The 69,979-nt window shown below is 32.9% G+C and overlaps 2 protein-coding genes across 2 annotated transcripts; both read left to right on the top strand.

Moving 5' to 3' along the window:
- The first annotated feature begins 695 nt into the window (after positions 1-695).
- LOC134268036 (uncharacterized) lies at positions 696-1,318 on the top strand. The gene is made up of 2 exons (XM_062750242.1): positions 696-1,154; positions 1,283-1,318. Exons 1-2 carry the CDS (start codon positions 696-698, stop codon positions 1,316-1,318), a joined length of 495 nt encoding a protein of 164 aa, XP_062606226.1.
- A 12,282-nt stretch (positions 1,319-13,600) lies between these two features.
- On the top strand, positions 13,601-39,128 carry LOC134268049 (uncharacterized). Its single transcript, XM_062750262.1, has 8 exons — positions 13,601-13,710; positions 13,807-13,857; positions 19,532-19,576; positions 19,962-20,012; positions 23,185-23,259; positions 33,833-33,898; positions 38,405-38,479; positions 38,786-39,128. Exons 1-8 carry the CDS (start codon positions 13,691-13,693, stop codon positions 38,805-38,807), a joined length of 405 nt encoding a protein of 134 aa, XP_062606246.1. The 5' UTR covers positions 13,601-13,690; the 3' UTR covers positions 38,808-39,128.
- Positions 39,129-69,979: the final 30,851 nt, after the last annotated feature.

The following is a 69,979-nucleotide window of genomic DNA, read 5'->3' as shown; positions in this document are numbered from 1 at the left end:
TAGATTAAAGGAAACTGAATGGTTACTTATACAGGAGGGAGGAAAAGATATCATACCACCTCCCTTGATGGTAGAACATCCTGCAGAATTTATACCACCTCCCTTGATGGAAGAACATCCTGTAGAATATAAACCTCAGGAGGAGGAGGAAAAAGAAAACATAAGACCAAACAACAAACTCTTGGAGGATATTAAGGCTCATTATCAAAACAAACAGAAAGAAAATACAGGCAATGGATATATTGCTTACTTAAAACAAGACAGAGGTAGAATAGCCAATAATTGGATATTTAATTTAACTGGGTGCCGACAGGAAGATGTAGATCAAATCATTGGAAGTGATTATCAATACTTGATCTTACAAAAAGAAAGGCATCCAGAAACTGGAAAACTTCATCATGTGAGAGGATTCATTCAAATGAAAAACAGAGTTCAAGGGAGATACATGTACAGAAAGATTCATAAATTAACCTGTTTTGAGATGTCTTACAGCACTCCAGAATTGGAAAGAACTTTTTATAGACAAGGTGACTATGAAGAATATGGAGTTCTAAAACCTGATGTGAGAAACAAAGAATTAGTTCCAAGAGATTGTAGATTTACCTGAATAATAAAAAAAAAATCTTGTTTTATTGTGTTGTTGTTGTTGTTCTATAAAAACAAGGGTGTTTTAAAAAATAGATTCATTTTACATCATGAGTCTCCAGGAGATACAAGGTGATTTACTCAACTGTGAGGTAGAAGCTATTGTTCATCAATGTAATTGTTTAACTGTAAAAGCTCATGGATTGAGTCAAAGTATTGCAGAGAAATTCCCACAAGCCAATCTCTATGCCACTCGCAGACCTCTAGGGACTAGAAATTTAGCCGTAGAAGAAGATAGAGGAATTCCAGGCACTATTAAGGTGTTTCCCTCACAAACCCCTGTGGTCATTTGTTTACTAGCTCAATGGGATTATGGAAAACCAAGTCACCGACCTAAAAGAATTTCCACTTATCAGGATACCCCACAAAACAGAGAGCAATGGTTTCAAACTTGTTTACAAGAAATGGGGGAAAGTTTACCTTACCAGACTTATGCTTTTCCTTACAAGATTGGATGTGGACTAGCCCAAGGAAATTGGATTCATTATAGACATTATATTGAACAATTTGTACACACTTATGAAAAACATGTGTACATTCTTCATCATTAATTGTGTGTTTTTCATGTGATGTAAAATAAAGAAGAAAAAAAAAAGTACCTTTTTATCTGTCATACTCTAAAGTCTGTTTTAAACAGGAGATGAAAGTCCACCGCAATCCCATGCACTCATAAGCAGATCTCTGGTGGGGGGTCAGTAGAAACACTCAAGTAGTTTTTTTTCTTTTCCCCTGTGATATAATGTCAAATATTTTAATGGAAAATTCAGAAATTTACAGTACCCGCATCGTTATTCTTTACAATTCTATCGTGTTCTATCGTGCGTGTATCCTATCGTATCGTGCGTGTATCCTATCGTATCGTGCGTGTATCCTATCGTATCCTATCGTATCGTGTTTTCCGTTTATCAGGTTTTGCGTTTTCTATCGTGTTTTCCGTTTATCGTGTTTTGCGTTTATCGTGTAGATCGTTTATCAGGTTCTATCGTGTATCGTGTTTTGCGTTTATCGTGTATATTCGGAAACCCTCGCTTTTTATCTTTACTATACAAAGAAACTACTGAGGTATTCCGAGTTTCTTTTTCGTTTTGTTAATAAAAATAAGATTAATTCAACCGAAAAAGAGAAAATAAAGTTTTATCCCTTTCTTTTTCATCAATATATTTAAAAAATATTAAAGTGTAGAAGGGAAAAATCATTGATAGCGTATTTCATGAATGAATAAATTGATTTATTAATAAATAAATAAATAAATAAAATAATTATATCATGGTAAAGCAGAGAGTGATTGTCAAAATTTAAACAGTAACTCTATTTTTCGGAAATGAAATTATAAGTAGATCGATCACCTGGTCTATTTAAAAAAAAATTAATTTATCGAATTGTATGATTTATTTTGTCAAAATTAAATACTATTAATATGATTTTCTTAAATGAATCGGAATTACCGGAGAAAGATTTTTGGTAAGCTACGATGGTTGCGTACACAAAAAGCAAACAAATAAATAATAAGCAGGATATTGATATATATCTTTTTTCATGCAATATTTTGTTTTTCCTTGTTTATCGTCTGAAAATAACGTTAGTAATATGTTTACGCCTCCGATCTGCATGTATGCACAATTATTTAAAGTCTTGATGTTACAAATATAACAAAACATAAGACATTGATCCAGATGATTTTAACTACGATTTGGGCCGTATACGTTCAAATTTTCAATTTATTTTTTAAAGCTAATTATAAATTCCTTGACATATGTCTAAATTAATAAAAAAAAAAAATAAAAATCAAAATTATAAAATATAATGCATGAAAATATTCTACCCAATTTATCACATGATGGCTGTTACTATAAAATAGAAGATTTTCATTAATTTTATCTGGCATTAGATAACATAAAAATAATATATACAGGGAAAACATGAAGATTTTAAACAGCTTACCTTTTCTACGTGGAAATAAACGGAAAATATAATCCATCGGGATGCCAAAAATCAAAATAAATCGAAGACCTTTCCTTACCAGAAAACTGACACGTATGTGTAGCTCTCTAATCAGCACACTGCCTTCCTGTGCGGTCAACCACCCCCTCCCCCTTCTCCCCTAACTGACACCTCGGCCCGTGTGTGTGATCACAATCAACATACATGTACCTGTACTGATTTCACACCTGGGGTCAATTAGTAACCTCGAATACTACCTGGTTCTAATGAAACGCATCTACTTATTTTCGGGATTTTGTTCCTAACTTGTTTGAACAAACTTATCAAAGATTTAATTCAAAATATATTAAATAATTGTACAATTTATGGATTAAAAAATCATCTCATTGCTTGAATATTAAATAAAAATTAAAATTAATCAATTTAATGAAACGAAGTCCCTAAACTCACTCCGCTGATTTTTTTTTTTTTTTCATTTCGTACAATGTTTCAATTATGTTTATGTAAATAAGTCTTTTAATAAACTTAAAAAAAGATTAAAAAACAAAATACTGCACTTATGGTACAAGCACTTTCGGATCATCGGGTTTTCTACGTAATACGGACAAAATTAATTCTAGGAAACAATTTCATTGATCTTAGAAACGGATGAAATAGTTCTAACATTGTAAACTATGAAAATTAGCTCGCATTATTTTTTTATGGTATCTTACTAAATAAAACAAAAGGAGTCGTCTGATCCGCCGTGACCATGCAAGACTAATAAATACACCGAATCAATTTATAGTATAAATCGATTTTATTCCATACGTATATAACTTTATTTAAGGATTCAGTATCATATTTGGCTACTTGGTTATATCTTGTTTATCTAATTTTAAATTGGATGCGGACTTTGAACATACCGCCCTTCGAATATGCCTAATATAAGATTACCGGGTCAGTCCAAATGATTTTTAAGGTTTAATAATTCATTTGCCGAATTAAACCTATTTTTTCGTATTATTAGAAACAGTGCAAACAGAGTTTAATAGCAATGATTTATAATTATTTAGTCGGAAAAGTCGCATTTCAATCTTTTAATATTTGTTAATTAATTTTTCTGTTTTGTATTGTAAAGAAGAAAGTATTTAACCATTCAATGTTCGTTAATAAATACGAGGTTTTAAGTATCTGATATATAAATGTTTACATGTACATAAGTCAGAGATTAGCGTAAACGTACATGTGCAGTTGTAGCAGATTCATATTCTCATGACACAGTTTACATGTTTAATGCAGAGCGCCATTATTTTAACAATTTATTTACATTTCTATTCAGGAAATTAATTTTCTTGAACTGTTTAGTTCTTCATAGATCTATCATGTTAAATTTGTTAATTTTGTTAAAGCCGTTTTCTTTAAACCTTTCGTTCGTCCGGTCTTCTACTTGTATTTTTTTCCTAAGATATTAATATTTGATTGCGATTTTTAGATACATCGCAGATTGTAAGCTTTAGACATTAAATACAAATATTTGATTCATTGCGTAAATTTCTTCCGTGAAATAACTTGGTATTTGTAGATTAATTTATTAGATAGAAAATTAAAATTTATATTTTTTACATAAATAATAAATCTGTTTTTAGAGTTTCAAAATTCACACCTTTGAGAAGAAATTTAGAAAAAATACAGTCTCCATTTCATAGTAATCAATTTAATCACTGTCAATTTTTTTTATATAAATAAACAACTTTTGTAAAATTACCACAGAGATCCCAGGTTCTTTTTATAATAATTAAATATACTTTATAGTTTAGATTTGAAGCTCTGCAAGTATTTGAATTAAAATATAATTTAATTTAAATAATCTTTAATCTTTAAATTTAATTTAAAATAATCTTTTCGTCTTGTCAGAAAACGTTTCGCATTTTGAAACAATCCTGTCAGGTTTTGCGTTTATCTTATCGTGAAGATCGTTTATCAGGTCTATCGTGTTTTGCGTTTATCGTGTTTAGCGTGTATCGTGTTTTGCGTTTATCGTGTTTTGCGTTTATCCTATCGTGCGTGTATCCTGTCCTATCGTGCGTGTATCCTATCGTATCGTGCGTGTATCCTATCGTATCGTGCGTGTATCCTATCGTATCGTGTATCCTGTAAAGAATAACGATGCGGGTACTGTATTAGCACTTAAAGATTAAAAACTTGCTATGTTTAAAGTATAGATTTCCATTATCAGATTTTATTTATTTTTTATTCCATTTTAAAAATATAAACATTTAAAATAATTATCTTAATAATAATAATTAAATAAATTAAAATGATATCTCATTGAAACTTTTTTTAGATTCAAGTTTTGTTTTTATGTTAGTTATTTCACTGTATATTTCCCAAAGGAAGACCAACAGCCAGGCTTCACTTCATAGAGAATGGATTGGTTAGGAACAAAACATATCTTCCAGGTTTGAGGACTGTATAGAAAAATAAAACCCATTTTGTTATTATGATTTAAATTACATGAGACAATGCCTCTTATAAATGTAATACAAAAATAATATCTCTTATATATATGGATTCCTATACTCTAATCATATTAAATGTCATTTGTAAAATGTATTATTTTTAAAGACAGATTTTATTTAGGATTGACTTTTTAAATGATTACATGAATAGCAGGCCATACTTTAAGCACATGACAAAAACATTTTCTCAAATTACACAGAAATGGGCTATTTAGCATAGCTGACATTAAACATATAAGTGAGGGATAACATAATCACAATTATAAACAATGTGAAACAACTTTAAATGACCTACAGGGTAGATTACAAGCCTTTTTCACTGGGGTAAAATCTTGCGGAGATTCGACAACATGAATAGCAGGCCATACTTTAAGCACATGACAAAAACATTTTCTCAAATTACACAGAAATGGGCTATTTAGCATAGCTGACATTAAACATATAGGTGAGGGATAACATAATCACAATTATAAACAATGTGAAACAACTTTAAACGACCTACAAGGTAGATTACAAGCCTTTTTCACTGGGGTAAAATCTTGCGGAGATTCGACAATGGCGGCCTAATTTACATAAAAAATTACGGCGTACTTGGAGACATAAATTTTTTTTTTAAAAAGTGACCTGGTGTTATAACTTGAGAGAAACACAATGTTTCTTTTTTTTTATTGACTGTTTAAGTAGGCATCTTTTCGAAACAATTGGGTAGCCCTTAAAAGGGCTGTTTGTTATTTTTTTTTCTGGTGGGGTCCCCCGGCAGGCTTTACTGGGCTAACAGTTGTTGCACGACCCGGCCAAACTCCTCACCATCCGATTCCGAATCACTGGACTGGTCCCTCTCAGAATGGTGTCTCAGGCTCAAAGGCTGAATAATAACCTCACTGTTGCGGCACAGCGGACAGGGAAGGTTGCGCTCTATTATGCGTGCAGCACATAAGAGACATGCTGGTCTTTGGAGACAACGAGAACAACAGAAATTATTGTTCTCGTCGTCAGCTAGGCATAAGCTGCAAAGGATCCTCTGGGTGGGGACCCTGAACCCCCAGCGGGGAACTCGCCCCTGGTTCCGGGCTTGACTCTGGGGGGCCGCAGGTCTGGGTGCTGGTGTTGGAGCCCGTGGGGGTGACGGCGGCGATCTGGATGGCGGCCTGCGGTAGGGCTGGGTCCTCCGACGATTGCTGCTCATTTGCATTCGGGCCATGTTAAGGCGCAACAACTCTCTGCCATTATCCAGGCGCCTCACAACAATATAGGACTCTAACTGGATACCGGGAATGAGGTATAAGTCCTCGTGAAATATCCTTTGATCAGCCATCTTCTTCTTTCTTCTTACACTTCTTTTTTTCTCTCTCTAAACTGGAAATCAGCTAGGATCAGAATGACACCGAGAGCTCGTTGGGTCTGTATTTATACACAATAGCAGACGATACTGCAATTGCGGCAAAACATGGAAAATCCAATCATGTGATCAAATGTGATTGGCTAACAGAAAAAAATCGCTTTTGATCATGTGATCAAAAAAAGCCCCATCACAGTGACAAAGCAAAATTGAAGGGGGAAAGGCCGAACCCGAGTGCATATATGACGTCATACAATAACATAACACTGATGTAGTATTACATGATTTTTTATTTCTTAAAAACTAACAAAGCTTCTAACTGTCGAATTCTCCTCCGAAATCGTATTCGATCTGCTACTAATTGCATCCAGGGACTTCTCCGGTCTTCGGGGGGTAATTCGTAGATTTGATTGAGGCTGGTATTAAAAGTCACGGATTTCCTAGCCTGTGTGAAATTTCCAGGTATTTCATTCCGTATTGAATACATACTTTCTCCATCGCATCTATGTCCTGCCACAATAAAATCACTTTGCCCGCTTGGGGATGGGTCAGGAAACTGTAAGGCTTTCCGAAATAACGGGTCAGGTTCAGTCCGTACCATTTCTGGGGCAGAATTGTTTTCATATGTCGACATAGAAAATGTATGGTAGCTAGTCTCCCCATGGTCGTCGCATGATGTGATAAGGTTAGGCATAGTAACCATAAATCCTGAAGGGTTTCCATGATAGTGCTGGCTTCCTGAAAAACTTGTTCTGCCTCCTGGGGTAGAGCTTCTTGGTGATTTTGTGCCCATCGTACTAAACAATCATACCCATCTAAAATCAGAGAGTGAGTGTGTATCAGGGTTGACATGATAGTCGATTGTGAAGAAAGGACCAGACTTTTCTTCTCATTTATACCCCCAGTATAAAACGTAGGTCTATCGTATATTTTTTGCACACGGCCCCCCTCACAGGTGATGCAACAGGTATAAAAAGGTAGGTCAAAGGTGCACACGGCCCCCTGACTTGAATCGATGCCAAGTATTTACCTGTGTAGTCAGCATATTTTTTGCACACGGCCCTAAACAAACTTGACTCGCTGCCAAGTATTTACCTGTGTAGTCAGCATAAAAACGTAGGTAAAACGTATTGATGCACACGCCCCACAGCAGGTATATAAAGCGGAGCTGGGATTTGACGATCAGTCTTGCTTGACATTTCGAACTTGACAGACGTGAAAATAGTATGGCAGAAGCAATGATGAATACTCCAGACAACCCTAACTATGTGACACCTGAAGGTTATGTAGGAGCCCCCATGCCAGAGTCACAGGATGCAGTGGGATTAGATTTGGGCATGTATAATCTTCCAGAATATGCGAATAAAGAAGATATGGGACTATTAAATACAACTCTGGACGGGATTGTTAACATGCTGTCCGCTCTTGACAACAAGATGAATGATATGAACAACAAGGTGAGTGATCTTAACAACAAGCTGAATTATATTGGTGAGAAAGTGCGACATCATGACAACACGCTGAAATATATTGCTGAGAAGGTGGGTGATCATGAAAACAAGCTGACTGATCTGAAAACTTACAACGCCAGTGAATTTTGTTTGATTCGTGCCAAATTATCCAAATTAGAAGTAAAAGTTACTAACATGCAAGACAAAATGAGAGGAGCAAGCACTTACCAGAAAAAAGAAGGACAAGGGGAATCGGGAGAAAAAAAGAAAACCAGACAGACGGACCCATGCTACAGGTGCAAAGAGCTAGGGCATTGGGCCCCAGATTGCCCCAAGAAAGATTTGTGCTACAAGTGCGGGAAATTTGGCCATTGGGCTAATCAGTGTACAGAGGATGAGGAGGATCAACAATTCGTCAAAGAAGTACAAAAACTGGAGAAAAAGCCTCAGGAACCCAAGATCTCAGGGACCCACCAGACCAAACCTCCAGTGAAAGAAGGAGACAAAAAAGAGAAAAAAAAGGAAGAAAACAGAGAGAATCCAGGACCCAGCACTACTCACAAGAGGAAACTATCCCTGATGACCGATAAGGCACAGAAGAAGAAAAAGTAAATTGTTGTATTTTTTTACTTGAATAAAATTGCTGTGTTCTTGTTTCTATTGTGTGTTATTGTTTTTTTTCAGTTTTCGGAAAATCACTGTGAATGAGTGACGTCATAATCAAATTCTTGAGTATTTGCCAAAATCGTAGTAGCAGCGTTGTGACTCGTAGTAGCAGCAGCGTATAGTGTATAATGTAAACACAGTGTAAACAGACCCCCGTATTTAGGGGGGATTATATGTACTGAATTGACCTGGCTATTCCCCCAGGGGCTGCACTCGCCTGACCCATCTATCCCCCCAGGGGCTGCACTCCCTTGACCCAGCTATCCCCCAACCCTAAAAGTGCACTCAGTTGACCCAGCTATCCCCCCTCAGCCCCAAAAGTGCACTCAGTTGACCCAGCCATCTAGGCGCTTTATACTACTCATAACGATACAGATCCGATAATACAAAAAAGTGCAATTTACAGCGCAATGTTTTTTTGCGCACTTTTGGGGAGAACTTCTCCACTTTCCAGCATCGATCAATTAACTACCTTTCACTCCCTAATTCAAGGCACATTATTTAACTAATCTGTATATTCAATCCATCTCCCAATCCTTTATAGTCGTCTCTACAATTAATAAACTCGCTTGATTAAAATTATTTGTTAGATTTCTGAAAATTCACGTCAGGCGAGTTTTTTTTTGCCTGAAGAGACAAAAATAAATGGTTGGGAGGTGGAAAAAAATATACCTATTGACTGCAGTATGTGTCTAGAAGGGAGTGAAAGGTAGTTGATTGACCAATGCTAGAAAGTGGAGAAATTCTCCCCAAAAGTGCGCAAAAATTATTGCGCTGTAAATTGCACCTTTTTTGCATTACGGGATCTGTAGCGTTATGGTCAAAGACAAATATGTAAAACCATAACGCTACAGATCTGCAGCTATATTTCATGCAGCCATCATTTACTAGAGGAATTGAAATTTAAAAAAAAATGGTACCGTTTTTTGATATTTATCCGAATATAATTTTTCAAAATATTCGCTACTATCGTCTCCATCAATTAGACGCATGCCTTTTCACACATATCGAAGTGGTTTGATGATCAAGACTCATTTCCATTGTTTACTTTATATTTTTCCCGGGCAACAATTGATGGTAACATCAATGCTTTCTTGTTCTCCTCTTGTGTATTATTACGAATAAATTCTGCTTCATATTTATACAAGCTTATTTCTGTTAGAAATTGGGCGCAACTGGTTCCCATGAGAATTTCGATAGATACTTTGAAGACCCAGGACCCGTTTTACAAGAGAAATTTTTACTAAGATCAAAGACCTTAGGTGAATGTTAAATCGTACAAAACGTATGTTTCTGTTAAATCGTTAATCTAAAAATATCTTTCCAAATTATTAAAAATGATTTCTGGTCACTGAAGCCTAGTGGTAGAGCGTTCGCTTTGTGACATATCTGCTTCATATTTTAAAATTTTACAGGAAAAATAAGTTAAGGGTATTATATCAATAAATAATATGACTTTAACTTTTCAGTCGTCAACTTTCCTTTCTTATGTAGTAATATACCCCTATCAACTGAATACATGATTTATACCTATCATTTGATTATACAATCAACACCAAACACTACGTGTGAACATTTTTAAGGCGAAATAAGTTATTGACAACTAATATATTAGCAGTCTCGTTTAAAATAATAATTTCGTAAATTCTAATGTCGATACAATGACCTTGTCAGCAAATGAAATCCATCATTCAGACAAAAGCTGAGGGACATTTTTCATATTCTTGTTAGGCCATTATTTGCATACTGAATTGTTGACAACTTTCCCGTTAATTTTCGATCATTAAAAAGAGCACACGCGAATGTCAGCAGGGGATGTTCACTACTTCATGACACCTAATCCCACGTCTAATGTTTAAAATGTCTGTGTCTGCTCTGCTATTGATATGTAATATTTAAAAGACTTTTGAGCTTGAATATTGTTCTTTATCAGCATCGCTTGAATTCTAGTTAAGGTATAAATTAAAGTGTTTTATTTTATAGTAAGTCTACCAATTTTTAGCTTTTGCTTTTTTGCTCTAAATTTGTCCGTTGTCTGTCGTGTTCGTTGTTGTCGTCGTAAACTTATCACATTTTCATCTTCTAAAGAACCACTAGGCCAATTTCAACCAAACTTGCACAAAGTATTCTTTGGTGGAGGGGATGAAAGTTTTTTTTTCTTCAAACGGAGGGCCGAGCCCTTTTCCAAGCGGAGATAATAATAAATTGATGAAAAATGAATGGCATCTTTTAAAAATCTAATTCTCCAGAGCCATTTGGCTAGAAAAGAAAAAAAAACTCAAGTGGAAGCATAATCAGGTTGTGTAGATTCAAATTTGTTCAAATTACGATCCCCGGAAGTTGGGCGGGTCCACACTGGGTGATCAAAATTTAACATAAATGTAGGAATATATAGAAAAATCGCTAGAAATCTTTTTCTCAAGAACCACTGGTCAAAGAATGTGTTAATTCAAGCTTGTTCATATCATGACCTAATAAGGGGTAGGGTTGGGCATAATTAGCAACCAATTCTTTATATAGAACAATATAGAAAAAAATCTTTAATTTTTTTCCCAAAGAACACCAAAGTCATGGCATAATTGGTTACATTAATATGGAACATCCTCAGGTAGTGTAGTTTGTTCAAATCGTTGATTGCTCAAAAAGGATTTCTTGAGGGTAGGGTGGGGACTTAAAGTAGATTCAATTTTTACATATTTACTTGATTATATTTAAACTTTTTTCCTGGAAAACACCAAATCCATGATTAACATTTTATATGGAACTACTGGAAGCATCCTCAGGTGGTTTAGATTCAGGTTTGTTCGAATTATGAACCCAAGGTTAAGATGTGGCCACAATGAAGAATCAAAGTTTTGCATAAAAATACGAATATATTGCAAAAAAAGTCTTCTCGAAAACACGTAATTTTTTTGTCAAATAAACAGGTAAGCATCTGCAAGTAGTAACATTTAAATGTATACAAATAATGTCCAGGGGGACGTGGGGTCATAATTATTACATGTTTGTGGAAAAAATCTTGCTTTCAATATGGCAATCTTATACATGAAAGGTCTGTTGATATAGTGACATTCCCAAGTAATAGAAAATTAACCCCACCCCCCTCCCCCACAAGTAAACTTTTCAATTCTGAGCTGACTTCTGTTTTTTTTAACTAGCCCATGTGCTCAGGTGAGCAATGTGGCCCATAGACCTCTTGCTATTTAAAACTGTTAATCTCAAATTGTGTTCCAGCTATGCCCCCAACCTACATATAACCCACCGTACATTATACAATAAACATTCTTATATACTCAGGCACGTAGCAACTTTTTTTCCTTTTCTCTCCCTCTTAACTTTTTGAGGTAAGTAAAAGAAATCTGTGATACCTTGTGAAGTTATTTGCTGACTATGGTTTACGACAGTTTTCGAGGGATAATATTTTTCAATGTTCTCCTTAATTATAATCAGTATTTAAAAATTACATGTAATTGATACTGAATGTTTTATACAAATACAAATAAAATCAATGCGGTGGTACATAGATTTCGCACAATCGATAATTTTTTTGGATCACCTGTTTTGACTTTGGTTGACTTAAATCATGCTGGAGGGCATAATTGCGTCATTCATAGCTTAACAGTTTTTGTTATCAAATTGTTCACGACATAGCAAATTTGAGAAATTTGCATGAAAGTTTAAGATTATGAAATACCATCTTACATCTATAACCATTTTGAATCGTTTTACATAAGAAGAGTATCTACTTTGAAACTATGAGCTCTTGTCTTTATTATAATACAACTATAAGAAATGCATCTGTCAATAGAAAAAAATATGCAGTCTTCCGACAACATGCTTTGAGGAATTATATGCTAGGAACATAAGTGAGATAAACATGACTTTTTAAATTCTATTTAGGGAATAATGACAAACATCAAGAACAAATATGTACAAATCAAATTAACATCATCATTATTGAATTTTCAACTCTTGAAAACTGCAGCTGAGCACTTCCAACGTGATTTATTTCCCTCAAAATGTTAACAAAAGGAAAAAAAATACTTAAACTTTTGACTTGGGTTGGTGATGTTTTAGGTGCGATTTTGTATTTCTTTCTTTAGACTAGAATATATACAAGATGGCATGAATACCCCCTTTAACTTTGACATACTATTTCGCTCACCCAAAGTAAACTATAAGCCATACATTAGTTTAACATACCATAGAGAAATCGATTTCAAACAAAAATCCCTTATTACTGCTTGCATACAGAACATCTTTTGATTATCTTGTGATAATTTAAAATCTCGTGAATTATACTCTCACAAGTCACCCACGTAGCATAAAGGTAAGGGCGTTTTCTTTAGGATTGATCCTTAAGACGAGAGTATCAATTCCACTCGGGACTTGGAGAGTAGTCTTTTGGATGAGACCGTATAAACCGAGACCACCTGTCGCAGTAGTTGGTGTAACAAAGATTATCCCTCACTGCTTAAAGCAATAATTTTGCAGCTCTCCATGTTGTAGCATCTCAATATGAGTAAAAAAAAATTTTTAAAAAGTTAAGAAAACACCCTCAGTAAACCATCTTTAAAATAAGTTAGGAAAAGGTGAGAATAACGAACAGTGATCTTAAGAAATATAATTATACAAATTTATCAAGTCAACATAAAACACCGACCCCTGGAAAATCCCGAGATGGAATCAGGTGCCTAGGAGGAGTAAGCATCCCTTGTTGTTCGATTTCACCCGCCGTTCGCCCCACAGTGTATATATTGATCAGGAACATTCTACAGTCGAGTTCAGTATACTAACAAAAGGTATAGAATAAATTATGTTCATCATGTGTCGACAAAATGAGTGTTAATAACGGCACAATATATAAACTACTGGTTTATGGGAAGTGCAATGTAATGGTATTATATTTTATCTAAACTTCCTATACAAATCTGAAGTTTATCTATTTTTTAAGCAACAACAACAATTAAGATGAATCAAAATAATTTTTCTTGATTTTCCCCAAACTGAATTAAATATATCTACAGCATGCACCAACCATGTAACCACACAAAGAGATTCAGAATTTTGTAAATTTTTGAAAAGAGATGTATTAAACTGCTTTTTTGAATATTTGCCACAGGTCACCATATTTGGGAATAAGGCCAATGCCCCTCAATAACTATGGGTACGTATGTTGTCTCATAAAGTAACTACCATGAATAGATATATGTCGCAATCCTAAAGAGATGTATTAAACTGCTATTAAGTATATTTTCAACAGGTCACCAAATCAGGGGATACAAATGAATCCATTGCCCATGATGAACTATGGGTACGTATGCTGTATCTTGATATACCACCTTTCTCTCTTATGTTCTGCAATCAGTTTAATGGTGAAAACAATTAAGCATTACTACCAATTTTCAAAGCACTTCACGACAGTTAAGGTCAATGCATTGTATTACATAAATCACATAATGACCTCCATTAACATTCATTTTTGTGTTTTTTCGAAGTTGTATTTCAGCAAATCATGTTAATTTATCAAAACATATGGATTAAACTTCTTTTAAGAATATGATAGCACCCAAAGCAACCTCATTGGTATCACATTGCACTTCGGCGAATACAAAATTTGTTTTCACATTGATCTAATTGATCAATCTTTTTCTGCAGTAATATTTATAATCACAATATCCAACAAATCGTATTGTTATACCCTTATAGCTAACTTTATATTTATTACTGATAAAAAGTCCAACAACAGAAATGTTAATTACATTGGTTTAACAATTTCAATATTGACCCGTCTGCCGATCCAACATAAGAATTGTTAGACCGCAACGTCACAGCTACATCACAAGTAATTAATCATCGTTCAATATCGGCAACAAGGAAATAGCCGAAGTTAATAGCTGCAAAAGTTGTTGCTACTAGCATGAAAGAAGGGAAGAGTATGTTTTGAGATAAATAATTTTTTTGTTATAATGAAAATATGAATAATTTTGTTCTTTCTCAGCTATTGTTTTATATTTACTGATTAAGCCATTATCTACCATATAAGGTATTTGATAATATAGTGTTTATTGATTAAATTTTAAGTGAGCACTGAAGGGTACAACAAAACAGTTATAGACTGGGATTCGGGCAACATATGATTTGTTGGACCTGAAGATGAAAATGTTGCCCTTGGCCTGCGGCCTCGGTAAACATTTTGACCTACAGGTCCAACAAATCATATGTTGCCCTCGTACTCAGTAAATAACTGTATATTATATTTCTCCAAGTGTAAAGGGTGAAGATAACGAACAGTTATCGATCTATAAAAAAATTTAAAACAATGCCAATCTAACTGTTTAAATAGGGCAATAGACATGGACCCCGAAAAAAACTTTTAGGGTCTTATTTCATTGAAAGTCATAGATTTGGGCTTAACTAAGTCCGACTAAATAAATTACGTCAAAATTTTGAGGTGGCTAAAGCACAAAATTAGAGAGCGACAAAAGACAAGGCCTAACTGTAGGGCCCTTTACGCTAGGTATTAAACATCCGCAGATCGTATTTTTATTGCAGTCCTTAATACCCTGCTCTTACATATACAGTATAAGCAGAATTTTTATCGAGTATTTAATTTAATTTATAAGCAAGGATGCTGAGATCGGTAAAATTGAATATCGCTAAAAGTTAATTGCGTTTTATTTACAAAAGCTTAATTTTAAATTGCTAAAATTACATTACGCTAAAAATTAATTAGAATTACCAGTTTTGAGGACATCGCCAAATTTACGTCTCGTTAAAATTTCCACTTATACGGTAAGATAAAGTGTTGATGTATGGTGATGAGGTAGTGAAAGTTATTCATAATTCAAGTTTAACTATACATTAAAAAGATTTCACATCAGAATGTTCTCTCCTCTTTTATAAATTACGATATACACAGTGTGCTAACTTCTATTAAGAATCTTCTAAAATCTTCTAAAATATACGTGTGTTTCATATTTCACATACCATGTTGTATTTTCTGCTGTCGAAAAACGACAGGTTCCTTTTTCTGGAACATTAAATATTACTTATCGCTTTAAAAAGTAAGTTACACATTTTGTGTTTTATATGCATACGGAGAATATAGACCTTTCAACTAATTTTTTTTCAAACTGCACATGTAGTAAAACCATTTCAGAGATTCATTTATAGGCACATGGAATTATCAAAAAAAATATTAACTTATACATGTACATATCTTTAATCAACCCATTAAAAATTTAATCCTATGCAGTTGACTAACTCAGGTGCGAAAAATGACCAACTAAGTGCCGATTTATGAGTTATCGTTTATAGGAATGCCATATAGGCTGCCTCAGCATTGGTATTATTATGTAACCGGTTCCTTATATAGTTTTGTATACAAACGTGTTGAACAAAAAAAGGAGAATGTCTTCACTCTACCTGATATAACAAGGTCAAATGAATGGGGAACAAACTACATTCAGTATCTTTAACTCTCTTTGACGATTGCGATGAAGAAGAAAATATAATGTCATGTTTTTTGTGTGCGCACTTTTGCGCTTCCTATATAAACATATATGTTTCACAAGTAAATGCACCAATTAATTATCTTATCTGTGTTACTAAGCACGAAGAAGATTCTACAAATAATTATATATATAAGAATATATTGATCAGGAACATTCTACAGTCGAGTTCAGTATACTAACAAAAGGTATGGTATGAATTATGTTAATCATGTTTGGACAAAATAAGTGTTAATAATGGCACAATATATAAACTACTGGGGGTCGTAACATAAAGGCTACTTAGTCTAAGACCGTGCTTAAGTACGACTTTAGTACAGTCTAAAACTTCATACCGTTACTAGAAGCGTGCCAAGATTTGGCAATCTTAGCAAAACTTAGGCGGCCAGTAGAGGTGACTTAAGTATATCGTAACTTTTTGTACATATATTAAGAATTATTTAATGTTGACTTTCGATGTTAAAACAGTCCTCTATTCATATTATGCATTAAAAAAAAATAATGATCTCTATTTGACGCTGATTTAAGAATTTAACTTTTCGTTGAGGGGGGGGGGGGGGCGGGGTGATCACTGATTCTTATATCACTTCTGATACAACATACGTGTAAATACAAAATTTAATATACTTGTATGTTTACTTTGAAAATATGAGTTGAAATAATATTAAAAACAGAAGAGAGAGAGAGAGAGAGAGAGAGAGAGAGAGAGAGAGAGAGAGAGAGAGAGAGAGAGAGAGAGAGAGAGAGAGAGTCGCTGTTAAGTGGAGACATACGAAAAAATATCCTGATTTTTTTGTATCCTTGATTAAATTGCAAATGAGTATATCATAAAACTTCTGCAGATTTTGCTTCTGATATGCATGGCTTGATACATAGCGAGAAATCAACATGTAACGAATTTTTTAGTGTTTCAATTTTAAGTAGATAGACGGTTGATTATCTTTTCTTGCCTTCGATAATATCAAGGTAAGTGAAAATTTGTCAAAACAAAAGAGTTACAAAAGGTAAACTGAAAACATCTCAGGTGATGAAACAATCGTCGTACATTTACAATGAACGGCAGATCGCCACTTTCTGACAATGCAGTATTTGTTTCTAAACATTTCAATTAATTTATCACATAATTATAATTTTAATACGAAATCTAATCTAACTTAAACCTAAGGCAAGGACGTCAACTTTAATATGTAAATAATAAAACCCTAACTGAATAACTTTTTAGTGTAAGGGATACTTCTGATATTTGTGGGACCTCGGTTATAGAAATAAATTGAGCAAAGTAATAAACCAGGGATCTATACTTGTATGTTCACTTTGAAAATATGAGTTGAAATAATGTTAAAAACAAGAGAGAGAGAGAGAGAGAGAGAGAGAGAGAGAGAGAGAGAGAGAGAGAGAGAGAGAGAGAGAGAGAGAGAGAGAGAGAGTCGCTGATAAGTGGAGACATACGAAAAAATATTCCCTAAATTTTTTTCTGCATCCTTGATTAAATTGCAAATGAGAATATCATAAAAATTCTGCAGATTTTGCTTCTGATATGCATGGCCTGATATATAGCGAGAATTCAACATGTAATGAATTTTTTAGTGTTTCTATTTTAAGTAGATAGACGGTTGATTATCTTTTCTTGTCTTCGATAATAACAAGGTAAGTGAAAATTTGTCAAAACAAAAGAGTTACAAAAGGTAAACTGAAAACATCTCAGGTGATGAAACAATCGTCGTACATTTACAATGAACGGCAGATCGCCACTTTCTGACAATGCAGTATTTGTTTCTAAATATTTCAAATAATTTATCACATAATTATAATTTTTTATACGAAATCTAATCTAACTTAAACCAAAAGGCAAGGACGTCAACTTTAATATGTAAATAATTAAAACCCTAACTGAATCACTTTTAGCAATATATCTATATTAAATCAAAAACCATCGGTTGACTCATATGAAATATATTTAACATAAGTTTAACTTAGCTAAGACCTAGCTAAGTTAGCTTTATGTTACGGTTTAACATATACTTAAGTAGTACTAAGAGAGGTCCTAATATTATGACGTTACGCGTGATGTTGGTGACGTTTGACGTTACGCTTTCATAGCATTATGGAAAAATTGACGTAAAGCTTCTTATAGTGTTACTTGCTTGACTGGTACCCCATCGCTATCTCTTTGTACTTGAAATACAAGTTTAAATAGTAATAGGCTATTTATAATTCAACTAATGAACATAAAGGGCGCTTTGGATATGTATGTGTATGATAAATTCTGTTAATTACTCGAAGCAGTCTTAAACGCATTTCAATGTATTGACGTTGAAGCAGAACGAATTTTACGCGTCAAGAACGTCCACTGGACAAATATGTTGAACCTCCTAAATGTTGCATAAAATATTAATTAATGGAGTAAATTTATTAATCTGACATTCAATCTAAACATTTAGAGTAGCACATTATAAACATTCAATTATTCTTGTACTCGATGGGGAAAACACTATAACTTAACGACTCAAAAAAAGCATTGTCTTATTTTTACACGTCATTTTAGACGCTGGACATTTCTGTTGAACTTGTAATCCAATTACTAGCTCCAAATCATGCAGTTTAATATCAACATCAATGAAATATTTCAAATTTATAGGAAAAGCACATTATTTTGATATAATTTGTTTCTATATAAACTTTCGTGTAAATGAGTAAATTTATTGTGTATATTCATATGCACGTTTTTAATTACAGGCGTTACCGATTCTTCATCTGTAAAAACTACCGCTTTCTATTTCTTGCCAACATTTAATGCAAAATTGTTAATAAAGTCACAAACGACATGGTTTTGCTCCTTTTTTGTGAGGAAAATGAAAATTCTAGATTTACTTATGAACGCTCTACACACGAAAAATGCGCGATCCCTACTAAAAAATGTAACGCGTTACACGCTTAAAATACCCTTTATATGTGTTTTAAAATTAAACATTTTACATAAAAATTATCTAAATGTTATTTTCTAGCTAGAATCAGGTAGTTCTGTTAAAAATCTATCCAAGCATACCAAATTTACCCATATTGCGAGTATATTTTTAAAATTACCGATGAGTTTAATAGGTCAGATTCTAAAATTGTAAAATAGCACCAACATCGCGCGTAACGTCTATACCTAAAAGTACTTACGACCCTATACTTAAGTCAAACACTTAGCAAGCTTTATGTTACGAGCCCCTGGTTTTTGAGAAGTGCAATGTAATGGTATTATGGCTATTACATGAATATTATATCTACCTTCGTATTTAAATCTGAAGTTTATCTATTTTCTAAATAGGAAAATCAATTAAGATGAATAAAATAATTTTTCTTGATTTTTTCCCAACTGAATTAAAAATGTCTACAGCATGCTCCAACAATGTGACCACAAAAAAGATTTAGATTTTGGTAAATTTTCAAAAGAGATATATTAAACCGATTTGTGCATATTTTCCACAGGTCACCATATTTGGGGATAAGTTCGATGCCCCTCTATAACTATGGGTACGTACATGTATGTTGACTCATAAAGTATCCACGATGAAAAAGGAAGGATATGGAGATAACGAACAGTATTCAATCTCAAAGTCTATAATACAATACAAAATAGGAGCAGAGCAAACACGTACCTCCGAAACATCAGAGGTGGGATCAGGTGTCATGGAGGAGTGAGCATCCCCTGCTGACCGGTCACACCAGCCGTGTGATCCTTGTCATTGTCAGGAAATAACGGAAAAAATCCGTCGTCAATTCAGTGTATAAATAATGGACTTACAATTGGTATGAAAAACGTCAGTCTGCATATGAATCAATGATAAACTGTTTATGCCGACAAATGACGCATTCCTAAAGAGATGTATTAAACATCTATTTTGTATATTTTCAACAGGTCACCAAATCAGGGGATACAAATGAATTCGATGCCCCAGATGAACTCTGGGTACGTATGCTGTATCTTGATATACCATCTTTCTCTCTTAAATTCTGCAATCAGTTTAATGGTGAAAACAATTAAGCATTACTACCAATCTTTAAAGCACTTCACGTCAGTTAAGATCCATGCATTGTACATGTATTATATAAATCACATAATGACCTCCATTTACAGTCATTTTTATGTTTTTACGGAATTGTATGTCAGCAAAACATGTTAATTTATAAAAAAAAACAAATTGATTAAACTTCTTTTTAGAATATGATTGCACCCAAAGCAACTTCATTGGTGTCACATTGCATTTTGGCGAATACGTTTTCACATTGATCTGATAGATTGGTCTTTAACAGCAGTAATATTTATATCAACAATATTCCATCAATCTGAGAATAGTTCTCCAAATGAAAAAAACTGAGGATAACGAACAGATCGTATTTTATTGCCGTCCTTAAGACCAGGCTGCTTTTACATATACAATATAAGCAGAAATTTTATCGAGTATTTTATTTTGGCATGGCAAGGATGTTAAGATCGCTAAAATTGAATATCGCTAAATTGCGTTTTATTTGCAAAAGCTTAGATTTTGTAAAAATTACATCACACTCAAAATAAATTATAATTACCAGTTTTGAGGACGTCGCCAAATTTACGTCTCGCTTGAATTTCCACTTATACGGAAAATATATATAACTTATACGGAATTTCCACTTATCCTTTAAAAGAAATAAAAGGAAATACCTTCAAAATTGGGCCCAAAGATTTTAAATGTAATGCCGATTAGTTCACCTAGATCCATTGCATTTCGTTTTGTAAGTGAAGTTTGACAATAATGTAGTTCCTTAAATCCCGACTGGGATTGTATTAGTAGATCAAATTCATTAGTGAAGTTTTTGTATTAGCTTAGCTACATGTTTTTCTATCAGTTTAGATATAGTTGGTAAAATAGAAATAGGACGATAATTATTCGGGTCAGCTTTGTCACCTTTCTTAAAAATAGGTGTTACTTTGGCTTGTTTTAAATTTGTTGGAAAATACCACTTACTATGCTAGCATTAATAAGATGAGTTATAGGTTTATATATATATATATTTGGATGCGACTTTAAGAAGATGCGGCCAAATAAAGTCAATACCAGCTGATTTATTGATATTTAGAGAATTTAGCATGTTAAAAACTTCACTTTCCTCAATTTGATGAATACTAAAGATGGTTTTCTCATCAAGCTTAGACCTTACAAAATTACATATTATATTAGGACCATAATCATGTTTAGGCATTTTCATCAGAAGCTTTTCAGATATATCCGTAAAGTGGTTATTAAAAGTATTTGCAATATCCTGTAAATTATCAACAATTTCCCCATTAGAAAACACAAAAGTGCGATCTTTTCAAAGCCATCAATATTCAACTCAGAATTACTAATGTTATCATTCAAAAAGATTTCACAAAGTCCTAGGATATTAAGATCTTGTTTGTTTTGAAGCAGGATTTTAACTTCTTCAATTTTTGGCATTACGTGACAAATGTTAAGGTTTCCAAATTTTAATCCCTTTTTCATCAAACCAAATTTACTTTTACTTGTTACACTGTCATTATGAACAGTATGTAAATAATATGTACAGGTAGGGGGTTGTCATCTTTTTTGCAATATAATATTGATAAATAATACCTCATTGTGAATCTTTATTTTTCATTATCATCTTATTGATTATCATGTACATGTATTATTACTTACTATTGTATTTTGACCTATTTACAAGGAGAGGTTGTACATAGGCCTTGCATGCTGCCAAATCCGTATTGTATTATTCAATAAAATATGTTTAAAGTAAAGGATTCATCAAAGAAAAATGTATAAGGCACCCAAGAAATACTAACGACCCATCAATTCTTAAAACAATTCTATGGGACTTCAAGGGACATCTTTTCTGATGAAAAAAAATTAACCCAATAGTTGAAGAAACAACACAGAAGGAAAGACAAATATTTTTTAAGAAATACAGAAAAAACAAAGTCTAGACATCCACACGTCATGGTTAAAAAAAATTTAACCCTCGCGTCAAAGGATTGAAAAGGCCTATTTTCAATTACTGGAATTAATTGGAAGCAGACCCAACATGCAACATGCTTATTCAAATCGGAGCCTTTCATTGCGTATAGTAAGAATAAAAACATATATGAGACCTATTGATAAAATCAAGTTTACAGTAAACATGGAATATCTTGAATGGGACCCCTGATGAGGTATAATCTGTCACCGAAACACTCTACTAATATACCATTATAACTCATTATCAAGTCTGGTTTATTGATGTCAATTATGGAAAACATGGCGTTAAGTAGTGGTTAAACCGTGTGCTCTATAGTCTCGGAGTAAGGAGTCGATTCATACGTTGTGGATTTGAATCTCAATGCTTGACGTGGAGACCCGTCCAGCGCATAAGACAATATATACAAAGCTCCTGTGTCACAATAGGGGCTGGAACACAAAGGATTCCTCACTGCTCTGTTCCGAGTAAAGGTTTAAAGAGCTAGGTTCACTTAATGCATAAAATGGCCCTGCACTTATGTCAGTTAATTAGCTATCACCCTTTTTCCCATTTCATATATCAAAATAAAGTAGTCACATTGTGCTTTCATTTCCTTTCTGAGAAACCGGATATTTGAAAACAGGCTTTGAGAACTTGCTATGTTCTTGAAATTTACATAAAAACATGCGTATTAATTACCTGCAGTAAAGAATTAAAATATGAGCACAGCCCACGATCCAAAAAATAAAACATTATTTTTGATCTTCTGAAACAGATCTTTTATTATATATTTGAATTTTTTGGATCAGAGGTTGTACTCTATATGAAATATTTTAAGCCATTTTCAAAGGAATTTACAGGATATGAGGAAAATGATACATTTTATGACGCCATAATACATTGACTAGAGGAAAATTATGTTATGAACTTATGATTAATAGTTACATGGTCACCAACACTCCAAGTGATAAATACTGCGTTTGTAACCTAAACAGAGCGGTTTTGATTTTTCGGAGATTCTATTTTCTGAGAAATACTCAGGGGGCCACTAGCATGAGAAGAATATTACATCTATACTTCTATACAGTACATGCATTTTCATATGTGTGAAGCATTTTATTTTCAAACAGTTACTTATTTTTTGATAGAAGACAAGTGTTTTTCTGTGCTCTTGGCCATCCTCACAACTCATCTGGAGAAATGAATAACTGCAACACAATGATGTAAGTATAAAATTTCCTTTGCCTAAATACTACAACCACTGCTTGCTATTTTTGATCAATTAATGTGCTAACGCACCACTTTTAAGAAAATTATTTTTTTCTCAAAAATAATCATTTTACTTTTCAAAACTTGTTTAAACTTACTTTAAATTTAGTTAATTTTTCAAATAAATTCCGAAGTGCCTGCATCAGAGTTCATTCATACTCCCCTATTATTGCATTAAGAACAAAATGATCAATTAGAAATATAAATATGACAGAGGAAATTTGGACTGTGATAATTATCAAGTTTATGGACTAAAGTCTAATCGTTTCTTTTCATGAAGCAACTTTGTTCCATTGCTATACTATTTCAATATAAAATGAGTTTTGTTGCTTGTAAAAATTGAGGTATTTTCTGAGAAATACTCAGGGGGCCACTAGCATGAGAAGTAGGACATTGACCTAGCTATTTGAAATTGAAAATTAACACAAGAATTGTAGATGTACAATGTGCAGTAGGCGGTTTTTTCGTTCTTATCAGTATTTTTCAATATAAAAAAAAATTAATCTAATAACAATCAACATAAAATATCGTTACAGTATAAAGAAATTTAACTAAACTACGGTTACTACCTGCGTAAATCGTTTCTATTTACAATAACAACGCTTCGAACGGAATTGTTATTTACAACGATAACGGAATCGTTATTTATAATAACAGCGCTTCGAACGTGCCCGATTTTTATATTACACCTTGACGGAGACGTAAAACAGAAAATTTCCAGACGTCATATGATTAGCTTTTATCCAATCAGCAAACTACGAATTTGTCTGAAGTCTTTATTGAGATTTCTAGATCGTCAGTGGACATTAAAGTCGACGTTTAGATGTTTATAACTACATATATATTTTCCTTTTTAAAAAACTTTGATGTGAATGATCTTGAAAATAATCATGGCAAAGCAATTGATAATGCTTAGAGGTATGAATATATTGGTGTATCGAATGATTCTCAGTAAGCTGTGTCTATAAATGTTTATAAGTAAAATATGCATCACAAAGAAAATAATGATATTGAACTTCAGTTTGAATATAGTATTTGTTTTGAACATATTTTGTTGTATAATTTATACACAGGGATTGGTTACAAGTTCTTGCAACTTAAAATAAAACTAGTAAGAATATAGTAAGAATACTAGATGAGATCTCGTTGCGAGCAACGAGTAGGTCTTCCGTCCGATTTTTCGATTAGATGAGATCTGATTTTGACTATTATCTTTCTTAAAACATAATAATATCAAGCTTTCTCTCTTTTGATGAAATTCTTTTGATTTAGATAACAGTATCTAAAAGTTATAGATGAAAGTCTTGGCCCCTCTAGGCCCCTTATTTAAGGGGTCAGACCCTTTGTCTTCATATCAAATGATAAGCTCATGATTGGAAAGATTTGTTTAACAACTATTCATAAATTTCTTTTCGTTTTCAAGCTATGTAGAATAGAAATATACAGCCCTTCAAGTCCTTAATGTGGTCGTTTTGCAAAAAATGAATGATTGTATATTGTTAAGAATACGATTCTGAGCATCTTTTATTCAATACTGCTTATCAACATATTTCTCCTTTCCGAGATATAAAGAAGCAAATATTTAGCATTTTGGCCCCTTATGGCCCCTTATTACGTAACATATGATCATAATTTTACAATATATCGTTGCAGATTGTTAAGATAAACATGTTTGCTTAAGAAATGTATGACAAAATCTTGATAGTTATAGAGTTATAAATCAAAGCGTTCTGGCCCCTCTATACCCTTTATTTGAGGGGTCAGGCCCTTTTTCTTCTTTTCAAATGAAGGAACGTGTAATTCCTAACAATTTTTATTATATATCCTTTAACAAATCATTTACAGGTACAAAGATATCAAAGAAAACGTATAAAATTTTGCGATATATTTGTGGGTCGATTTTTCGAGCCCAGGTGAACTTCAAATTATTTTGCGCTGGAAAGATATAGAATCAAAAAAGCAATTCTACAATCCTTCCTCTACCTTCCTTGAAAATCTCAAGTCAATATATTATTCGTTTTCTAGTGATTGTCAGGACAAGCTGACCCTCTGAAAATCAGTATATCGTCCATATCTCACGGCTGGAAGTGACGTCGTACATATAAAAAAATTTCAATAAGGTTCAGACCAATATCTATCAGATCTAAAAGTTTCTTGAAAATCCACCGAGCCATTTCAGAGAACTCGCGTGCACAAAATCGGTAAGAAAAAAATAACTAGAAAGTCTGCTATTGCAAGCAATAGCTTGTGTTGCCCACGAACTGGACAAGACTTTCATTTTTTTGCAGCACAGTTAAGGTTACAGTAAGAAGGCAGGGCCTAATTTGTACGGGAAATGTTTACTATGACGTCACACATAATATATGTTCTTCAAAATACCACAAAATGAAATTATTTCCTATTTCAAACACCTTGATAGCTGTATACAATATACAAACTTACTATTACATGCAGTTTTGTCGTTTGTTAAATCCCACACAACAGTATATAAACGTTGTATCGATCGCAATGCACTTGTCAATGTGACGTCATCTCGCAAAAATGACGCAGTTCGTATACAGTGTAAGGCTGATCAAGTCACATTTTGTACAATGAAAAATGTCTTTGTTCTCAAATAAATTATTATTTGCAGTTAAATAAAAAGCCGTTAATTTGGATGCGATGTCTATTTTAGTATTTTATTTATAAACTGTACGTACATTCTCCAGACAAGCGATACTAACATGTGTTTTTATGCAGATTCTTTGACAAAGTAATGGTAGGGCCCTAATAAATCAATTTATTGCAAGGGCATACCCTCAATGTATATTGTCAAGATTTTAGACTCAAAAAGCATTAAGATATTTGAAAAGTGCTGCGAACTTCTTGAAATCTTGCAAATAAATTAATTATACCTATATTTAATGTAGCTGACCAGCAAAATATTCAACCTGCCGTACAACAAATTAAATTTTAGCAATTGAAAATGGGAATCTATATAGGTTCGCGTCACTTTTCACAAACTACATATGGTGTTGAAAAGGATTATAAATTAAACTAAGATTTTGAACTTGATTATGCCCTTGCAATATCGAAATTTATAGATGACCTCTAAATTGCAAGTATAATTGCTAAAGTCATGTGACGTCGACATGACATGACAAGTCTAAATAAAAAATCTAAATGTCCCCAACATATAGATTTAAACCACATTAAAATTTTTTTATATCAGTAAAGTCCTAAAAAGAATCGCCCATCCTAATAAATATGTATTTTTTATTTTAAAAAAAAATAGTCGATATTTCCATTTGTAACCTTAACTGTGCTGCGTTTTATCACTAAAACAGTTCCTATAAGCTAAGCTTGGAAACCCTCAACTCGTATCACTCCTTTCAGTATTTTCAGTACTTTGATTTAAAAATCAAAGTAAAAGGAATTTTCACTCTTCCCCTGTTTCCGTGGAAACTATTGACAATTTGCAATCTTTAAATGCAACATGCACAATTACAGATACTAACCATTTAAGCAGTAAAGTTTCATGACGAATGACAAAGGGACCAAAGGGAACAGTCGTGGACATAATTTGTCGCTTTTGCAGGTTTCCATGGCAACGGTAGCCATTTTGAAACTGAGTGACCACACAACACAACCACAACCAGTGATCCTCCTTTGTGGAAGGTTTCAAGAAGATTGTCCCAGCCATCTCCGAGAAAAAACCCGTATAACAAAAAACATGCGTACAATTGCAATATGTCGCCCCCGACTTGGTTCGGGGCAACATAACAATATTAGGGAAATAGAAACCGAACGAAAACTATAAGGTCTTCCGTTTGTAACGAAAGACCTTAATAAGAATAAACCTTCTAAAGAGAAAATAACCATAAAAAATGTTTTTGTTCATACCTATCATGTAAAAGTTGTATATTCAAAGATATCATATTTCATTCAAATTGTAGCAGGTTTTACTGCAACTGATGCCCCCCTCAAAAAACAATGTCCTCAAATTCAATGAAATATTCACATTCCCTTCATTTATCCTTCATGGAAACATAGTACCTTATTATAGCATGTAATAAAATAGTACAATAGGTATCAAAAGTGTAATTTACGTGTAGAACAAAAATGTCAGTGAGGTACATTCTTATTTTTCAATTTAAAAAGGGACAAAGAAAGGATCTGACGAATTCTTTTACTCCAGGACTAACAATGTGATTTTATATAACGCCATTTTTCCTGCTTTAGGCCTCTACAGGTAATAAATTGTCAGTAGAAACTATACGTCTTCTTATTGGAATCGATCAGTCAGCAGTAGTACAAATTTAATTCCTAGCTTGGGTGGGATTTCATCTAGTATTTATATATAATTGTGTCACTTTACTTAAAATTATGGAATTTTAATGTCGTAGCTAATAAATTACTACAATGATAAATTAAAAAAAAATGAAAATCGTGCCAATGCGTTTTTGGGAGTAAATTGCTAGTTTGTGTGTGTGTGTTTATGTATATTCAGATAACACAGTCAGCATGGTGTCTGCAGGGGCCTCCTTTGGAGGATTTTGTTTCAAAAATTATTAAAACAATTGAAAGAATATTCATTACCCTAGTGAAAAAAAATGCTGTTGAATAAGGAGATAATGAACAGTAATCAAGATCAAATTCCTTGTCTACCGATCACATCTGCTATAGGCTCCTTTCTTTGATAAGGTAGAAATAAAAAAAAGTAGACAACTCAGCGTGCGACTTAATTGCAGCCCGAAGGACCGGGCTGCTCTATACAAAAAAGTAAGTGTTGGTGTATGGGGATTGGGGTTGGAGAAGTTATTAAGAATTAAACGTTTTCTAAACATTAAAAAGATTGTTAATCAGAAAGTTCTTTCCCTTTATAAATTTTGAGATACAAAATATTTTCACTTCCATGAGTGAATTTTTAAAAATATGTATGTTTTTATATTCAATATATAAAGTTACTAATCATTTACTATCGAAAGAAAGAAAGACTCCCTTTTTTAGAACATCGAATTTTACTTATCGCATAAAAACGTACTCTACATGATAAAATACATTATTGAAAATAGATAATGCATGAGTCTAATTTCAAATTATATTTTATGCGTCCAATATTTACTTAAGGAATTGATAAAGGTTAAAATGAGTGTCGTTTTTGTTCGATTTTTATCTGACTGTAAGTTTGCAATATATCCTCGACTATCGTATCCATCATTAAATGCATCCCTTTCTCATACATATCGAAGCGGGTTGATGATGAAACCTCATTTCTATTTATATTTTACTTTATTTATTTCCCGGGCAACAATTGATGGTTACAACAATGTCTTCTTGTTATAGATTGCATTTGCTGAACTTGCGAAATGATATCATTGTTCAATTAACTTGTTAGTGAATAGCTTATGGGGTTTAAAAATCGATCGAACTTAAAGCTTTCTCTTCCAAATCGATTCAAATGGGACATTAATGTCTTCAGGATATATCCTAGTGAGCTTGAAATAAAAAATAAAAAAATACCACAGAGTGACATATATAGAATCAAACTGCTGTTTTGATCTAGATCCTGGTGTCAGCCCGTGCGGTTGGTATCGGCCCAAATCCGGAGGACGCGGGCAGAGACCATCCAAGGGCTTATATCAAGGACGAGATCAAAACAGTATATGTTGTTGCTTATATCATGTATGTTTATATCATTATATCACATAAAGGACAGATACATATGACAGTATTTTAATTAATTTTTTTCTTAAGAAAAACTAGAAATATGTCCATAGGACATGAATGTCCCTCCGAAGGTATATCAGTAATGCAACATGAAAATTCGAATTTGTGTATGAAATTTTAGAATACCTTGAAGAGTGATGCAGTTGAATTGCTTACATGAGAATGCATTAGCATATGAAGTTTTACACTAATTTGAGAAAAGTGAGGTAATGGTCAAAGGTAAGGCCAAGATAAAAAAAAATGTTGATGCAGTTGAAATGCTCTCATCGGTATGCATCGGCATATGAAGTTTGACACTAATTTAGGAAAAATGAGGTCAAGGTCAAAGGCAAGGTCAAGGACAAAAGTTGATGCAGTTGAATAGGTCTCACCAGTATGTACCACCATATGAAATCTGATAACACCATTTGAATGGTATCTTTAAAACCGAGCTAAATACTCATTTATGAAAAGTGAGGACAATGTCAAAATAAAGGTCGGGTCAAAAAATGTTGATGCAGTTGAGTGGCTCTCATCAGTATGTATCACCATATGAAGATTGATAACACTTTTTTGAATGGTACCTTTAAAACTAAGCTTAACACTCACGTAAGAAAAGTGAGGTCAAGGTCAAAGGAAAGAGAGAGGGCTAAATTAGGCTTTGCCTGCTTCCCGATTCCATTCACTTTATGTAAATAAAATTTTGTATAAATGAAAAAAGGAAAGGTCGTGGTCAAAAATGTTGATGCAGTTGAATGTTTTGACATTGACCCGTTCTTTGACCTCACATTTCGAAATTAGTGTCAAACTTCATATGGTAATACATACTGATGTAAGCAATTCAACTGCATCAGCATTTTTGACCTTGACCTTTTACGCAGCTAGGATAAGGCTGCCCATAAAATATCAAACTGTTCAAACTGTAGTAACTTCTCTGAACTACCTAGATATGACGTCATAATAGAATATGACGTCAAGTCACTGCATACCTGAGCTGACATGACGGGGAAAGTGTCATAATTAATTCACGGCATGTAGATTTATTATGGGGACTTGTGTTTAATTCAAGAGTAAGGGTTGTTTTTAAGCTCGTGTGTGCTGTTATAATGTTTAACATTTGATATTTAAATTTCTCCAATCCTTTTGCTTGTCCGATATGCACATATTCAAGCAATAGCAAAAGATTATGTTTGAAAAGCTCCCCTTACACTTCCGTAGACAGAGTTAGATTTTATGAATCGTGTTTATATTGGACTGGCACAATTGAAAGACAAGGATAAATTGAAGATATACATGTACTGCGGGAATCTTTAAGAGAAGTATGTCTTCTATTTGAATTTTGCTGGGGGGATCGTATGTAGTTTATCCGTTTTTGTATTAATCGCGATAAAAGTGGAAAATACCCCTTCTTACAGTTGTAATTTTGATTTATCGTAAAATATTTTCTTAAGAAGTAAAAATTAAACCTCCCCCAGCACTTTTTATGTACCAGGGATCACGATGAATCGTTCTATGTAACACACTTTGCACAATAATTTTGTTTTGCACTTGTGCCGAAGCGAGTTTTGTGCAACATTTAAGAATATCAAAAATATCCGTCACGTGATCAACACAGTCATCTGACATCACAGAATACTGATTAAACTGTTATTTCAAGTTGACTGCAATTTCAAACAAGGATCACATATTGAAATTAAAATCTAGCTCAGAATAAAAAATATATTTTAAAGACATTTTTAGCCTTCGGACAGCCTTATCATAACTGCGTATTTAACCTTGACCTCACTTTTATCAAGTTGTGTTTAAGTCTGTTTTAAATGAAGACATCATTTTAGATATTTTTATCATACTTCATATGTTGATACATATTGATTAGAGATATGCAACTGCATCAACATTTTGACCTTGACCTTTCCTTTGACCTTGACCCAACTTTTATGAAATTAGTGTCAAACTTCATATGCTGATACATACTAATGTAAGCAGTTCAACAGCATCACTTTTAAAGGTATTCTGATCAAATTTCATACACTAATACAAATTTTCAATGTTGATTTACTAATATACCCTGGGTGAGGTATTCATGTCCTATGGACATATTTCTAGTTTTTAAATATGACGTTTCAAAATAAATTTAATCACAAATATTTTAAATGCCTTAAACTTTAAAATTCTCTACTTTTATTTTGGATCAAACAGGGTTACAACTTCTTTATCCAATCGTTGCAAATTATACCTCTTGGATTAATAATAACTGTTTGTTTTGCAGACGATATGTTTAAAACATATAGCACATTTTAAAAACTCTTTGTATTGTCTTTCTGTCAGAACAAAGAAGCGTCAATTTCTTTTCACAACACGATGTACTGATGGTCGTCGTAAACAATTATTACCTTTCTTACATCACAAATACCATCATTTAATTGGCGTATTTTTAAAAACTATTTTATTTTTCAATATTCTAGCATAAACAAATAATTTTTAAAGTATCAAATTTATTGTTCGTGTAGAAAAAAATTTTTCTTTAACACTTTTATATAAATTCTATTCTTAATTTACACAAAAATAGAAATAATGGATTGAAATTTGAGAGTGAAATAGCCCCTTGACAACGGGCTGAGACAGAGATATCTCAACCCTGAGGTCGAGACGGCCCTACTTCCCAAATGTTGTCTTGCCTGGTCCAAAACTCTGTATCATGGCTGATACACTACTAAGTATGTAATATAAGTGAAACATACATCCATCCATCAAACCGGCCGACAGTCATATGCTCATTCCTCCATGGCACCTGATCCCAATTCTGATATTTTGGAGGTCTGTGTTTGCTCTCCTCCTATTTTGTATTGTTTGTAGATTTTCGTATTAAATACTGTACTGACAGCAGAATTCCAACTGGACATTTTGTGATGTTAATGGAATAATTCACACACGCCAAATCAATCAGACTGATTTAAATACTTGCGTGAATTAATCCTTGTTGAAATAAATACTGTTCGTTTATTTACACATAACTTTATTTATACAGTGTCACTTTCACTTTCATTTACTTCAAGAAAGTGACTGAGGAAATTTAGTGCAAAATTGCAGATTTAACATTTAATAGACATTTAATAGAATCAGAATGATATATTAACCTTTAGAGTTTATATAATAAGAAAAATAAGAGAAATAATTTACCAAAATCATTAAGAAAATGGAGGGAAAAACAAGATCAAATCCAAAAGCTTTAGACAAACAAAAATAAAACAATGAATTTTAAAGATACTTGAAGATCATTGGGACTGTCAGGAAACACAATTTAAGATCAGTACACTTAACTACAGATTACAAGAATAATTATTTGACTCAGCTAAAATAATCAATGAATAAATGCATATGCAATATACATTATGCTATGTGCATGTGCATAATAAATAAAAATATGAGTCTGCCACACAGAGGATAAGCAAAAAGATACTCTACGTACCGATATATTCTTAAATGAGGCATGCTATCTTGGATCTACTATTGAAATAACGTCCGCTATTGAAATATTTATTTTAATATAAATTAATATAAATAATTATTTCAATAGTGGTTGAGAGTGCATTTCAATAACAATCATAGGTTGAAACCACTAATGAAATACGACCACTGTTGAAATAATTACAGTGTATTTCGATAGTGGTTGAGAGTCCATTTCAATAACAACCAAAGGTTGAAACCACTACTGAAACACGACCACTGTTTAAATAATTGTTTATATAGTGGTTGAGAGTCTATTTCAATAGCAACCATAGGTTACAACCACTTATGAAATACGACCACTATTGAAATAATGTACTAAAATTTCAATTTTTTTATATTTTGTGTCTTGTGGATCTTTCTTGATTTGTCTGTTCGTTTTCGCGAAGTCGGTAAGATTCACGGGAAGCTTGTTTAAAACACTTGTATACATGTTTGAATTAAAGGTAGGTTGGTTTAATAAAAAAAAAGTGTCCATGTAATTTCTACAAAAAAAGAAACATAAAACAACTAAGTTATCATATTTTAAACTCAGTAGATTAGTTTATTGTGTCTGAAAACAGAATGTGTAATTCAGCCTAATATTTGTTTTGATAGTTGGGATATTTCTATAAAGCTTGCAATGTGGTTTTGGTATTCAAATCATTGTCAGCAACTGTTAAAATAATGATTTTAATATATATTGGAATCATTGTTTAAAGCACCATTGAAATCAATATTTTAATCCATATTGAAAATCTTTATTTCAAAAGTGAACATTATTTTAATAGTGGTTGCAACCTATGTTTGCATTTGAAATGCACTCTCAACACCTATTGAAATAATTATTTCAATAGTGGTCGTTATTTCAATTGTGGTTGTAACAATGCTATCGACAAGCATGTTGATGAATCAATAATATCAACAGTTTTCTTTAAAGTCTTTATTTTTAAAATCCTAATAGAATTATCTTGTCTACAAAACAATATCACTAAAGAGAATACCTACTGACGCTTTTATACTAATTATAAGGCTATTTACACATTGAAATCTACAGATTTTTCCGTTTTCTTGATCAATACAAGGAAGACGCGCATTTGTGAACGGTTGGCATGGGTTGATCACTCCTCCATGGCACCTGATCCCACCTCTGGTGTTTTAAAAGTCCGTGTTTCCTCTGCTCTTGATTTATAATGCTTTAATGGGTTTTAAGCTTCATTAAGATTCCTCATTTCCATGGATTATTCACACTGATGACCCTTTTTTGATTTTATTTTACAAATGTTTTGACACAAAAGAAGTTTAGAAGATTTATGTTTCGTAAGATTTATTTGTTATTCTTATTGTTTGCAGAGAGACATGGAATGTAAATTTCTTCAACAATGCACAGTGTGCTCTTACTGTGGAAGAGAGTGGAACGTGAGTTTGTGTAGCTTTTATAAAAGTTATATTTGCACATTACTCTGTAAACCATTTTATAGGTGAAGGCAAGTTTCAAGATTTAACTAATTTTTCGGTCACCTGAGTAAACGAGTAAACTCAGGTGACCTATTGCTATCCGTTTTCATCCGTGCGTTAACATTTTAACATTTTCACTTCTTCTCTGAAACCGCTGAACCATTTTTAAAAAATGGCATATAGCTTCTATGGGTCAAAGGAAACCAAAAATTTTGAATTTCACATGAAACACAGAGATGGTGGAGCTTTGAAAGACACTTGCTTGACGTACTGTTATCTAGAGGACTTAAAATTTCACTATCAAATCTATGGAGATAACGAACTTTAACAAAAGTCCATAAACGATACAAATTAAAAACAGAGCAAAAACAGACCTTGAAATCCTCAGAGGTGGCATGGAGGAGTGAACATCCCCTGCTCAATTCAGTGTGTAAATAAGGATCTAACAATTAGCATTGTTACGGGTTAGAGCTCAATGGCTATGCGACTTCTGACAGCAAGAAAATGTAACAGGATAGCGTTCAATGGCTATCCCAATTCTGACACCAAGAAAATGTTACGGTTTAGTGGTTCTAGAAGAAAAAGGGACATAACTCCCTTTTTAGAGGACATTCTCTAATACAAAATTTAAGTTATATAAAGTTATTGAATCTGCAAATCAACAAGAATATTTCAAATAAAACATATCGAGGCCTTTTAACCACCCTTTGGTATGATAGAATAATAAATGAGTCTAAAATTCTAAAGACTTTTGGACAATTTGATATGACAAGACTTTACAAAAATTAACAGCTTAAAAACTTACGACTTTTCAACTTTATACACAACAATTCCCCGGGACAAATTAAATTCCAGGCTTTTTGATATCATTGACAGCTGCTTCTTCAATAAAAATGGAATTCTTAAATTTACTTACCTCATCATTGATCATTTGCAAAATTATTTTGTTAAATCAGATTTTGATTGCACACATAAGTACTCTGGAGTTGACATTAAGAAAATGCTTCAGTTTCTAATTGACAATATCTATGTGGTTTTTGGAGACCAGGTCTTCCAACAATATATTGGAATTCCCATGGGTACAGATTGCGCTCCGTTATTAGCAGACTTATTTTTATATTCATATGAAGCAGAATTTATTTAATATCTTATGCGTGAAAAAAGAAAATACTTGATGTGGCCTTCAACTCGACATTTAGATATATCGACGACGTATTGTCAATTAATAATGTTAATTTACATTCCTACCTCGATACGATATATCCTGGTGAGCTTGAAATAAAGGACACTTCTGTTTCATACTTGGATATTTTACTTGAAAATGACACTAATGGTAATCTAACAACCAAGCTATAGGATAAACGTGATGACTTTAACTTTTCTATCGTCAACTTCCCTTATTTATGCTGCTTCATCACCTGCATACGGAGTATATATATCTCATTGATTCGATACGCAAGAGCATGCAGTCTGGCTTCAAGTCATCATTTCGTAAGTTCTGTGGTCGCTACAATGACCGTGTCAGCAAATACAATTTATTATTGAGTCAAATGCTGACTGACATTTTTCATACCAATTGTTAGTCCATTATTTATACACTAAATTGACGACGGATTTTTTCCGCTATTTCCTGATCATGACAAAGAGCACACGGTTACCTTATAACTGTTCATTTTTACTCCTGGTAAAATAAACGGACGTATACCATAATGCAATGCAAAGATGGAAAATATTTAAACAAGACCGTAGAGACCATACAGTAAGACAAGTTGCAGTCAAATAAACCAATTTACAATTGTAAAAACGATAAAATTTCAAAATACATGTAGTATAGACATTTCTTCTTTCCATAAGACTAGACAACATACATTTATAAGTGATTTAAAGTATTTTACATCATGCATGTTAAAAGACGAAAAGAGATCACCACATGGCACATGTCATTTCGAAGTTTCAAAAGATATAATCGCTCAAGCATAATGATACACAGGAATATGACTTGTCTTGATAAGGGAAAAATATACATGGTTGCTTTTTAATAGGTCACCTGAGTAAACTCAGGTGACCTATTGCTATCCGTTTTCGTCCGTCGTCGTTCGTCGTGCGTCGTGCGTTAACATTTGAACATTTTCAACTTCTTCTCTGTAACCACTGAACCAATTTCAACCAAATTTGGCATAAAGCATCTATGGGTGAAGAGGAACAAAAATTGTGAATTTCATGATCCCTGCCCCCCTGGGGCCTGAGGGGTGGGGCCAAAACCACTAAAATAAATGCAATCTTTAAAAATCTTCTTCTTTACTCCTGGACATCAAGCAATCGAACTGTTTGCATGATTGTAATCAGCAATGAGTTCTCTACCAAAATTGTGAAATTCATGGCCCTGGGGTCAGGGGTTCTAGTGCCAGGGCGGGGCTAAATAAGTAGGTAGTGAAAATGCATTATTTCTTTGAAAATCTTCTTCTCTGCTCCTGGGTATTAAATAAACCAACAAAGTACATAGTTATGATGAGCAAGGGTGCCTCTACCAAAATTGTGAATTTTATGGCCCCAGGGTCAGGGGTTCTGGTGTTAGGGTGGAGCTCTAGTAATTATATAGTGAAAATACATTATTTCTTTGAAAATCTTCTTCTCTGCTCCTGGGTATTAAATAAACTAACTAAGTACATAGTTATGATGAGCAAGAGTGCCTCTACCAAAATTGTGAATTTTATGGCCCCAGGGTCAGGGGTTCTTGTTTAAGGGTGGGGCTCTAATGATTATATAGTGAATTGCATGAATTCTGTGAACATCTTATCCTTTGCTCCTGGTTAATATGCTAATGATCTAATTACATATTTAAGGCCAGGATTTATTTTATTTTCAGTTGTACAAAGCCTCCGCTCAAGGTTTTTAATTTTCAGAAAAAAATAAAACAATTTTTTTCTTTCCGATGTCAAATATGAGTCGGGATCGAGATTTCAAATTTACGAGCTCGCACTTCCGGTTTTAAGATGAAACGGCTGTTAAATAAAGCTACATCTGAGAAGATAGCTTGGTTTGGTGTAAAATACATCGATACGAGTGCCATTCAAAACGTTTCACCCGTTCAAAGGACAAATAAAATGCTGACGACTTTGTTGCACAATGACATGCTAGTGAGATAATTATGTATTCGTTTCAAAAGTTTCTGTCTGTAAATTATTTTCCTCCCCCAGGTTTTAAACTGCCCGTGGTAGCTATTGCATATTGCCAGCGACATTGTTTAGGTCTCTGTTATAGCTTACAGTCTAAGCATCATTCTTTAGATAAGGGTTGCTTATGCATCAGATGGAATGAATAAAACTATGGGAGAAGTTAAGTCCATTTGAAGTCAGAAGAAATGAACAATAACCTGAAGAAATAAAAAAAAATATTCATCTATTAAAAGGCAAGAATATACAAATATATACAGGCATGTAGTATCATTTGTATCAGCCAGAGAAATTATTTTACACTTAATGGAAAAAATATTCACCGTACTCCCCAATACTCCCTGTCTGTTTTATGATAGGAATCATAATTTTAGGCATCAAGTAAATTTTAGAACAATGTCTACACATTCACCTAACACATACTAAAAAAATGAAGATATATTGAAAGACTTTTAAAGAATTGATTTTTTAAAATATATATTGACCAACATCACAAAATTTATATAACTGGCACAAACTGGCAGATGACGAAACAAGCAATTAAATATTCTACTTTCCTATTTGTAAGCATTATGTGTCCAGTGGTAAGGAGCCTATTAGAATAGCGTAAAAAAGAATGTACAATTGATTTATCATTTTTTTTTATTTCCTTTTCCTTCGGGACTTTTTTATTCTCATGTTCATAACTAAACCTAAACATAAAAACAAAATGCTGGCCTTATAATGAAGAGAGGGGCCTCTGTCAAAATAAATAAATTCAGGGCCACTGGGTCAGGGGTACCATGGGGGTACTTTGACTAAAAATAAATCAATGCTTTGAAATCTGCCCTCTGAAAAGCAATGGTGCCTCTTTCAAAATTTGTGAATTTCATGGCTTTTGGATTAAAACACGAACCAAATACGATCTCTGGAAAGTTGTTACATGATACTCAGATGACCTATAAGGCCCGTGGGCCTCTTGTCTAGAAATACAATTAACAGTGTCATTAATTTATATGCAATCAAAACAAAGGGGTCATGTCAAAAGTCAAAACATTTAAAAACCTTAACTAATACAGTATGGACAAAAACGTCAGTCAGTATTTGTCTTAACAATTGATGACATGGTCTTTGTATCGACCATAGATCTTCCAGATGATGAATAGACGAGCACTGAGATCTTTTCCATAATTTGTAATATTTGATGAAACTGTTGTAAAAAATATTTTTATCAAGAGGCACTGGTTTGACTTTAAATACTAGTACATTGAGTATTTTGCAAGTGTCTTTAATTTTAAATCATTTTTCACTCCAGAAATCCAGATAACACAGAATACAACAGAAGTCTTCAATTCAATGGACCTTACTTTGCAATGCTTTTCCTGACAGGGTAAAACAACTTTCTTTCTGAGCAAATCAGATATTCGAGCGAAATTTAACATCAAAGTTTTTATGAAATCTTAGCATTATCGATAAAACTTTGAGCTATTATTTCAAATATAAAGACTGGCTTTTCCAGACAAAAAATTAAAAAGAGTGTAATGAAGTTATTACATATTTTATGAACTTTTATATATTTTACGTATTCTATTCCATATATATTTAATAAACTTTGGAATGATCGAGGTAATGCTAACTAGACATTTAATAGCGGTTTTACTGCATTTACTTCATATTGATATTTTCATTTCTACAGAAACAGGCAATTCCAACATTAACTAAAGAGAAGATGATGTTTATGTACAAAAATGGACAATAATTATTAAGTAAGAGATATGGAAGATCGGATTACATGTGCCCTAACCGAAAATTTTCGTAAACTACTATAAATTATAGGGTACTCTCGTATGAAAATTATTATATTGTGTATAACATCGAATCAAACTATTTAACAGCAAAATTGTTGTATTTTTACTTTGAAAAAACAATTTTGTTTCATTAATTGACAGCCGCTTTCACATTTGTTAACACTATATTAATAATAAATAAAAATAATAATAATATAAATTTCTATAGGGCCCTATATAATAAAAAATATCGACCTAATGCGCTTTACATAGAATGTACATAGAACATTGCATATTTTACTTTAAAAATAAAAATTTGACTTATATTGAAAATGTCTTGTTTTGATATAGAATAAAAATAAAAATACAGTCACAAGGACTTAAAAATATAATGGTTAAGAAAAACAAATAAAAATTCAATAGATAGATCAATCTAAAAAGTTAATCAAATGCTGATTTATAAAAATGAGTTTTCAATTTTCTTTTAAAACACTGGATGGATTTGGCTTGGCAAATATGCACCGGGAGACTGTTTTAACGTTTGAATCGGAAGAGATGGTTAAAAGATGGGTTTTTTGTATTTTAAAAGTACAAGTACATTACATGTACACCTTTATGAAAGAAATATGACATATGTTTTCTTGACTTTGACCTAGAGCTATTGAAATATTGAACATTTTTGATTTTTTCAGAAGAGACATAGTTTTAATATTTTATCCACATTTACGCAATACGTATGACATTTTGACTTTGATATTGAAACCTGATGTAATTTTATGAAACCAAAATGTTAGCCCTTTAAAGTAAACAACGTGCTTACCTACCAACATCTGAAACAATGTCGTTCATTTTTGATTAATTAATTGTCATAGAACGGCGGTGTCAAAGAGGTTTATCTGCCATAAGTCATCATACGTAGGCAATTCTTAACTTGTGAATATCCTTTCAAATCAGAATGTCTTTCTAACGTCTTATTAGATTGATTGATTGATTGTATACTGTTTAACGTCCCTCTCCAGAATATTTCACTGATATGGAGACGTCACCATTGCCGGTGAAGGGCTGCAAATTTAGGCCTATGCTCGGCACTCAGGGCCTTTGAGCAGGGAGGGATCTTTATCGTGCCACACCTGCTGTGACACGGGGCCTCGGTTTATACGGTCTCATCCGAAGGACCGCCCCATTTAGTCGCCTTTTACGACAAGCAAGGGGGTACTGAGGACCTATTCTAACCCGGATCCCCACGGGGCCGTCTTATTAGAACGCGACGTCTTATTAGAGACCTTTAAAGAGGCACAAAAACACTTATTCTACATAATTATCCTCATTAGCTGCAGATCTGTAGCGTTATGGTTTTATATATTTGTCTTTGACCATAACGCAACAGATCCTGTAATGCAAAAAGGTGCAATTTACGGCGCAGAGTACTTATGTGTCAATCAGAATCTGTTTTAACAAAATAATTTTGCAAATGACCAATGACGAGGTAAGTAAATTTACTAGTTCCATTTTTATTGAAGAAGCAGCTGTCAATGATATCAAAAGGCCTGGATTTTAATAAAAGATAAAAGATACCACAGAGTCTGAACCTTCTGTTTCATACTTGGATATTTTACTTGAAAAAGACGCTGATGGTAATCTAACAACCAAGTTCTATGATTAACGTGATGACTTTAACTTTTGCATCCTCAACTTTCCTTACTTGATCAGCAATATACCTTCATCACTTGCATACGGAATGTATACATCTCAGTTGATTCGATATTTTTGCGATAGCTATCTTATTCATGATGCAAGATAAGTTATCTCGTCATGTTAAGGTAGCTTTTGCAACAAATGTGTTATCTTATTTTGACTGTCAAAGATATAAAGTTGGTGCATGTCGACAAATCGGGAAGTTAACATGACTTGAGGGGATAGTTATCTTGACTTGGCATGATTAAGCTATGGTAACAAAAAGCTATGTGGATTGCATAAATATGCCAGCATACATAAATTTACCATCTTAATATACCATCTTAACATCCATATATTTTTGTCAACATCCAATATCAGGTACAGTCAATATAACTTTCTGGTTTTATCGAGAAACGCCAACTTCTATCTCGTCTAATCAAGAAGAGGGATATGGAGATAACGAACAGCATTCAATCTCAAAGTCCATAAAACAATACGAAATAAGAATAGAGCAAACACGGACCCCCGAAACATCAGAGGTGGGATCAGGTGCCATTGAGGAGTGAGCATCCTCTGACGACCGGTCACACCCGCCGTGTGCCCCTTGTCATAATCAGGAAATAACAGAAAAATTCAGTGTATAAATAATGGACTAACAATTGGTGAGAAAAACGTCAGTCAGCATTTGACTCAATGATAAATTGTATTTGCTGACAAGGTCATTGTATTGACGATAGAACTTACGAAAGGATGACTTAAAACGAGACTGCTGATACTATTGTTTCATCAACTTGCTTGTCAATAATTTACCTCATTTTAGAAATTGTTCATATGTAGAGCATGCTCTTGTGTATCGAATCATCTTTTTGATGTCATCTTCAGAATAGTTGTGTGTGCAATCAAAATGTGTTTCAACAAAATAAATTTGTGAATAACCAATGACCAGGTAAGGAAAAGGAGTCCTATTTTTATTGGAAAAGCAGCTGTCAATGATGTCAAAAAGCCTAGACTTTAATTTATCGTAGGGAATGGTTGTGTATAAAGTTGAAAAGTCGTACGTTTTAAGCTATTGATTATGGTAAAATCTTATGATTTAGAATTGTCCGAATGTTTTTTTTGGAATTTTTGAGTATCTACATTTTCTTCACATCAATTTTTGAATATATTGTCCCACAGTACTCTTTAAGTTTTTATGTGGTTTTAATATTGCCTTCAATCATTTTTAAAATACAGAACTGATCTTGCATTGCGCTATAATAAACATATTGATTCTATTTGTAAGTCTTTAACATATAATCTTTTACATAACGTAAAATTAAAAAGAAATTCTCCCATAACACACAAGGAAAGCATATATTCTGCATTCTTTCAATGAATGTTTGACTATTTCTGGCAATGCTCCAGGTGCTTGCAAAGACAGAGTTTTAAAATTACAAAAGAGCAACACAATTATATTAGATGTGGCACCAGATGCTCCATCATTTTTTATAAAGCTTGATTGGCTGACTATATAGATATACTTTCACAAATACATACTGCTTTACAAAACACTTCAAGGAATGGTTCGCGATCATCTGAGAGGCTGCTTTGAATTCATTTCTCTATTAATTATATTTTACGTTCTGAATTCAATTATAACCCTAGTCTTCCAAATTATCGAATAAATATGTTTAAAAATTCTTTTCAATATTCAGGCGTTCATTTATAAAACATATTGCCACTACATGTACGTAGTTCACCAACTGCACAATCCTTCCGTAAAAATGTAGAAAACCGTATCATTAATGGACGCAAAATTTCTTAATTTATAACGTGTTTCTATCTTTTAATAATATTCTTTTTCAAATATATTTCACCTACGTAACCTACTTGTTTTTTTTCTGATAAAAGTACTGCTGTAGTCATAATTGTCCTATACATGCATACAGGGCCCCGAGGAAGACTATTGCTTGCACTAATTGGGCTTTAAATAAAGTATTATTATTATTATTATGCTGAAATTTTCATATATGAGGAAGGATATGGAGATAACGAACAGTATTCAATCTCAAAGCATAAATGAATAGAAATAAACGATTGAACGACAATTTACTTATTACGTTTTTCCCATGAATTGTTTCCTTGTATAAGTTTTCACATTATCTTGTTCTTTCAAAATAAATTTTAAAAAAATACTTCTTAGAAACTGATGATTTATAACTTTAACATGCCAATATCATGTGCACGAGGTAATTAGATACATACATACGAATATAGCTTTCAGTAGAATACATCATTTTCAGTTTCGGTCTTAAGGACATTTTATATTGAATAGATGGCCTTGGTTTTAATAGGTTAGTACTTAACATAACTTTCATAGGAAAACTATTTTTAAATCCTTGCGTAATTACTAAAGGAAAATTTGACAGAGCTTGAAGGACTGTCTTGCTTCTTTATTTTGTGACTTGCAGGTAATGGGTAATGATGTTTAATAGGGTAGTGTTTCGAGAAGATAAATCCTTTCGGGAAGAGATCACAATTGCTGTCAGCTCTGACCATATATGAAGTTTTGTAGTTCAATTGCTTTATTTCTTTACATTTATCAACTTTATATTTCCTGAACAGTACAGCAGAAGAACAAGCGGAAAATTCTCATAATTACATAAATATTAGAAGCTACTTTTTGGTAAGTTCTATTTATTTGTCTTGAAAGAAGTTTTAAACGATTAAAGTAGATTTAAAATTAATCATCATCAAAATTTAAAGAGTGCTGAAGGTTAAGTGCATTTTATTTTCAACAGCTTTAGTATCGAGCATTTAACATTATTTGAAGAAATTAAGATAAATGTTTTAAGATATTTTAGAAAGGAAGAGGATGAACTGGTCCTTAAATCCTTATGGGTATGTAAATTTGTTAAACATTGATTAATCATTATTGACTATTGTCGACTTGGCTTATTATTAAGTCTATTAAATACTTAGAATGAACCATCATCTTAAGCTTGAAATTAACATATGAATATGATATATGCTATATATGCAGTGTTCATTTATTGCATAATTTCTGAGGAAATCCTCATAATAAAGAGCAAGTGTTCTATAGAATACTTTATCATATAAATATGTTAATATCAGTAACAAGTGTATATCTTTTTTAAAAAAATGACCCCATCGCTTACAATTTCAAACCATATCTACAATTTATTTTTTTGGAACACTGCTTACATTGAATGGAGAAATGTATTGCGTTACAAGATCTTAAGTTAACTGAATTGTTAGAAAAGACACACAAACAAACACTCCTTGTTATGATCTATATTATCAATTCTCATTCATGCAAATACACCTACGGTATCATAACAATATCCTTAGCAGGAAGAATGAGGGTGAAATGTAAATTGCATTGCTTTGAACGTGTTTTTATTTCATCTATTTGTTAATTTACCACTAAGACTTTGTTTTTACATAGTATCTAAAAATGAATGATAATCAGTGTAAACTGTAAAGATAACTCACAGTGAACAATCTCATAAATCAAACGAATAATACCAATGGTGAGAAACCAGAGGTGGAATTAGGTACCTAGTTTGTGTAAAGATCTCTTGTAGACTACTAACAACCACCTTGAACCCTATATGTGTTGATCTATAATCTTGTGATAATAATATGACGATAGGAATATTGTCTACGTATTTTTTGAACGACTCTCGTTTAAAGAAATAAAGTAAATCGTAGTCAAAGTTGTATGAAGCAAAAGGAAAACAATTCAGTCAAAAAACGGCCAAACAGTAAGTTGTGTTTTCTAAACAAGAGTAAACACTACTTGTATGCGAAATGATGATTTAAAAAAATTATTGTGGGTAATTATTATTATTATTGTTGTTTAATCATTATATTTCAACCTGAAATGAAAATCATCTTAATTAGTTATTAATGAAAAGCTAAAAGAAATGCAAAGTGATATATCTTAGAAAGACTGAATTTCAATTTTATTAGCCTAGAAAAATTGAATTGATTGTTGTTTAAAGAAAGCAATTAAAACGATTTTGTTTCCCACTTTAAAGTTAAATCAATTTTTGTCATTTTGATTCAAAGATTGTCGACACCTCTGGCTGTACCTATGAATCTTGGGCCGCTTTTTTCTCCTGGGTATGTTGGTACTTTTTCGATGCATCATTATATCTTCCTATTTATAATCACTAATTATCTCACATTCTATAACATTAACCTAGAGGTATTTCCAGGTGCCGCTTACCGTTTCTCGAAACCATTAGACACATACCGTTTACTGGTTATAAAAATGATGTTTTTTTTTTTTTTGGGGGGGGGGGGGGAGTTACACGAGGGTGTGTCGGTGGGTGTCAAATTCACAGAAGCTTCCTTTTTCAGTTGTGGTTTTTTTGTTGTAGGCTTTTTATTTACCTTTGTACTTTCAAAAACACTGACTCACTTTGTGGGTAATATAGACACTGAAACCTATCGTGAAGAATGAAAATGTATATGTGATTTTAAAAACGCGAAATTTGAGTGAAGTATTACTTTTAATATGATATACTGGACGTAGAATGTTTCATATTAGAAATTGTATTTAAATAATGCTTTTTTCAGTAGCGTGACAAAGCTATATTTAGCCCTCCGCTTTTATTTGTAATCTTGCTACCTTAGAAGGTTTAAAAAAATATAAACACTACTCTAAAGATGGAACATTACGTCAGCTACAATTCATAAAAAATTGAGATCTGTTTTGAATGAAAAAGTAATATATCTTATATAAAAACATTGATATGATTTTTGAATAAAATTAAATTTAAAAAATGCATGGCTACTTATTTTAAAGACCAAAAAATTAATATGGTCTTTTAAGACTATAAAAATATTTTTGACTTTTCATATTTGAAGTATGATACATTTGTTAATGTCTATTCATGATGATTACGGCACAACGTTTCATTTGATTTATTCCGTAGTTTCCGAATCAGGATAAAAAGAACACGGCTGGTGTGACCAGTCGGCAGGGGATGCTCACTCTTCCATGGCACCTGATTCCATTTCTCTGATCTTTTAGAGGTCCGGTTTTTTTTTTACCACCTTCTATTTTGTATTGTTTAACTGACTTTTGAGCCTGAATACTGTTCGTTATCTGAATATATTTTATTGACATGTGTCCAGCGTACATATTCGTAACAGAAACAATTAGTTTGGCATTATCATGTTCATATATTTTTCAAGGATTGATTACCGGTTTTGTGTTTTTATAGCAGACATTCTCATTTTGTAGATTAAAACGTTATATACGTACTAATAAATTTGCTACGAAGTTTAACATATGACAATAGCAATCAACTTTGCGTAGTTTTACAAGAGTTTTAAAACGCCTTTCATGTTCTGAAATACTTGACCATGTCCATTGACAGCATCACTGTGATATTATACATTTTATAACACACTTAGTAATAAATACAGGATTTTTGCATATGCAATATGCCTGACGTCAAAATAGCCGTATCAGCCCTGCAGGATTTGCAGTGCTGATATAGGTTATCAGCCCTGCAGGGCTGATACGGATCAATATCAACCCCTAGTATATCAAATCACAAAAACAGTACTTGTGATCATATACAACTTTTGGTGGATTCATATTCTCTTAATTTTAATTTTTTGAAAAAAAAGGTTTATCTTAATTTAATAAGAATAATAATTTAATTCAATAAGAATAGATTATTTTCAAATTAAGGATCGAGTACATTGAAATAGAAGTAGAAACAAACCCAAATCTATGATCGAGACAATAGACCATGTATGTAAGAAATCCATGCATGATTTTTTAATTATTTTCTTCTCAACTTAATGTATGCTGTATTTTATTACTAAGTATGTAATAAAAATATTATTACATACCCTTTTCCATATCACATCCTTTATCAGCTTTCGACCAATATCAGCCCTAGGGCCTTCAGCCCTCTGGCTGATATTGATGTCTCGGGCTGATACAGGATGTGATATGGAAAAGGTATGTATTGTTCTCTATATGGACAGTTTGGTTAGAGGGTCTACGAAACGCACTTTGCCCCAAAACTCAGTTGATAAATGTTTTGTTATACCTTTCATTTTGTTTCATTTATTAATTTTTTTTGACATACATGTATTTTGCACCGTCTACCGTGATGTAACATCAGGTCCGTCACTGTTGAACACCAACGCATTAAACTGATTAAGCTCCGCAAATTTTGTGAAATAAGCGGTCTAACATCTCACCAACCGGTCAAACATCTCACTCAGCGACCAAACATTATTTTTTTTTATGCTTGCTCAGCAAAACATTAGAAATGTTAGACTTTTTTGGGTATAGATTTGTATAGGAACTAATTTTTAAAGATATAACAACGTCAAATGATGTTACCGTCTAGACGTACTGTTTATCTCGTAGCTCATTAATAAACACTTGTCTTGCCCAGAAAGTGGATAGGATGAGAACTAAATCACGTTGAAAACGAGCAATCCGTTTTTCTGGGATAAAAAAGTAGTTCATAATTTTGAATTTATAATCGTAAACTTTTGAAATGTTTTCATTTGGAAGAAATGTTGTCATCCTTTAAACACCCAATCTTATGTTAACGCCCTCCAAATCTACCTGACTCAAGATCAATAATTTACCGACTGTAAATCATTAAAAAGACAATAGCTTCTGCATTTACTTGACAGGCCAGCTACCTGTGCTTCATGATAAACTGAATTTGCATGTTTTTAAAAAATGATTGCCTGTTCAAGCATCAAAAACTTTCATGTACCCGCCTTATATACACAGCTGATACATGCGGGTTACAAAAACAAATAAGGATTTTATTTCAAAAATAATTAGAGTAATTAATCAAAACACTGAATTCATAAAGTATTTGTTTTTAATCCTCACGACTGTTTGGTACTAATAAGTGACATGTCGTCCGAGATATCTCTAGAAATATTTAGGCCCTCAACAGAAACTCTATTTACCGCATTCAGAATCCATCGATTAAACTAATAGGGAAAAAATAGAACAATAACATGTATATATATAAATGAGTAAAAATATTCAGCACTAGCGGCATGGGTTACAAAATATGTTTTATCTTTGTATTATGGATTAAATCTAACAGAGACGTCTCTGGTCGTAAAGAATTATATCGCTCGAATTTCATCTATCGTCTGTCTATATTGAAAAGGTGAAGATAACAAACAGAGATCGACCCTAACATTAAAAGTTTGTTAACGCACAGACACTCGGAAATATTGAATAATATGGACAACATTGTTGATTAGAAAATTAAAAAAATCTTCCAATGTTCACGCGACGGATGAACGGAATTTTTCTTCAAATTTCAACAACTACACTTTTTTTTAAATCATCGTGATTTATAATACTGAAGATAAAAAAAGTTTATGTAGAATTGGTTGCTTTCTAGTTTTTATTTGTGATCTTTCTTTTTACAAAAAAAAAGAAAAAAATAATAATTAAACGATATTTCTTTATAATTTTATCCTTCAAAAGATTACGATGAATGTATTTAATTTACAAATATATTTTTTATGGAAATAATTATATTATTTTAAGGAGTTTCACTAAAAAATAGACACGAAACACTTAATGTTGACCCTGATTACCAAACACATACTTCCTGTGTAATGCTGCGTATGTACATATTTTTGACATTTTAAGTGTTGGGTGTCTCTAGATAAATAACACCACTGTTACCTAGACCACTACCCCACCTCAGGTAACCGTACAGTAAAAAAAATTGGGTCTTTGAAGAAAACAGGAGATCTGATCATCAAAGTGCATGGTAAAAGTACAATACATTTATTATATCCCTAGCTAAAGTTTACTAATGTTAACAATTGCTTATTCTAATATTACCTAATTTAACTAAAGTCACATTGGTAAGATACTTTAATATTTACATTCGCTGTGTTTTTATACTAAGCCAACAATGAAATTGATTTGAATACCATTTTCGTGTATACTCACGAGTAGAAATGTACACGGACAAACGTGCGTTAACGTGACGTCCCAATGAGGCAGCAGCGACTTTAGTAAAAATGCAAAGATATAGGGCAGCGAGAAATTCAAATATTGAGTATCTTTTAGTTGCTTCCGAACATGTAAAATGTAAATATAAGGAATGTTTTTAAGTTTAGTGTGAATTATTGGTGTGTGAATCACACAGACTTGCATGTAGGCATATTTTACATGAAGCGCTAGCGCGCTTCATTAAATATGCCTACGTGACAAGTCGTCGTGTTATTCACACACCAATAACTCACACAAAACTTAAAAACATTCCTTAAATACTTTGAAAATTCACATTTAATTTTTTGGATACTTCGATACCTTATCATTAAAGTTTTATTTACCATGAAATTGTACTACAGAAACTCATAACTATCACTATTATTTTTCAAATTCGAGAACAATGATGATAATTTAATTAAGAATATATATTATTTGATTACACATATCCTTTAAAATGCTTAATTATTCAATGAATATTAATAGTTTCTTCTTGAAATATAACATGTTTCTCCCTATATATCTATATATGGACTAAGTTTAAATCTGTTTATATAAGCAAATGGAATGTTTGTTTTTAATGTTTTATCGGAAGTTTGTTTTACCATTTGTACATGATATGTTGCATTGAATTTTTCTTCTGTGTAAATATATTTCAATAGTCCTCAGTATCGATGCATCAATGATCATATCCATGACTCGATTGAGGAAGTGGAAGAATGTAATAATACCACGTAAGTAACCTATACTACAGAGTCTAATACATCTGTTTCCTATTTGAATATTTTTTTCTAGAAAATAAGCAGATGGTAATCTAACAGCAAAGCTTTATAATGAACAATTATAATGAATAATGAAATAACATATTTTCATTCATCATCTCCCTTTACTCATGCAGCAATACACTCTATACTTCTCAGTTGATCGACAAGCAAGAGCATGTCCTACGTATAAACAATTTTAAAATCTAGTAGTCACGGATATGTCAGAGGTGGGATCAGGTGAGTTGGTGTCAGGAGGAGTAAGCATTTCCCGCCGACCGCTCACACTCGCCCTGTGCTCTATACCATTATCGGAAAGTAATGGAAAATTCGTGAACAATTCAGTGTGTAGATAATGGACAACAATTAGTATGAAATTGCCAGTCAGCATTTGACTTAATCATCGATTGTGTTTGCCGACAAGGTTATTGTATAAACCACGTACAAAATAATGTCTTTAAACGGGACTTCTCCTATTTTTGTTTCATCATCTTGTTTTAAATAACTTACCTTGTTTTAGAAATTGTTCATACATAAAGTAATGCTCTAGCATATCGAATCAACTGAGATATATAAACTTAATATGCAGGCGATGAAGGTTTATTGCTGAATAAGTTAGGAAAGTTGACTATTGAAAAGGTATTGTAATCACGCTATCATTAAGCTGTTTTGTTAACATCAACGTCCTTCTCTAATAAAATATATAAATATTAATTAAACAGATGTGTCGGACTTTGTGGTATTTATTTATTTTGTGATATTCTAGAATAGTTAATGGCTTATTTAGATACACAGCTTCTTGATTCAAAGCATTTTTTCTTGTACTATCTTACATACACCTTTAAGGAAATAATATTACCATGAGATATGTAATGAATCTTGTTTTTTTTTCAAATTATAAAAAAGAAGATTTAATATTTGTCTGAATATGTCCATTAATGTTATTTCCACCCGCACAGTATTAATGGTTAAAAGTAAGAAAAACTGCATTTATTTTCATGTAATTTTCGCCGAAATATGGCTGAAATACCGCCGACTCGGCGTTAAACAATAATATCAATCATTTAATTTATTTTAAATTTACCAAGTATTGCAAAAAAGTATAAGTCGCACTATCATTTAATATGGCAGACATAACTAAACAGAAGTTTATGTCAACATTATAAAAATCTTACATTTTTGTTAACACTGCTATAATTATTATGAAAACACTGTTACAAAAGCATAATTCTGATCCTGAAAGTTCCAGAATTCCTTGATACTTATATGATACTTTTGAATTATGAATATCAGGGAAACTATTAAACATTAGAAGTACAATAGAGAAAAGCCTGAATTAAGATACACAGGAAGGAGTTAGTTCCTTTGTCAACATTTTTAAATGATTGATTAATTGACTAAATAAAGAAAATATACATTTTTTTCAAATTCCTTTATTTAACAATTTTTATCATTAGAGTCGCTCCAGGCAACCAATCCCCCCCCCCCATTATGTAATCTGACAGAATATTACGGCACAATAGAAAAAGCGACGTCATTGTTTTGCAATACAAAGTGCAATAAAATCTATCGCGCACTGACTGCTTTCCAAGTACATGCTTTGTTTTACGTCACAGAATTTTCTCCGTTGTGCTTTCTGCATATTTTTTTCATGACTATTTCATAACATATCTGACTCTGATTGTTGTCAAACTACATGTGCATTATACATTAAAAGACCTATCTTGAGTGTCCTGACTAAATACATGTACATAAAATTTGTCAACACTTCGACAATTATTCTATTCCATGTACAATATAAGTTTTCAGTTAAACTAAATAAACCATGCAACTGCTGTTTAAAATTCAGATTTACGACTCTTTCTTATTCAACAACGACAAAAATAATTACATGCAAAGATGATATTGAGTGTAAAATATTTTTTAAAAAGGAAGGAAGAGTAGTTTGAAATGTTTTTTTTTAATCCGAAGTCTTCGCGAAAATTGATAGGACTTAATCACATGTCAAGAAAACTGCACAGGAATTTACACAAATCAAAACTGAATGGCAGAATTGTTAAACCACATCAGTGCCATATCTAGATTCGGGGTATTTTTTCATTTATTGTAGACACAGAACCTCTTGGAAGATCAGCTAACAAAGCTACATTAATTGAATAGCCTTATATCCGACATTCTTCTTTTTGTTATGTGAATGTTGAAAAGATCGATAACTTGTAAATACTGTTATAAGACACACACACTTCCAATCACTAGTACCAACATATATAATAATAATTATATATGTAATAAAGCATATATATAATAGTAATAAATACATACATGAATATCTTTTTACAAAATTTTGGAAGTTCTGAAAAGTACCGTTAGACAACGGACGTCATTGCATGCTAATGTTAACTGAAAATTTACATTCAGAAAAAAAATGCGGAGAGGGGCCCCCATGCCCCCCCCTCCCGTATTTGTTTTTTTTTTATGTGCATGATTGTATATATATAATCACAATATTTGTTCACCTGAGTGTAAATCGAGTGCAAATAAAATACATTTCTAAAATGTTTCAAAATAAGTTTGGATTTTCCCGATCTACTTTTCGTCTAACTTAGCTAAAAGTAAATATTCGTAATTTTCACCAGGAAGATCACATGCAGGTGAACATAACCTGATTTTTTCCAAGATGCTAGATCTGGAAAATCAGAGAGCTAGGATTATTTATCATATTATATTTTCATTTCTAATTTTTTTTCTCTGTGATAACACATTGAGTTTTTATCTTAATAATTTTGCCGGAATGTAAATTAGGCAGGTCGATAGGTCAGGAGCTAAGGAGGCCTAATACGCATGCACATCTCGTGCGCATCTGTCTCTGTGCTGACACTAAGGAGGCCAAATATGCATGTAAATCTCGTGCGGCTGCCTTTGTGTTTGACGTCAATGGGTGAGGACTATTGAAATTGGCATGGAAGTCCTCGTGTGATTTAAGTCTATGTCTACATTTTTAAAGTCTACATCTACAATTTTATTTCACAATGAAATGGAAATACGAGGGTTGTCCCGTAAAATCGTGGACAAGTTGTCTAGTTTGAAAAATAACCATCACTGCATTCTGAAAATTTCACTACTCTTTAGTACATATATTATGAAAATACAGAGCAAATTTCAGATAGATACATGCATAAATAAACAAATTATTAGATTTTATGTTATGTATTGTATCGCCCTACGGCGCACGGATGATTACGTCAAAGTGTCTAAAACAAGCGTTACGCTTCATCTTTGCTTAAATAAAGTTGGGTAAATCCCACTTTAATTTAAAAATTCCTTTGATTCACATATGCGAGTGTCTATAACTAGTTAAGGTACTAATCTGGCACATACATGCAATCTTCTAAAGATTTATTATGGAGTTACGGACAATATTCTCACCATCAGTCAACCAACAGACAATCTCATATCAACGGTCGACAGTGACAGCGTCTTTTGCTATTACAATAGCAGTTTGTCCGTATATTTTGTACTACCTGGGGACTCAATCAAAAAGACTTTGCTTAGAAAACTTATATACTCAAGATCTGGTGATATTTGTCATATTTTCTGTCTTCTGTATTCATTTAAAGTCACTTAAAGTGTCAATACAACATCCTTATCTAACGGAACTGCTTTCCGGTGCGCCGTAACGTCATCAATAATCGCTATTTTTCGTGTGTTGTGTTTACCATTTTCCCATTTCGAATGCTCGGGAAACTGCCAAAAATTGACCAAATGCCTTGAAATTTTGATTAAGACGACATAATTGATTAAAGAATCGAATTATGATAATTTTCATCAAAATATTATGTATTGAAAACTTTTTTACGTATTAATTCTTATGTATTCTATATTATAACCTTGCTATTTTTACCGTGCGCCGTAGGACCGTACCCTGTGCACATTCAAGCATAATAAAATCTTTATTTTTGTCTATATATTATCAAAAACATAATGATGCACTTAGATATGATGAATAAACATTTACTGAAAATTTCAGCTTTGTGCGCCCATTACTTTTCAAGAAAAACGCTTTGTCCACGATTTTACGGGACAACCCTCGTATAAGGAATCACTTTTTTGTTATGAGAGTATGCCAGGGACATCAACAATAGTTGGAAACATGGGATAATTTTAGCATAACGGGCTTCCCACGTTTCCCACTATTGTTGATGCCCTGGCATACTCTCAAAACTAGACAGTGATTCCTTAAATAAACACTTTTGTGATATGAAAAATGTTCTTACATGTTTTTTAAAAAGTATGTGCATAGGAAAATATTTAAGCGTGATCATCTTAGTGGACCTGTACCAAGACAACTTTTTGACATCGAAGACTATGCAAATGTGAAAAAATAAATGAGAACTAATAGTTTATTTTATCAATATACTGAGATTACATCAGGAGATAATAGAATGATGGAAATCGTTGTATAAAAATTTAATTTTTAATTTGCTGTTCAAATTATTATGGTAAACAATGTTTGTAATGATACAGAATTTCAGTTAAAAGTTCTTAATGAAAGATACAAACAATTCATTTCTAGATAACTTGTCTTCTTTTATCTATAGCAGTGAAACTAAATGTGATGACCCTTTCTCAATGTTTAAATTTAAATAGATTAATTGTTTATATCTTGTTAAACGTCCATCTCGAGAATTTTGTAACTCATATGGAGACGCCACCACTTGCCAGTGGAGAGCTGCAAATAGTGTCCTATAACCGACACTCAGGGCCTTTGAGCAGTGAGGGATCTTTTTCGTACCAGCACTTACTGCGACGCGGGACCGCGGTTTATGCAGACACATCCGAAGGACCGGTCTTCAAGTAAATTTAACTAGAAGACTAACACAAACGTAACCTACTCAACTCCTCCCCACACTTTCAGAACACGTTTAAGTTGGTAAGAATGGTCGGATGTTCGAATATTTGATGTTAATGAAGTGACAGAGAATGGCCAGCATTCCTTTCCCCTTCTGCATACAATGGAACTTCTTTGTATGTGTGTAAAATGTTGGGTAGACTCATCGTCACTGGGATAGAATATATTTTACTAATATATGAGAAGCATTTTATTCGAAAGACAGTCAAATGTGCAGATTTCTTACCTTAAACATATGTTCTCTTTTCTATAAAATTTCTTTATGTGTATTTTACCATGAAGCTGCTCTATATAGGCTCCTGACTTACACATTTTCTTTGTATCTAAAATATGTTTTTTTGATTTTGACTAAATGGTACATTTTCAGAGGACCTTCATAATATTTAAGTGTTGACCTGTGTTTTCAGATCGGATCGCATATAACTGACTTAAATTTTGCATGAGAAAGTATAAATCTAACTTTCACTTTCCTAGATCTATGCGTAAAGCACAAAAAATCGACTCTCATAATTTTGTTGATAGATATAGATGAGGCTGTATGTTTGGCAATCTTCTATATATTAATTACATGTACGTGATTGAACTGTAGAAAATATACATTTTTTTTTTAAAGCTAAATCATACACCTTACCCATTTTCTCAGATTTTCAGGTCATGTTTTTATTAGTTATTTTATAATTTGAAATTGAGAAGTACACTTTAACTATTCATAAATTACAGATTTAACATGTATATATCTTGTCTAAATTGCCGATACACTAGTAATTATATATTTATTCTTTCATTGCCCCCCTCCCCCTTTCCTTCTAATATTTTTAACAAATAAGGATACAATTAAGCAAAAAAAATGCTATGTAGTTGAGCATTTAAAAAAAGAATAAATAGTACTCATCATTTACATGAATATACCCTACTTTACAAAATCCTTTTGTCATTAATGCTGTCTCTTGGTCAGTGTTTTGAAGGCAAATGTTGGACAAGTAAAAACTATCAAAAATAAATTATTGGGAACTAAAATATTTTTCTTTTTGCTGGTTTTGAAAGATTAGGCTGAACTTAAGCGGTAAAATTGAAAGTGAAATATATTTTATAAAAGACCTATCAATTATTTGTGATGTTTTCTCTAAGTCAGCGAATCGTAGGACTATTTGAACTCCATTGACATATAATTAATTAATATGAAAAGAATGAACTGAATTTTTTCATAAAAAAGAAAAAAAAAGTTTACAACAAATTAAGCATATATTATATTAATCAGAACGGCAATACAACCGAGTAATTGCGTATAAGTAATTCATGTTTTTATTACGTCGCTATAACGTCGACGTCGCTACAACAGAAAATTTATAAAATATGACGTCAGCCGTATAAATGATGCATACTTTGAATACCTGTAAATCCGTAACGGAGCAAGATACACCTGTAATATTTACAGGTTATATTTACCTAAGGTTCTACATCATTTTTCAAGAAAAGTCATTTTCGAAAATTTTTGACATAAGGGGGTTTTTTCTTGAAACGGCTCATTACACCTATTAAAAGCATTCTTCCAAAAGATATTGTTTTAATTTTATCTAACAACCAAGCTATACATTAAACGTGATGACTTTAACTTTTCTATCGTCAACTTCCCTTACTTATGCAGCAATATCCCTTCATCACCTGCATACAAAGAATAAATATCTCAGTTGATTCGATACGCAAGAGCATGCTCTACGTATGAACGTATTTCTGAAACGGGGTAAATTATTCACAAGCAAGTCGATGAAACAAGAATATCAGCAGTCTCGTTTAAATTCATCATTTCGTAAGTTCTATGGTCGATACAATGACCTTGTCAGCTAATACAATTTATCATTGAGTCAAATGCAGGCTGACCTTTTTCATACCAATTGTTAGTCCATTATTTATAAACTGAATTGACGACGGAATTTTTTTCGTTATTTCCTGATCATGACAAGGAGCACACGGCAGATGTGACCGGTCGGCAGGGGATGCTCATTCCTCCATGATCCCACCTCTGTTGTTTCGTGGGTCCATGTCTGCTCTGTTTTTATTTTGTATTGTTTAATGGACTTTGAGATTAAATACTTTTCGTTATCTCCATTTCCTTCAGTTGATTTGATGCGCAAGAGCATGCTCATTACACAAGAATATCAGTAATCTCTTTTAAAGTCATCATTTCATGAGTTCTATCGTCGATACAATGATCTTGTCAACAAATACAATTTATCATTGAGTCAAATGCTGACTCATATTTTTCATACTAATTGTTAGTTCATTAGTTATGAACTGAATAAATGACGGATTTTTCCGTTATTTCCCGATCATGACAAGGTCAACAGGGGATGCTCACTCCTCCATGGCACCTGATCCCACCTCTGATATTTCGGAGGTCCATGTTTGCTCTTCTCCTAATTTGTATTCTTTTATGGACTTTGAGATTGACTATTGTTCGTTATCTCCATATCTTTCTTGGTATGAATTAGAATTAATATCAGTTTTTGCAAAAACCTATGACATCAGACAAGGGTTGAAAAAAACTTAAATATTTCATTTTGTGTACAAGGCTTCTGTTTTGAAAGACCCCTAAAAAATATCAAGTTATTTGACTCCTTGACAAATTCCAGGCACTAGTATATTGGAATTCAATATAGGGGTGTGTTTTTGAAAGGATCCATCAATAATCCTTATTCTCTGCTGCTTGTTGACAATAATGAAAAGTAGTAGTGATTCGTGACAAAATTAAAACTCCCTCCAACAACTGTGCATAATGTTATATCCGAAATTTACCGTGTAAGATTCCCTTTTCGTTGAATAATTGGGTCACACCTCGCGATAAACTTCAATTAAAAGTATTTGTGAAATCCGTATAGGGTTTAAGGAGACTTGGACTGCCATCAGCTTTTTGGGATTTCAATGAACACATATTGTGTTTCTTTTATTAGCAGACGTGTTTTGGAACTGATATGCAACATTTTTCTCTTATGTTGTTTCTTTCTATTCGAAATTCAGATATATCGACGATGTGTACGAAAGCCCAGAAGGCTCATTCGAGATTCGAGTTTCCAAATACGAGATTCGAAATTCGAGATTCAAAATTCGAAATTCGAGATTCAAAATTCGAGTTTCGAGATTCAAGATCCAAACGAACCAATCAAAAGCGGGTTCAACATTTGATTATTTCCCTTTATTATGTTTTTACTATCAAGAAATAGTTCAATATAATTATATCAAATGGGTCATTTGATTAAATTACAATGCAAGAAAAAGTGTTGTATACATTAGAGGGAAATTTAAATAATTAATGGAATTTTGATCAGCAAAAAATATTTTTATTTATATTATAGATTCTTAAATATTAAATAGATTTCATATATCAGGAGTATATATATTTTTGAATTGTCTACTAAACTTAATTTTTATGCATTTCCTGTGTTAGGAAAACCACACGTACTTGTGAAAGGTACCACCCTCCCCCCTCCCCCCCCCTCGATATTCAACCCTAGGGCTTATTGGACATTTTTTTCACAAGTTTTATTTATTAAACTTATTCATCATGTATACAATAACAAAAAATTGTAAAATCCCCAGAATAATCGCTCAACACCCCCCCCCCCCCCAAAATACCCACTATACATTATAAGAGAAGGATATGCCACTCCAGTCTGTTTACGTTGTACCCCCACTGGTGTTAAATGCATTTATTTTGTTTTAACTTTATATGTCGATTCACACTGTCTCTACATATACAATGTATTTCCAGGGGCGGATCCAGGAATTGAAGTTAGGGGGGCGCCAGATTCAGACAGGGGGTCTGGGGGCCGCCTTGAGGCCCCCAGTGGGTCCAGGGCAAAGCCCTGGTGGGGGCCCAGGGGGCGAAGGCCCCGGAAGCTCTTGGATTCTAGAGGTTTTGTAGGGTAAAAATGAGGTCTACCGAGTAGACATTTAAAACATTTTCTCGACAAACTATGTTTTATGCTAACTTGGACAATTTTAAGGGGGCGCGCGCCGGGTGCGCCCCCCCCCCTTAAATCTGCCACTGATTTCTGTCTTAGTCCATGCTATCGGACTGACTCTGCATCACGTAATAATCCCACATTTTTTCCGTAAACAGCTTTCTTTCTTGTAAAGTGGGGTAATAAATAGTGTTTTTTTGTTTTGTTTTTTTGGTTGAGCGATTATTCTGGGGGTTTTACGCCAGCGATTTTTTTCGTATTGTAAGGCTACACATAACAGAGAAATAAGCCCCGGGGTTCAATATCAAGGGGGGGGGGGGGTCTTGTCCACACGTACCTGTGTTTTTCTAAAAATTAAGACAAGAAACATGTATTGACGTAAGCGTCAAAAATCGGCCGCAAACCAATTAATGTTCCTTTTATGAAGCAACTAAAGACTATGATGGTCTGTTTTTAAAATATCTTATATTTATCTTTTAATATATATCCTCGTGATATTAAAAGCTTGTGCTCTACATTGCATGATTTTCTTAATTATATAATGCATGTTCAGTATTAACCCCTGGTACTCTGCGTCAACAACTTTTGAACCGTGGGCCTGTATGGCATTTACAATTTTACAATACATTTACAATTAAAGGTTTAAAACTAAAATTAAATGTAATCTACAACTAGATATGCAGTGTAGTTTAATTTAATAAAAATGCAGCAAATATGTTGGTATCCTTGCTCTCTCTTAGAGGAAAAAACTAAACTCCCTCTAGATCCGCCACTTCATTTCTTCTCTTTGAGTTGTAGCGGGAAAATTCTTGGCACATTGTAAAACGTGCATTATCCTCGTCTGCTAAAGACCAAATCTTGTAATATTTTGTAGCCTGCTAAGTCTTTTAATGAATTTACATTTAACCATATTTTTCAAAATGTTTATATGTGTACATATGTACACGTCATTTTAAAATTAATACGTACAACAAATCCCGTTTGAATAGAGAAAGTAAAATTGTGTAATATACATAACGCGGTCTTTGATTTAGACTACGCCCAACACATGTCTTAATTTTCTCCGCACTTCAAACATATCTAAATTTGTAAGTCAGTATTGGATGAATTATTTACCTCATTCTTCATAAGAATTTTTAATTTTATGTTCAATGTGCGTTTTTCTTTAACCTTAAGACCGTCTTTTTAATATACTATTATATTAATGTTAAATATTTTTTATTTAAATTGTTTTAACTCCGCAGAAACGCACAGCGACTTCGAACTTTCATATCATATAACCGACCATCTCCTGGCGGCCGGTAATTTGTCATCAATACAAAAATATAATTATATTCTCCTGATATATGTAATCTATTTAATATTTAAGAATCTATAATATCAATTGAAATATTCATTGCGGATCAAAAATCCATTAATTATTTAAATTTCCCTCTAATATATATAACACTTTTTCTTGCATTGTAATTTAATCAAATGACCCATTTGATATAATTATATTGAATTATTTCTTGATAGTAAAAACATAATAAAGGGAAATAATCAAATGTTGAACCCGCTTTTGATTGGTTCGTTTGGATCTTGAATCTCGAAACTCGAATTTTGAATCTCGAATTTCGAATTTTGAATCTCGAATTTCGAATCTCGTATTTGGAAACTCGAATCTCGAATGAGCCTTCTGGGCTTTCGTAGATGTGGGATAAATTTCAATAGTCATTTCATTCATATGTCCGTTCGATGTATCCCACTGAACTGTACATGGAAGAAAAAAAATGCATGACTTAACTTTATGTGAATGCGATGGAATGATTTTGTTATTGTTAACTTCTATTTTTTATTTATTAATACGCCTTTATCAGCAAAATATTTAGTTTTTATGTCTCCAATTTTATTCGGTACGCAAGGGTATATACTGCACACGAACAGATCTAAGCCGAGGCACGCTCCTGCCAAAAATGTTTACAATTCTATAAATAAACTAGAGCCGAGCTCGTTGCAAGGCAACGAGTAGGTCTTCCGTCGGAGCTGCGGACAGAGAGAAATGACCTTGAGTCAACGTCATGTCACGTTCTAATGTTAAAGTAATCTTTTGAGGGTAGATATCATCTTCTGATGTTTTACTATGAAAAAAAGGATAGTAAAGGAATGTTTGTGACCTTGACCTTGTCAAAATGACCTTGGGTCACACCATGACACACGCTGGTGATGAGCATATCCCATTTGTGTGCTACCGTATTGACAAATTCACACACGTTTTTTCAAACAATGTACCCAAAATATCTTATCATAAATGACCTTGATTCAAGGCAATAACACACACTGCATGATTTAAGCCATACCTTTTGTTTAGATAGGCCTTGACACATCTAATATACATGTGTAAAATGTTATGGTCAATTTTAAGCAATGTTTAAATTTTGGAAAAGCGGGATAAACTTCAAGGTCAAAGTTCGTGATATACTAGTATTTGAAATGATTTTATCACAGGTTACGTACATGTGATGTTTGTGTTATATGAAAGCCCTATCTCTTCTCATTAAAAAGTATGATCAAGCCTCAAGGTGAAGTTGTCAAATGTCAGCGTATTTAGAAAAGAGTTGTCTTAGGTAATACACAGGGATAAAATAAAAGCCCTATCTCTTCTCATTCAAAAGGTATGAGAATTGTTAATGTTTTTGAAAAGCAGGTCAATCTTCAAGGCCAAAGGGTAAAAAATAAGTGAATTTTGAAATGTATTGTCACAGTTAATACATTTTTATAAAATGGAAGCTTTCAAAAGTTATGGTCAATTTAAAGTAATGTTATTTTTTTTAAGTAGGTCAAGATCACAGTCAAAGGGTAAAAAATCACAGTATATTTGAAAATCAGATGTCACAAATAATGCACATGTGAAATATGAAGTCTTATTAATTTTAACTCATTCAATAGTTATTGTTATACCTTTCAAAATATGTTCCTATACAAAACAATACGAAAAAAGTCTAATATTTCTAATGTTTTGCTGAGCGGGCATAAAAAAAATCGATGTTGGACCACTGAGTGAGATGTTGGACCGGTCGATGAGATGTTGGACCGCTTACGTCACAGAATGGGCGGAGCTTAATCTCATTTTCATTCGTTGGTGTTCAAAAGTGATGGACCTGAGGTTACATCACGGAAGACAGTACAAAATACATATATGTAAAAAAGAAATTAAAATTAAAGGTATAACAAAACATTTATTGACTGTGTTCTCGGGCAAAACGCGTTTTGTCGACCCTCGAACCAAACTGTCTGCCTTCGGCCTAACGGCCTCAGGCAGACAGTTTGGTTCTTGGGTCCGACAAAACGCACGTTGCCCTCGAACTCAGTCAATAAATGTATATTATCAAGTTAAGTTCTCGTGACGGATGGACAGACTGGCTGACGAATAAGGTTTAATGTTCCCTAAAAAATAAATGCATGTAATTTGAACATGATAAATTGAGAAATACGAATAATAATATAAAAATTAGAAAATATTAGAATATAAATCAGATTTCCTTAAAGACTTATTATTACATATTATTCAAGTACATGCAATACATGTACGTTGGAGTTTCAAGACGCGGAGACCGGTCATTTTGATGAGAACCTATACACAGCTGTCTCGTTACGGGGTAGGTGGTGTCATAAAAGGATTAAATTCGCTTGATTCCACCTCTGATTTTTTTTAAGTCTTATTTTTAATGCTTATTTTTGACATATGCTCAAATTATTAACCTATCAAATTGAGTTTAAATAGTAAAAAGGAATTGTCACTCAGTATTTATCGGTCCTTCTGATGAGACCGAATAAACCGAGGTCCCGTGTCACAGTAGGATCCCTCCCTGCTCAAAGGCCGTAAATGCCGAGCATAGGCCTAAATTTTCAGCCCTTCATCGGCAATGGTGACGTCTCCATATCAGTGAAATATTCTGGAGAAGGACGTTAAATAGTATACAATCAATCAATCTAACGAATTAGTGTCAATCCTCTACATCAAAGAGCGTCTGACTTGTATGTATGATATAAATTGCGTATATGTGTTATTTGAAATTTGAGTGAAACCCGTATGTTGTGTGAGAGAGTCAGTTTTTAGATCCGCCGTGGACTATCCCGGACGTGAACATTAGATGTACTGGACATTCCATCATCAAGAAAATATAGTTTTACTCTGGACTATTCCGAGTTACCAAAACGTTTATGTGTGTGTCTGTGTGTGAGCTTTACAACCTGTCTTTGTTTTCTGTGACTTGATTTGATTTATTTTTCAAAATACAAACTTTAACTTTTTATTGCTTGACTTACGTTTAATAAATTTTCATCACAAGTTCACTTGTGTTACTTTAACCAAATACATTCTATTTAAAAAATGATTCCATCTTCTTTGTTAACTTTAAATTGCTAGAAAAATCTAGAATGAAAATAAAGAATGTTAGAAATGAAATTGTTAATTGTCAGAAATGTACGAAAGCCCAGAAGGCTCATTCGAGATTCAAGTTTCGAAATACGAGATTCAAATTTCGAGATTCGAAATTTAAGTTTCGAGATTCAAGATCCAGATTAACCAATCAAAAGGCTCATTCGAGATTCGAGGTTCGAAATACGAGATTCGAAATTCGAGTTTCGAGATTCAAAATCCAGATTAACCAATCAAATGCGGGTTCAACATTTGATTACTCTCCTTTATCATGTTTTATCTATTAATGAATCGTTTAATATATTTATAACAAATGCGTCATTTGATTAAATTACAATGCAAGAAAGAGTGTTATATATATTAGAAGGAAAGTTTAAAAATCATTGGATTTTTGATCAGCAAGATATACTTCAATTTATATTATGACTTCTTAAATATTAGATAGAATACTAATATCAGGAATATATACGAGGGGTGTTAGAAAAGTTCGCGGACAAGTTCTATTGTGATCGCGCTATTTCCATGAAACCGGTCAAACTTTTCAGATATAATCTTGACATTTTTTCCAATAAATATACAAGAATTTGGTGCTCTCCGGTGATTATTGAAAAATATACGGCATTTTTATTTTGATAAATCTTGCTTCACGGAGCATGCTGCATTGTGGCACGTTTACATCACAAAGACTCTTTATTAAAATTAAAAATTGCACAATTGTAGTGCCAAGAGATTTATGATATTTTACCTGCCGCTAAAGTATGCAGGAAACGTCACTGGGAAAAATTTTGAACTAAATTGGAGGGTATATGGCTGTTTTATAGCTGTTTATAAATGATCAACGCGTAAGAACACAGCCAAAAATCGGAACGTCATTGAGCGTCATGGAGCAGTGCACTACGTAAAAATTATGTGTGCAGACAGGAAAATGTCTAAAAAGAGACTAAAATGTTTAAGATGCTGCCGGGAATATCCTACACATACAAAGAACAAGTTTTCAAGTGGTTGTAGCTTCATAAGAATGGAAGGAGAAACATTTTAAATGATTAACTACATCGATACTTCAATACCCCTCTATCGCATGGACGTTGCGTTTCGCCTATGTTTTGCATAGTTTCCATACCTGATCGATTGAATGCACAGCCTTTTTATTTTTTAAGATCTCAATAATATCCGAAACAGATAAAAAGACATTATAGTTGAAAAGTAACATGTCTTGATATAGATATTCAATTTTAAAGTAGAAAAAATATGAGAAAAATATAAAGAAATTAAAGATTCATAGAACTGCGACAAAGCTTAAAGGGTTGAAATATGGTTGTCACGCCGCCTTACGTCAAGTGATCGCTCCGTGAATCCCATAACCCCATAGTAAAAATAGTTGTAAAATTTTAAGATTTTATTATATTGACCTGATTTTTTACATACCAATAAACAAAATGTAGGAATTCATTCAGTCATAGGTCATACTTCACAGTAAACAATAGATTTTCTGTAATTCAATGTGTCCGCGAAATTTTCTAACAACCCTCGTATATTTTTGCATTGTCCTTTATATAAAGGGTTGTTGACATAATATTAAAGTTATAAATAGTAACTAAAGATTAACAAAATCCCCACCCCTACCCGCCACAACTGCCAATTTTTCCCGACATTGAAAATGTTACTTTAAAATCTTGAAAGGCAATGTAGCCTAGATTAAACTTGACATTTTGAACAACTTTGCTTCTTTGACGTATTACAAATTCTTTATAGATTTTGAGATATAAAGAAAAAAGTTACGGCCCCTCTAGGCTACTAATTTTAGGGGCCAGCCCTTTTTTCGAGATATCATTTGAAAGATCTTGAAATTCTACAATTCTTTTGTTCTATATGTCTTAACAAAATATTTCTAGGTAAAAAGATATCTTAGAAAAGGTTTTAAAAATTTTGAAATTTGTGATACGTCTATTTTCGGGCCATAGCGAGCGCCGACGTGCGGCACTTCCTATAATCGCGTGCACAAAATTGGTAAGAATAATAAAAGTGAAAAAGAAACTTAAGAATAACAAGAAGGTCTTCCTCTGAAGACGGAAGACCTTAATAAAAGTGAAAAAGAAACCTAAGAATAACAAGAAGGTCTTCCGCTGAAGACGGAAGACCTTAAAAATAGGAATAATCTTAACCATCAGAATCAGTAGAAGGTCTTCCGCCTGAGCGGAAGACCTTAATAAAAACTCTTACAAAATATAGGCAAATAAATTAATGTTAAGGTATCCACTTAGGAAAAAAAGAATTAATGAAATAACGCATTGCTTGTTAAATTTTTAACAAATGTCTTTTGTGTAGATCTAATATTTCCAATGACCTTTTCTTTTTGCAGTAGAGAATTGCAGAGGAGTGTTTTGCAATCGAACAAATGTGTGTCTCGTTATGAGAACACGTACACGTAAGTAATTTTTTTCCGATGGAAATATACTAAAATTAAGGACCCTCTCTATACCATTACAAAATGTTTTTTTTGGATATTGAGAAAAATATATTCTATAAAGGTGTTATTATTGAGCTTATTTATATGATTTTCAACATATGGTGCGTGGCATTTACCCCCGGGAAAAATGTTCAAAGACAACACAGTATCCGTGAATAGAAATCACTGTTGTTTACTTTCATAGAGAAAATACTTGTAAATAACATGTTCAATTAATTTATCTTGGCCTTTAAACATGTTAAAAATACCTGAATTGATTACAAATTGTGTAATAAACTGTGAATTTCTAATTTTAAGAATTTAGATCTAAGGGCAGATCACTCTAACTGCAAAAAAATACCATAGAATCAGAACTCTTTAGTGTGCAGTGTAGAGAGGGTTCTTAAATGCAAAGGAGATACTACTTATATATTACAAATGTATATAAATTCGCACTGGTCTATCCTTAAATGACATAAATTAATAATGACAAGCATATTATAGATTCTAAATAGCACTTTTGATACTGTGAAATCATTAATTTTCATGGGGTTAATTTTCGTAGTTTTCAAGGTATGACGAGACCCACTAATTTATGTCCACCACAAAATGCGAGGTTTTACATAATATTTTTATATTGAACTATTCTTCAACAGCGAAATCAAACCCCAATGAGCCAATTCATTGCCCTCAAACTTAAAACATTTGAGCCCTGAAAATATGTGATTTTACAAGTTTATTTTGTTCCTGATAAGGACTTGGCTAATACAAACATTTTATGTCCAAGGGACACGCATAATATTGTAATTAATGGAAACATTATAGGGTGAGTTAACCATGCATCGGACACATACCTTGCTTCGGACAACTTTGAGCAATAAGCTCTCTTTTATCCTGAGAGTTCCTGTGAATTAATTGTTTCTGTCTTGCAGGTGAAGATTTAATTTTTTAATGATGCCGATTTTTATTATGTTGTGATAAAAATACCCCGAGAATGGCCTTGAAGTTAGGTCATATTTTACATTATCAAATGGGAATAACCAGAAATTTATGATGTTTCCATTTCTAGAGCTGTTGTTCTTTTAAATTCGACTTCAACGGAACGAGTCAGACGTTGGTGAATTTTGTCAATGATTGGTAAATTTACATAAATTTAAAAGAAATTTCATTTTAATGTTTGTATAATTCTTTTTAGACCTGGTTTTTATTAGTATGCCCATTTCACCATACATCGAACACAAATGAACCATGCATCGGACACTTTCCGATGCAGAGGTAATCACTACCATTTTCATACAGAACACAACTGACAGCTATTTTTTGCCTAAACAGAAAATAAAAACTTAAAATTTTCAGTGAAAATACTAGTTAATGATATATGACGTCTAGAATCTGACTCAATTTATTTCTACAAACCAGAGTATGATCAATCAAGATGCACATGAACTGCATCAGTTTACGTCTTTTGTTTTGTGCAGTTCAACTTACTTGTGCATTTCATGATTCAGAGGTCAAATCAACCCGTTATGCAAATTATCCCGTTTCCCACTATTGTTGATGCCCTGGCATACTCTCAAAACTAGACAGTGATTCCTTAAGTAGATTTGTTAAATACACCTTCAACACACATAATACGTGAAATAGTTTCAAATTCCAATCTTGTCAATAACATCCACGTATCGACGAGAATTACTAACAATACACGCACGCTTCTTGACCCAGTTTTCACTTCACTTGATATTCAGGTACACGATTCGGGTGTCCTTGAAATTGACCCAGCTTTCAGTGATCACAAAGCAACTCATATTGCACTAGTACTATCCTCGAATATAAATTACAATCGCGCTTACAAAAGAAAGGTATGGGATTATAAGAATGGTGACTTTAACAAATTAAATTCCTTAATACAAAATTGTGATTGGGATAAATATGTCGATGATGCCGACGATATAGACGAGGCTACCGATAATTTTTCAAATAAATTTCTCTCTTGTGTTAGACAATCTTTCTGTGAAAAAACAATTACTATTCGTCCACAATTACTATTGGATGGACTCCATTCTGCGTAAAACTCTAAGACTTAGAAATAGATTACGAAACAAAGCATTACGAACGAAGAAAGATTCGGATTGGGCTGAATTTAAAAAAGTAAGGAACACTTTCAAGAAAAATTATGCTATAGCTAATTACTATGATAATATAGAAATGCACCTAGTAGACGCTAACAAAAACAACAACAAATTATATTGGAAACTAATGATGGACGCAATTAATGTTAAATCATCGAGTGATATCCCTCTATTACAAATTACTACAGATAATGGGAAAAATAGCTTAGCCTTTTGTGATCATGATATAAAATTGAAGCACCCAACAGTTATTTTTCATCCATCTCCTGTATTGATGATAAAAACCATAGTCTACCACAAATCTACTCTTTATGTAGTGCTAATCTAAGTAATATTATAATTGATGAATAAGAGGTAGTTGACATTATTTCAATACTCCCTGTTAATAAAGCTACAGGTCTCGACTGCATCAGTCACAAAATGCTTAAAAATGCTGTTTCTACTGTTTCAAAACCATTGACTATGTTATTTAATAAATCACTGGAAGTGAATGCTTTCCCGTCCAGGTGGAAAGTAGCTCATGTATTACCTCTCTTTAAAAAGGATGATCCGTCTTTAGTGTCTAACTATAGGCCTGTGTCGTTGTTAAGCTGTGTTAGCAAAATTATGGAGAGAATTATTTTCATTTTAACAATTTATTTTATCGATATCAAGCGGGTTTTTTTTACCTTGTCACTCTACAGTGTACCAACTTCTAGAAACTTACCATAGTATTGTTCAAAGTATAGATGAAAACAAATCGTGTTGTATGGTTTTTTGCGATCTATCTAAAGCATTCGACAGAGTATGGCATAAGGGTCTTCTTTTCAAATTACAAACGTATGGAATATCTGGTGATCTTTTACCGTGGTTTACAAGTTACTTGAGAAATAGATCACAAAAAGTTATGTATAAAGATTTGTTATCATCCAACCTCAATATATATGCAGGTGTGCCTCAAGGCTCAGTTCTAGGTCCTCTTTTATTTTTGATATATATTAACGATGTTGCTGAAAATATGCTTACAATGTGTAGATTATTTGCTGATGACAATTCACTGCAACATGCATCATATAATGCACTAGATATAGAATACAGGTTAAACCATGATCTTGATGTTTTAGATAAATGGTCGAGTAAATGGCTTTTAAGATTTAATCCAGCAAAAACAAAAGTTGTATTTTTTTCTTTGAAACATAGACCTGTTTTACCTAACTTGTATTTTTCAAGGCAATGCACTAGAGTTTGTATCGGCGCATCGCCATTTAGGTATATTGTTGTCACAAAATCTAAGCTGGACTGAATATATAGATAGTATTGTTAATAATGCTTATAGGAAATTGGGGTTATTGAAAAAATTAAAATTTTCAATTGGTAGGAAAAACCTTTCTCTATTGTATACAACATTTGTAAGACCTACACTTGAATATGCTTCAATTGTCTGGGATGGTTGCTCTTTATCTGATGTAGAAAAACTTGAAAAAGTACAATTAATGGCTGCTAGAATAGTTACTGGTCCTCCGATACTAGCTTCAAGAGAATCACTCTATTTTGAAACAGGATGGGTACCTTTGGGAAACCGTCGTTACCAATCTAAAATGATTACAATGTTCAAAATTAATAATTGTGATGTACCAGAATATATACAAGATATAGTCCCAAAGAAACGAGAACACACATCAAGATACAGTACACGAAATAAAGATCAATTAACTATCCCAAGAGGCAGGCTAGAAAAATTTAACAAATCGTTTGTACCTGATGCAGTTAAAAAATGGAATTTATTGAATACAGATACAAGGGAAGCCATCTCAGTCAATTCTTTTCGTAAGATTATATAAGTGATAATAATCCTAAAGCACCATCATTTTTATGCGCCCGGATCCATAGATTCAGGGCGTGTATTGTTTTTGTCCTGTCTGTCTGTCTGTTTATCTGTTTGTCTTTCTGTCTGTTGTCAACTTTAACCTTCGCCATAACTTTTGAACCATAAGAGATAGTGACTTCATATTTGGTATGCATACTCCACTAATAAAGTCCTTTCAAATGACATCAAGGTCAATGACCTTGTGACCTTTACTGTGACCTTAATGGTAAAAATAGCCTTTTCCACTCTTTGTCATAACTTTTGAACCATAGGAGACAGGGACTTCATATTTGGTATACATACTCTACTAATAAAGTCCTTTCGAATGTCGTCAAGGTCAATGATCTTGTGACCTTGACTGTGACCTATATGCTAAAATGGCGTTTTCCACTTTTTGCCATAACTTTTGAACCATAGGAAATAGGGATTTATACATGTATTTGGTATGCATACGCCACCAATTAAGTTATTTCAAACGACACCAAGGTCAATGACCTTGTGACCTTAACAGTGACCAATATGCTTAAAATAGATTTTTCGAACTTTGTTGCCGCCGGGCGCATAGTGTTTCACAAACACATCTTGTTCTGTTTGGTAAACGTATTATTAACATTATTCATACTAAATTCAGGCACAATTGTGTATTAAACCAAGACTTATTCAAACGTAATATCATTGATAATCCTTATTGCTCTTGTGGTAAACAGGAAGATGCCTATCATTTTTTCTTTGTTTGTAAAAAATACCCCAATGCTCGAAGTAATCTTTTTGGCTATCTTTTTCGACTTGATATAGACATCATAGATGTACACCTACTGCTTTTGATATCTTTCAATTGAAGTAAACATTGGCATTTTTGCCGCTGTTCACAAATTTATAAACGAATCTTGTAGATTTAGCTAGATATATTTTTGACTCTTATTTGTACAAGTT

Source organism: Saccostrea cucullata, unplaced genomic scaffold (genome assembly GCF_032062105.1).
Source record: "Saccostrea cucullata isolate Sc308-1 unplaced genomic scaffold, CSIRO_AGI_Scuc_v1 ctg1493, whole genome shotgun sequence".
Lineage (NCBI taxonomy): Eukaryota > Metazoa > Mollusca > Bivalvia > Ostreida > Ostreidae > Saccostrea > Saccostrea cuccullata.
The sequence above is the reverse complement of the archived record's forward strand: the minus strand, read 5'-3'. Positions and strand labels throughout refer to the sequence as shown.

Bases quoted from the DNA above. Each gene is read 5' to 3' on its own strand.
- LOC134268049 (XM_062750262.1), top strand. From the start codon at position 13,691: ATGCCCCTCAATAACTATGG. The intron at 23,260-33,832 runs GTAAGTATAAAA...TATTGTTTGCAG, and splicing joins AATAACTGCAACACAATGAT to AGAGACATGGAATGTAAATT. The intron at 38,480-38,785 runs GTAAAACAACTT...TCATTTCTACAG, and splicing joins GCAATGCTTTTCCTGACAGG to AAACAGGCAATTCCAACATT.
- LOC134268036 (XM_062750242.1), top strand. From the start codon at position 696: ATGAGTCTCCAGGAGATACAAGGTGATTTACTCAACTGTGAGGTAGAA. The intron at 1,155-1,282 runs GTACACACTTAT...TGTTTTAAACAG, and splicing joins GACATTATATTGAACAATTT to GAGATGAAAGTCCACCGCAA.